Source organism: Sceloporus undulatus, chromosome 4, assembly GCF_019175285.1.
Source record: "Sceloporus undulatus isolate JIND9_A2432 ecotype Alabama chromosome 4, SceUnd_v1.1, whole genome shotgun sequence".
In the NCBI taxonomy this organism is placed as follows: domain Eukaryota; kingdom Metazoa; phylum Chordata; class Lepidosauria; order Squamata; family Phrynosomatidae; genus Sceloporus; species Sceloporus undulatus.
Window position 1 is genome coordinate 140,862,355 of NC_056525.1, and position 72,089 is coordinate 140,934,443.

Here is a 72,089-nt window from a genome sequence, read left to right on the forward strand (position 1 = left end):
TCCTAATGTTGAGGTGAAATCTCTTTTCCTGGAGCTTGCCCTTCTCCCATGAATGTTTTCTCCCCCCAGCCAACTCTGGAAGGGCTCTTAGTAGTACCACACTCCCTCACCTCCACCCCTTGGTTCTGGTTTCTCAGCAGCACCTTTTGGAGAGTAAGTACAGTCTCCATTTCACAACATTTTGCTTGTAAGAGCAGTTGTTGCCTGCAGTGAAGAGCAATTGTTGCAGTGAACCCCATTGTGGGAGAAAAGCGGGATATAAATCCTTAAATAAAAATACATTGCCCTAGTTTAGGTAGGGTAGTGTAGAAATCAAACCCTAAGCCTGGGGGAAAGATATACAACTGAATCATACAAGTCACTGTATTCCCTATCATCATGTGTGTGTGGATGTGAGAGCTGGACAGTTAAGAAACAAGATAGGAAGAAAATTAACTCATGTGAGATGTGGTGCTGGAGATGAGTACTAAGGATACCATGGACAGCCAAGAAGTCAAACAGATGGGTCCTAAAACAGATTGAACCAGAAATCTCTCTGGAAGCCAAGATGACTAGACTGAGCCTGTTGTACTTTGGCCACATCATGAGAAGGGACATTTAAAAAACCAATAATGCTAGGAAAGGTGGAGGGAAGCAGAAGGACAGGAAGGCTGCATGCTGGATGGATGGACTCTATAAGAGTGATCACGGGTATGAATTTGCAGGATCTGAGCAGAGTATAGGGAGTCTTGGAGATATCACATCTACAGGGATGCCATGAGTCAAGATTGACTTCAGGGTGGATAACAACAACAGTGAAAGTTATGGATTGAAGGCTAACTGTTCTCTACCGATTCTCCAAATCAGCGCTACTCAAAGTGATGCTCCCTGGACCGGTGCCTGTCCCCAAAACATTGGCTGCTGTTTTATAAAAGAAAGCAAGAGTTGGGGTGAAATATAGCACACTGGGGGGGAGGCCTCTGGCTCCTCGCATCAGATAAACGGAGGAATGCATCTCTAAATGGGTAGAACCAAACCTAGATGCTTAAAAATTAGTACAGGGGCCATTCTGTTGGAATTAAGACAGTAAAGAAAGGCTGTGGAAATTGTCAGCAGCCTTTCAGATTACCCAACAATTTATACACCTGTACAAATTTAATTAACTTCGAAGAAAATTAAGCAGTAACAATCTGGCATTACTGAAACCATACCACACAAGTAATATAGGGAAAACCACAATGTAAAACCAGATACAGTTTTTTGTACTGATATATAACATGTATACAACTGCCTGACTTGCTTTTCTAGAGCCAGGCAGCAGCCTTAAGTAAGGCTGCACCTGATACCATGATTCCTATCCATGCTTTCCAGTATAATTCAGGTCTAGTAATAATAAAACCCTGTTTTCATTTTACTGAGCGCTGGCTTTGGGCCACTGGCACTTGAAGGGAGGGTGGAGCTGGCAGTTTTACTCAACACCCACACAAAATATATCCCTGGTTGAGGCAAGTGTGTTTATTTCCCCCCCCCCCTATTCTTTTATAGACTATAGCAAAGCCTGTGACTGTATAAATCATGAAAGGTTATGCTACACCCTTAAAGACATGGAGTGCCAACACATCTGATAGTCCTGATGAAGAATATGTACTCAGGACAAGAGGCTACTCTCAGGGCAGAACATGGAGAAACAGAATGGTTCCCAACTGGCAAAAGGATCAGACAAGGCTGCATGTGATCAACCTACCTGTTCAACTTATATGCAGAATATGTTGTAAGAAAAGCAGGCTTGGACACAGAAGAAGGAGTGAAAACAGGAGAATGGAATATCAACAATCTTAAGATATGCAGATAACAGAAAATCACAGACCTGGAACAAATAGTAACGAAGATCAAGGAAGAAAGTGCAAAAGCAGGCTTACTGCTGAACGTAAAGAAAACAAAAATAATGACCATGGAGAACTTACACAAATTCAGACTAGACAATGAGGAAATAGAAATAGTAAAAGAGTTCTCATATCTGGGATCAAATAGGAATGGGAACCGCAGCCAGGAAATCAGAAGAAGATTAAGAATGGGGAAATACAACTGGAAAAAACAATGCTATAGGAAAAGTGGAAGGAACTAGAAAGAGAGGAAGGCCACATGCTAGATGGATGGACTCTATTAAAGAGATCACAAGTATGAGTTTGCAGGAGTTGGGCAGAGCAGAGGAGGACAGAGGGTCTTGGAGATGTCTCTTTAGCAGAGTGGCCATGGGTCAAAATTGAAGTGAAAACAGTTAATAACAGTATGAGCTGCAATACTACAGTGGAAACATGCATCTGTGAGGGGTTATTGTTTCAATGAAGATTGTATAAGTAAAAACTTTCCTAAGGATTTATTATAAAACACTATCAACTTTGGTTTCTGTCAGTTGATATCATTGTAGAGAAAATACACACACACACACAGAGTCATCCCTCTTGATTTGTGGAGGATCCGTTCCGGCCACACACACACACACCCGCGAATCAGAAAAACCACAAATATTCAAAGCCCATTGGATAAAATGGGTGTTAGCTCATTTTGTCCCTCCCTCCTTGCCATCCACGAAGGAGCAAGACAGCGGACTCTAAGTCCGCAAATGGGGAGGGACAAGTGTGTGTGTGTGTATATATGAATGAATATGTGAGGAATGAATGGGTTCCAGCTTGGACACAACCCTGAGAGCCAGAGAAAATGGTTGCCACACAAAGGACTGTTAAAGGAAGAACTTGGAAACTGAGGTGAGCAACACTAAGCGCGAATGGAATGAAGACATTGATGGAATGGCCAGGTGAAGGTCTGAAGGAAAAATAGAATGTTCCCTGAGCTGCAATGAAGAGAAACGAGATGAGAAGCTGACAGGACAATGGTCTTGAGCTGCAACGAACAGAAACGAGATGGGGAGCTGACAGGACAATGGTGTGTTTTGAAACCATGGAAATAAGAACAAAATGTTTTCCCCAAGAAGAGAGAAAAATTCAGTATAAAGAGAGGGGCTTTTTCCTATTTGCCTTTGTGACTCCTTGAACCGCGGCAATGAGGATCACGCAACCTTCGTGAAGCATCTGCTCAATGTTTTCAGCGAAGAGTAGTCTGCATGAGGAGGTGGTGTGACCGTGAGAGTGATTGAGAGCTCTTGATACTTAAGTTTATGTTATTTTTTGTCTTTTAATAAATTTTGCATGAATTGTGATTTAAAACCAAATTTGGTCTCTCTGTGCCTATTTGCTCGTCACCTGTCCTAAAGTCCTCAACACTCCCCTGATCCAAAAAGAACCTCTTGCTGGTCTTGACACCACTGGCATTGTTTCTCTGCCAGTGTCAGCCCCCTGCAACACAGATACAGTACTGCTGCCCAGTTGCTGTCTGATATGGGAGAACCTACAAGCAGCACTGCCGCCATTAGCATAGCCTCTTGCTTCATAAGAGTATGCAATCCCACTATTTATATTTTAATGCCATTGCATTTTCTGGAATACTACCCCTGCCATCCCACATAAACATATTTAGCCTAATACCAATGTGGCAAGGTTTATTAGGCTGAGAGGCCATGATTGGTTTAAGATGGCTGTGTGAGATTTAGGGGAAAACCTGGGATTTGAAACTGGTAACTATTTGGCTCAATACAGACAGGCCAAAATAAAGCTGCTTCAGGTCACTTTGGAGGTATGCTGTTTAAATGATGCATGCATCCTAAGAGTCTGGAAGCCGCACCAAAGCCAAGCTTCAGTCCTAAGGATTGGAGTGTGGCTTTGGTGCGGCTTCTGGATTCTTAGGACGCTTGCATCATTTAAACAGCATACAGTGGTACCTCGGGTTACGAAAATAATTCGTTCCGCGGCCGCTTTCGTAACCCGAAAAGCCTTCGTAAGCCGAAATGCCATAGGCGCTAATGGGGAAAAGCCGCGATTCCGTGTAAAAAGCACCAAAATTTTTTTCGTAACCTGGAACAATTATTTCCTATGGGATTTTTTCGTATCCCGAAAATTTCGTAACCTGGGTATTTCGTATCCCGAGGTACCACTGTACCTCCAAAGTGACCCGAAGCAGCTTTATTTTGGCCTGTCTGTACGGACCTTATTATCAGCAGGAGAAGCATTTTTAATTGGGACTCAAGGCAGTTTACAAATGAAAAAGATTACTGTAAAGTTTAATCATACCGAAAGTCAACATCATAATAAAAAATGTAATAATATTAAAACTATTTAAAACATCAATTTAAAAAGGATAAGAAACAGTGAAAACAGTACAATTTAAAACAACGCAGCACCTTCTTACAAGTCCTTTCAACAGCCTTCAGTTCTTGTCTGAGGTTGCATCCACACTGCAGAAATAATCCAGTAGGACACCTGTGTAGGTTTTCTCTGGTTCCTACCCTGTCTTAAATTCCCTCCCAGGGAGTAAGACAGAAGCAGAGGATGTCAACATGTGATGGTTCTCTATGGTCCCGCTCCATTCCCCTGAGCTGCATGCGACTCCTAGAGAAAACCATAATAAATTTTTAAAAAATCTTGCTGCCACCACCCAATGATTAACCTTGGCTGCATCCACACTGGAGAAATAACCCTGTTTGGTCCCGCTTTAATTGCTCTGGCTTAAGGGTATGGAATTCTGGGAATTGGAATTTGTTGTGGACCCAGAGCGGAGCAGGTAGCCAAAAGGGGCACCCTAGTGCAGGAAAACAGCCATACCATATTAGGAACGCCAGATGGCTCAGCATGAGGGAAAACCAAGGCACTTAACCATGATGTGATCACCCAAGATCAGAACCAGCAAAATCACTTCAACCAAAGAGTATGATGGTGGGTGCTGGACCTAGTGGTAGCTGAGAATGAAACTTTTTGTATGAGAACATTCACATCAATTGTCTGGTCATTCTCACCTTGTATTTTGTATTGTATTACGATTTTTACTGTACACCGCTATGATCATTGCAGAATAGCGGCCTATAAATAAAACATATTATTATTATTATTATCATCATCATCATCATCTTGTACCATTCTTCCCTACTGGGAATGTCATTGAAATCCTGGAAAAGTCATTTAACTCCTGAAATACTACCCCAGGACCCATTTCTTGCTATAAATATACATGACTAGACAATAGCTACTCAGTTTAGTTTGAAGCTGGTCAGAAACTTTGATTTCAGCTGGACACCTCAGTAGCTGGCCACCGCACATATTGAAGGCAGCTTATTAAGCCATCTTCATTCCAATAACCCCACAATTGGAAGTATGCTTCAGGATTGGTATAGCAATCCTGCAACTTACAATCTTGCAACTTGCTGTATTTTACTACCTTTGCTTTGTTAGTTCTTGTGTGTAAGATAGAGAGTGTTTAGTGTGTGTGTTGATTATAAATAAAATAATTTGGAACCTGCTTCTGGAGTTCTTTGGGATTCGGAATTGGTATACAAAGGCTTAAGATTCTCACCCATGATTACCAATTGAGCTCAATTAATTTCTCCATTGAATTCAATTTGTCTGTGCCCTCTCAGGACCCCCTGCAAATTTATGTAACACAAGGTCTGGTAAAGTATAAATTTGGATTTCAAAATTCATATTAAAAGTAGTATAATACTATTTTAAGACAGCCAAAGACACAAAATATGAGCAAGCTTTTGATAGCTCCATGTCTAATCTGCTGATTGTTAATAAATAATGACAGTGACGGCTCCCGATTGCCTAATCAGGCAAGACATCAGATTGCCTTGAGCAAGAGCACTATACAATTGCTGACAGAGTAATTGCCAGTAAAGATATATTAATTTTGGGAGGTAGCAAGATATCAAAGCATAAGATAGATTTCAGAACCAGCTGTCCTTTTGATCTTTTGATACAGTATAGACAAGCAAGTCAGTTGGATGTTTAAAATAATAGACATTTTTATTCATCTTAGAACCAGAAAGAAATGTAAAAAAACTGAATATGAAACTTTCAAAAACTGGAAAACTGAGTTGAAAAATTTGAAGTTTTCATCATTGATCAGAAGATACAGCTATATCTCAGTTAATAAAGTAGATCTGTTCTTAGGCATGATCTGTTTAACAGAAAATGTGGTACCAGTGGCAGAAAAGGAAAAAAATAGGGATAGGTTCTTATACTTCCTTTTTCTCTTTTTTGCTATTCACAGTAAGGGATTTTGAAGATAGCTCCTGTTTGCTTTGCCAATTCTGAAGATGCCAGCCACAGCTGCTGGCGAAATGTCAAGAATAAATTGTTCCAGAACACAGACTCATAGCCTCAAAAACCTACAAAAAAACTATGGATGCCAGCCATAAAAACCTTCGACTTCACATTTCTTAAAAACCTTCCAGCTAGACAAAGGATCGGAAGAAAAAAGACAGGGTTAGACAGGCATAAAAAGACTTGGTCGAAATAATCTTTGTCAGAGGTTCTGATAAGTGAGGTATGCCTGTTGTTGTTAACTGCCCTTGCAGTTTAAGCCTCTTTATGTCCCAATTTTTTTTTGGGGGGGGGGGAAGCCGGATACAAATAAAATATAATAACAATTATAATTATAACACTATAATTAGTGAAAGGACAGGCCCAACGCCATTGGGCCTGAAGAAGAAGGCCCTCCTTCCTTGCCAACTGTCATCTTCTGGCCTGGAGGGTCTGGCCTCAGTTAAGAAGCAGAGCCCTCCCTCCATGGCATCTGCCTTGGTCCAGGCCTCAGAGGGAGAGAATAACTGCTGGACCTGATCCCTTCCCAACCACCATTCCCTTCTCTTTTTGTGTCATGTCTTTTTAGATTGTAAGCCTGAGGGCAGGAAACTATCTAAATAAAAATAATAATAATTGTAAGCCACACTGAGAGCCTTTAATAATAATGATAATAGGATTTATTTATATGCCGCCCAATCACTGGCAATTTGGGCGGCTTACAAGAGAGGGGATAATAGATGGTTCCCTGCCCTCAGGCTTACAATCTAAAAAGACACGACACAAAAGGAGAAGGGAATGGTGAGGGAGGGGGTGGGGATCAGGTCCAGCATTCTTCTCTCCCTCTGAGGCCTGGACCAAGGCAGATGGACTGGAGAGAGGGCTCTTCTTCTTCAGGCTAGCCCTGGTGGAGCTTGGCCTGCCTGGTCAACTCCCTCATAGCCTGGAAGATGACAGTTATGGAGGGAGGAGATTCTTCTTCCAGGCTAGCCCTGATGGAGCTGGGCCTGCCTGGTCAACTCCCTTGCAGGTCGGAAGATGAGTTATGGAGGGAGGAGTCTCTTCTTCCAGGCTAGCCCTGATGGAGCTGGGCCTGCCTGGTCAACTCCCTCACAGGCCGGAGGATGGCAGTTATGGAGGGCTGAAGGATGGGCTATAAATACTGTAAATAAATACAGCCAGCCCTTCTTATACATTGATTTTTTATATATGGATTCAAGCACCCACAGTTTGAAAATGTTCCCAAAAAAGTATAAATTTCAAATATCAAACCTTGATTTTCCATTTTTTATAAGGGACACCATTTGGCAATGTAATTATATTTAATGGGACTTGAGCATACACGAATTTTGTTATACACGGGGGCTCTTCGAACCAAACCCCAGCGTATAACAAAGGTCCACTGTAAAATAAATAAAAATAACAACAATTTTAATAACTAATTTATTATAACTGATTTATGATGCTACCACAGTTGCAAAGGCCCAAAATACACTGCAGAAATAATCAGTCTGAGACCACTTTAACTTCCTTGGCTCAGTGCTAGGGAATCCTGGGATCTGTAGTTTGTTGTGGCATCAGAGCTCTCCGACAGAGAAGGCTGAATGTATCGCCAAACAACATTTCCCAAAATTCCCTTGCATTGAGCCAGGGCAGTTAAAGGGGTCTCAAACCAAGTTGAACATGAGTCAACAGTATGATGCGGCAGCTAAAAAGGCCAATGCAATTTTAGGCTGCATCAAGAGAAGTATAGTGTCTAGATCAAGGGAAGTAATAGTGCCACCCTATTCTGCCTTCGTCAGGCCCCACCTGGAATATTGTGTCCAGTACTGGGCACCACAATTCAAAAAGGATGTTGAGAAACCGGAGCGTGACCAAAGGAGGGTGACTAAAATGGTGAAGGGTCTTGAATTCATGCCCTATGATGAGCGGCTTAGGGACCTATGGATGTTTAGCCTGGAGAAGAGAAGCTTAAGAGGTGAATGAAAGCCCTGTTTAAATACTTGAAGGGATGTCATATTGAGGAGGGAGCAAGCTTGTTTTCTACTGCTCCAGAGACTAGAACACAGAACAAAATGGATGCAAGCTACAGGAAAAGAGATTCCTCCTCAACTTTAGGAGTAACTTCCTGACAGTAAGAGTTGTTCAACAGTGGAACACACTCCCTTGGAGTGTAGTGGAGTCTCCCTCCTTAGAGGTCTTTAAACAGAGGCTGGATGGCCATCTGTCACAGCAGGGGATGCTTTGATTGAGATTTCCTGCATGGCAGAAGGGTAGGACTGGGGTTTCTTCCAACTCTAGGATTCTATGATTCTGGTTTATTTCTGCAGTGTGTTTTGGACCGAAGTCTGTGAAAGGCTTTACCCACTAGCATAGCCATGGTCAAGGGACATTAGGAGTGTGAAGCAGTAACTTTATCATAACAGAAGTAAGCAAAATGGTTTCAGCTTACTTAGTGTACAGAAGCATATGGCTTTCAGTGAAACACTTCCTTATATGCCACTGTTCCTCTAACAACTAGCTATGTGTACCTGGTCTAAAGCCACCCTTCCTAGATAATGAGAACACCCACCACCAAAGTTGATCCTACTTGCTCTCACTTCACCTCCCACTCACCAGTTTTCAAAAGCCCTCTCTCTGCCCTGGCTCAGGGCTAGGGAATCCTGGGAACTGTAGTTTATTGTGACACCAGAGCGCTCTCTATGACAGAGAAGGCTAAATGACTCAGAAAACTACAATTCCCAGAATTCCCTAGCACTGAGCCAGGTACTACTATGGATATTTCAGCATCAAGGCGCGGCTGAAAGCAACCTGGTTTCTTGATAAACTCCATCACATCCCCCCATCGAAGTAATTAAAACTGTAAGCCGCCTCGGCTGTCTTCTACAGAGAGGCGGGGAAAAAAAAAAGCTTTTATTTATGTATTTATTTATTATTATTCAACTAATGGAGAGAGGCTTCACTGTCTTAATCTAGAAGCTCATATTTCGCTCTGTAAGTCTTCCCACACTTTGATTCTTCCAGGAGTTTTGGACTCCAACTCCCAGAAGCCCTAGACAGCTTTATTGACGGACAGGAATTCTGGGAGCTGAAGTCCTGGTCCTTTTCTAGCCAGCCTCCGCTTCCCTCCTCCCACGTGACCCCAACCACTCGCGGCGTCCATTTTGTGAGTCTCAATTCCACACCGCTCCTATGCGCATGCGCCGGTTCTATACATGCGCTTGAGTGTCTGGGCATGCGCAGTAGTGGCCGGCCTGTGTGTGTATGTGGAAAAGTGGGCTCATTGAGACCCACTTTTAGTTCGGAGCCTTGTGGCGGAGGGGCGTCGTCGGTCTGGCGGGGGCAATGGGCCAGAGGAAGGGCCGAGAAAGGGGCCCTGGGGTGAGTCCAGGGCTTCGAGGGCAGGGGCAGGGATTTTTTACTTTGGGTTGGTTCCACACTGGGGAAATAACCCGGTTTGGTACCGCTTTAACTCTGTGGCTCAAGGCTTTGGAATTCTGGGAGTTGGAGTTTGTTGTGGGGCCAGAGCGGAGCTCTAGGGCCCACAACAAACTCCAACTCCCAGAATTCCATAGCCTTGAGCCACACAAAGAGTTAAAGCGCTGCCAAACCGGGTTACAGTATTTCCCCAGTGTGGATGCAGCCTTGGATAGTGTCACCAGAAGTAACTCCCTGGAAATTGTAGTCACTTGCAGTCAACTGGTTTCTTTCTTTCTCTTTTGGTGGGTGTGGTAAGAGGATGATGTTCTTCCTGCTATCTTTACATCTCCTTCTTCTGAGTCTAAACCTGCTCTTCTTCTTATGATATATATACAGTATATATATATATATATATATATATACACACACACCCACACACACACACATATATATTGCACACAGATTGAATAAATAGAGTGATCATACACATCCTTACCCAACCCCTTTGCCATTTGGGAAGGGAGGTGAGACAAGGCCGCGTGTTATCAGTCTCCTTCTCCGATATGTACGCAGATTAGTATCGTACGAAGAGCAGGTTTCGACTCGTGAGAAGGAGATGTGAAGATAGGAATAAGGAATGTCAACAGTCTAAGGTATGCAGATGACACCATAATAGTAATGGAAAACATCATGGACTTGGAACAACTACTAAGGAAAGTTATGGAAGAAGCTGCAAAGGCAGGCTTGCACCTGGACATAAAACAACAGTAATGGACATAAATCCAATCTTGATAATGGAGAAATCAGAATACACTTGTCCCTCCATATTCGCTAGGGTTAGGGGCACAAGACCCCCGTGAATAAGGAAAAACCTTGGGTCAAACATTGATCATAACGGAGACTGTATTCAAGAAATAAGAAGAAGACTAGGAATATTAAGGATAACTATGAAAGAACAAGAGAAGATCCTAAAATGTAAAGATAGAATCATCCAAGCCATTGTGTTCCCTGTTACCATGAAGGGATGTGAGAGCTGGACAGTGAAGAAAGCAGGTAAAAAGAAAATCAACTCATTCGAGATGTAATGCTGGAGAGGAGTACTGAGAATACCATGCACAGCCAAAAAGACAAACAAATGGGTATTTAAAGAGACCGAGCCTGAACTCTCCTTGGAAGCCAAGATGACAAAACTGAGGCTGTCGTACTTTGGCCACATCATGAGATCCTAAAATGTACGAGTCAGTAGAAAATACAAGAATGCTAAGAAAGGTGGAGGGTAATAGAAAGAGACGAAGGCCACATACCAGATGGATAGACTTAATTTGGGGGCATGGGCCCAAAACTACAGGAACTAATCAGAGCAGTAGAGGACTTTGGAGGGTCTTGAAGATGTCTCATCCACAGGGTTGCCATGAGTTGGGGTCAATATAGTTTAGATAAACTATATCTAAACCCAGGTTGGAAAACTGCCTTTAAAAAGCAATGAGTTGCAGTGCCATGGTAAGTAATTATAAATATATATCTTCTCAGTAAGAGTTGGCATTGACTGATGCATTTGTCTTTTCCGTAGGGCTGGCCTGAAGGTGGCTATCCAGAAATTGTGAAGGAGAATGCATTGTTTGAGCATTACTATGGTACTCTGGGCATTGTGCCTCAGGCGGAGTGGGAGAGCTTCATGGCAGCCCTGCGAGAGCCACTTCCTGCCACCCTCCGCATAACAGGGTACAAGAGGTGAGGGCTGCTGGTGTGGTTGCTGATCTGTTATTAATTTGATATTTATTATTTTTATTGTATTTATATATATATATATATATATAAAATCATTTCCTTAGTTTGTGGCTCAAGTTAAAAATTCATAGCATATAGAAATTAAAAAGCAAGTAGGCTGTAAAAAAATAACCCTAGGAAAAACTGCTCAAAAACATGAACCATTAAATGTTAACAAGTACAAGTCTAACACATTATTTATTCCCCTAAATAAATAAATTCTCAGAGGCCGCTTGGAATAAAAAGATCTTCACTTGTCTACAGAAACATAATAAAGATGGTGCCAGTTTAGTCTCTGGAAAGAGCATTTCATAGCCTAGGAGCAGCCACCGATAAGGCCCTTTCCCTTGTACCCATCAAATGTATCTGTGAAGATGGTGGGACAGAGAGAAGAGCTTCCCCTTAAGATCTTAAAATATGAACAGGTTTGTATGGGAGAATACAGTCCTTCAAATACCCTAGACTGATCATTATAGGATTTGATAGGCCATCACCATCACTTTGAATTGTGTCTGGAAATGGAATGGCAGTCCATGAGGCTGTTGCTACAAAGGAGTTATGTCCTTCTTGTAGGCAGTCCTGGTTTATAATCTGGTTGCAGCTCTTTAGGCCATCTGAATTTTTCAAATACTCTTTAAAGCTAGCCCCATGCAGAGTGTGTTATAGTAGTCCAAACAGGATGCAATTAAAGCATGTGTTGCCATGACTATGATATCACAAAAAGTGAATGTGCTGGGGCAGAAGCCTAAACAGCTGCTGCTGAAATCTGAACTTCCAGACTCAAAGTTGAATCTAACACAGCATGTGATCAAGCATAAACAACTGAAGTATATAGTAATTATTAAGTGATTTCAAATTATAAAGTGATCGTAGCGACAGTCTTTTACACACTTTATTAGGTGGCACTGAAATCTATTGAATTCAGTGATGACTCTTCCAGATAAGGTATGTGTGGGGATTTCACTGTAAAGTGCTTTATCTGTATTATATTGTACAGGTAGTAACTTGTAACAGTCCTGACATAGGTCTGTATCATTAGCTCAGTATCTTAAATGTATGTGGGAATGTATCCAAGATAGAGAGAGTGCAGTTTAACTTAAGGCCATTTAATAAGTTCACTGTAGAGATTAGATTCAAATCAGGACCTTGCTAATTCATAGTTTAGTCAGTACTCTGTTATTTATATGTAGATGTGAAAGGCTGAGAAGAGCTCCAAATTAAAATATATACATAGTGAAGAAAATTGTACAGTACCTGAGTATTTGAAAGACTAAGAAGAAGTGTAGTCTTTGAATAAATAATTTTATGGTAGCTTGGCTGATTTCCGATAGTCTTCAGAAATCAAATTCTCTTTAAAAAATCTCTTTCAGAAATCAAATTCTGTTTCAAACACCAAGTGTTCTATACATATGCAACTTTTTCAGATCTCTGCAGACATTCATATGCCGTTGTGTGTGTGTGTATATATATACACATATACTGTACAGTGCACCCTTGCCTAACGCGGAATAGTGCATATGCTCGAGCCCCATTGAAAATAATGGGGCTCTTGCATGTCGTGCGGTGTGTGCATCGCGGGCGTCATTGTTTCTTCCATCGCATGGCTTTCAGCAAAAGCTGAAAACTGCGTAAGAAGCACCCGCATAGAGAGAGCTTCATGCTGGAAATATTAGTAAAGCTGATGCCTAGCAGTAGGATTTTTGATACTGGACAATAATCTATATTAAAAGAATAAGGCTTCTCTTTTGCACAGCCACTAACAGATTCACACATTGTTTTGTTTTGCTTTTCTCCTTTTGTAGCCATGCCAAGGAAATCCTGCACTGTCTGAAGAACAAATATTTCAAGGAATTAGAAAACAAGATGGTAGATGGTCAGAAAATTGAAATGCCACAACCATTAAATTGGTAAGAGGTTTTTCTGTTTTGACCATCAGTATTTCTCTTGATCCTGATTTTGTTGTATAATTATAACTGTTAGCAGTATAACACACTGTTTTTAAATGTGTATCTCACTTGCTATGATTTTGATAGTTTGCCTTCTATGGACTTGCAGTGGCCAAGCATAATGATAAACCAGATTTGCTGGTTTATCATTCATTTACAGCCTGCTTGTACATACAGCCTAACCACCACCACCAATGACCACTTAAATCCTTCTAGAGGTAGATGTAGCTAAATGAAAAGAACTTAATATGGAACCAATACCTTCCTGTTACATCTGAAAGTCATTCTTAGTGAAAAAACATTGTGATTTCTTTTCCTGTTTAAGTTCATTATTTACAGTTAACAGGTTCCATACACAAATTGAGTCTATGTGTCTACAATTTAAAATGTACTGTAATTGCTGAGAGGTTCGGAAAGCACCATATTCAGAGATACTATTGTCTCACTAGGTATCCAGAAGAGTTAGCATGGCAAACAAACCTGAGCAGAAAAGTCCTGCGGAAATCCCCAGAGCTAGAAAAATTTCATCATTTTCTTGTCAGTGAAACAGAATGTGTAAGTATTAATACTGATTAAAAGATAAAGGTTTCCCCTTTGACATGATTGTCTAGTTGTGTCCGACTGTAGGGGGCGGTGCTCATCTCAATTACTAAGCCAAGGGAGCCAGCATTGTCAAAGACAACTCTGTGGTTGTGTGGCCAGCATGACTGTACCGAATGCTGTTACCTTCCCACTGAAGTGGTACCTATTTATTTACTTGCACGTTTACATGCTTTTGAGCTGCTAGGTTGGCAGAAGCTGGAACTAGTGAAGGGAGCTCATTCTGTCACATGTCCCTTGGGCCTCGAACTGCTGACCTGCTGACTTTGCAATCATCAGAGTCAGTGTCTCAACTGCTGAGCCACTACATCCCTTATTAATACTGGCCTGTTACAGACAGCCAAAATAAAGCTGCTTCGAGTCACAGTGGAGGTATGGTGTTTCAGTGATGTATGCGTACTAAGGGTCCAGAAGTCATACCAAAGCCATGCTCCAGCCCTAAGAACTGGAGCGTGGCTTTGGTGTGGCTTCTGGACTCTTAGACACATGCATCATTGAAACACCATACCTCCACTGTGACTCGAAGCAGCTTTATTTTGGCTGTCTGTAACAGGCCACTGATTACTTTTTAAAATTGCATGCCTCGTTATTATCCTGTATTTAAGTAGTCTCTTCCTTCTGTCCACCTCCCCTTGGAGAATCAGAAATTGTTGCAACATAGTGAATAGTGCGTTCTCTATGAGCATGAATTATATCCATGTGACATTTCTTGTAAACAGTGTGTGAAGAGGAGCCACCTCGTGCTTCTGTTTTGGCTGACTCCAATTCCAATTATCATTGCCAATTCATCATTGCACTGGGACCAGTGAAAACATTTAGCCTTGTTCTGGTTGTTGTCCTTCTAGATTTGTTTAATCTCTTAATATTCTCATTTGTTGAATTGTATTTGTCACTGTATATGGCTTTGTGGTATATTTACATGTTATGCTCAAAAAGGCCCTCTAAACATTAATGTTTGTGCTGAATGTTAATGTCACTTTTTCCATTTTGTATATTGATCTTGAAGACCGAGCACATGACTCATGTACTTGCATATAACTGATACCCTGTTTCCCCAAAAAATGAGACATATCCATAAAATAAGCCATAGCAGGATTTCTAAGCATTTGCGCAATATAAGCCATACCCCGAAAATAAGACATAGTGATAGGCCCGGCATGGAATGGAAGGGGGCAGGAAGGGAGTGGAAAGATTGGGGCCAACGGTTCTAAAGGAAATGGAGTTTTAAGAAATTCAGGATGGAATTCTGGATTTGGAGAGTTATAACAATGTTCCAGAAGAAGATGACTTAACTATATTTGAATAATGTAGATTGTTGTACCATACATAATAAAAATAAGATATCCCCTGTAAATAAGCCATAGTGTGTCTTCTTAAGGAAAAATACTTATAAGAGAGTGTCTTATTTTTGAAGAAACACGGTAGTTCTAAATACATGTTGGAAGCACTGGAGACTTGGTGTACTTGAAAGACCATTTCTGGTTTTCAAACAACATCCTAGAGTTTACTATACAAGCAACTGTCTACGTACAGGAATAAAATGTCTGATGTTTCATGTCATGTCTTCCAGATCTGGATATGAAAATTATCGTTGCCCATAATCACAGTACAGTGTGCCCACTATTTTAACTGCGACCACTCACTGCTGTGGAATTCTGGGAATGGTAGATTGTTGTGGTACCAGAGCCATGACAATTAAAGTCTTTTCAAACTGAATTATTTCTGCAGTACAGATGCAGTGATTGAGTTACCTGGCTTTTTGCTGGCATTTTGTTGGAAGTTGTACAGTCCCTGGAGGAAAGTGGAGTATTGGTTCTGACACTAATTCTTAGCTTTATAAGCCATGGTTTATAAAGCCTGGAATGATTGCTTGAACCAAACCTTTGACTTCAGTTTTCTGTATGGCTGGTAACTGAAATTTGTAGAGAATTGGCACCATTATTATTAGAAATGTCAAACTTATCTATTTCCTTCAATGTATGTAATAAGATAGAATTGGTACATTTAACGCTATTTATTTTTATGTTGCTTCAGGGAAACATTAGCCGTCAAGAAGCTGTCAGTATGATTCCTCCCCTTCTTCTTAATGTCCAGCCTCATCATAAGGTATGCTTGCCATACAGAGAGAGATTGAAACTTTGATGGGGAAACATTAGCTCAGCACAAATAGATTTTATACTTTGTGTTACTGTCAGGTACAGCCTGTCTAAACAACATAGCAAAAAGACAGATTCTAGATTTTTTTTAGTCAAAGAATAGCTTTATTGTTAAAAAGAAGATCTTAGTAGACAAGTCCATGACTTTTTTGACAAGTTTGAAGTTGGAATGCATTGAAATACTTTTATAGAACATAGCAAAAGTCTTCTCCATTAAATTGTGTAACTCATTGATTGGCTCCCAGTTCCTGCACTTCAGACATTAATATGATGTAATGGATTACCATCCAGATAATCCAGTAACTGGCAGACTGTGTGTGAATCTTCAGTTTCTCACCAACATTAGACTAACCATCTTTGGAGTAGAATTTATCTGTACTTTGTTCATGCTGTGTATTTCTTGGGATTGGTGTCATGTATTTAACAATATCATCACACCAAATATATATCTATAGATAAACATTATAAATAACTAAAAATCTATAAAGCTAAAACCATCACTTAATAAAACTGCTCTTTAAAACTGTTCATTATCTATTCAGCCACATTGTTAAAACTCAAGCCTTTCTCCTCACACTTCCCACATGCATTCCAAAGAAGCTGTTTTTCCTACAAGCTTTTTTTCTGCTCTTTTGAGACTCTTTAACCCTTACAGCACATCCTCATAGTTTAACCCATCAGCCTCAACAATTTACTATCAATCCCATTTTCATTTAAAACAAATCAAAATGAATTATGGCAGGAAAGCATTAAACTAATGCCTTCCTGACAAGTACACTTTCTGCATTTTGCTTTAGACAGGTTATCTGTAGGCATTAAAACTTTAAATATAGGTGTGCTTCCACTTATCTAAGAGTAAGATAGTACACAGTTTATTTATTTATGTGTCGTTTTTATCCCAGGACGAGACCCAAAGTAGCTTCCAGAACTACAAATTACAAACATTTACAAAAAGGTTTTAAAACCAATTTAAAATCCCCACTTTATAACACTAAAACCATTTAAAAATCATATAAAATTAAAGAACAGATAAAACAAACATTTCCCTGCTTAACCACTAAAATCTTGCTGAAATAAAAATGTCTTTGCTTGCTGATGAAAACAAAGCAGGGAGTAGGCGAACCTAGCCTGTTGTAGAACGGTGCTCCAGAGGGTGGGAGCAGCCACTGAGAAGCCTGTGATGGTGGTGGGACTGAGAGAAAACCTTTTGCTGATCTCAAATTTCTGGCAGAGGTCTGTTACAGACTGCCAAAATAAAGCTGCTTCGGGTCTCTTTGGAGGTATGCTGTTTAAATGATGCATGCACCCTAAGAGTCCGGAGGTCGCACCAAAGCCACGCTCCATTCCTAAGCACTGGAGTGCAGCTTTGGTGCAGCTTCCGGACTCTTAGGATGCATGCATCATTTAAACAGCATACCTCCAAAGAGACCCGAAGTAGCTTTATTTTGGCAGTCTGTAACAGGCCAGAGTCTTTCAAATAGTTTGGACCTATGTAATATAGGGGTTTATAGAGGATGACCAGCACTTTGAATGGTGCCCTAAAGCAAACTGGTAGCCAATGAAATTGTTTCAACACTTGTACATTTCCTAAGTGGTGGCACGATTTGTATCTCCCTAAAATCCAAATTTATTATTGGTCTCTGTCAAAGTTAGGTCTGTGTCAAAAATTTTAAATGTTGTCTTCATAATCCAGGTTCTGTAATATCTTCCCACTGTATCCTACAAGTTTTCTCTCCCAAATATAGAGTAGGCTGCTATGCCATATTCCAATTTAAAATCTGTGATGTTTTACGTGGCTTGTCTACAACTCCTGACTCCCTTGTCAAATTCTTCTTGCATCTGCCAATTACAAAAATGAAACAAATATATCCTATCAGAATGTGTATACTTTATTTTTTCCACCTCATCCTCAGTGTTTAAGAGCTGCTGACTTTTATGCTACAGTATAGAGCAGCGGTCCCCAAACTGTACTCTTTAAGGCATTTTGGACTTCAACTCCCAGAATTCCAGACTATTGGCCAACATGGCTGATGCTTCTGGAAACTGAACTTCAAAATCTCTTAAAGGACACTGTTTGGGGACTACTTATATAAAGGAAAGAGGGACAGAGCCAGCCATTCACACACTATGGGCTTCTGACTATAGCCATGATATAGTGACCACAAATACTGTGCATTCTCTCCCACCTTCTCTGGTACTAAAAGATTTCTCTATGAACAGCAGAAATAGTACCTGAGAACATAGTACACGTTGCCAGTTGAGGGCAAATGGTTATTCATAAGATTGACTTAAAATAGTTCACCTTTCTTTCCTTAATTGTTCCTCAATTTCATGTGTTCAGAATGAACATGATTTTGATGATTTCTGCTTAAGTATTGCAGAATATATTTGAATTTTTTCATATCTCTCTCTTAAAAACAAGCTTGGTCAACTGTGTGGTCAGATCTGAATTAGCATTCAAGACTTGAATTTTTGTATATTTATATAGTCTTTAGGTAATCGTGAATAATGGACTAATACTTTGAGTTAATTCCGTAGGCATCCTTCTCACGTATTACTGAAGTAGTTGTACTTGATCGCAAATGGTATGTAATACAGTTTTAAAACTATACAGTCTTTCCTTGACTGTTCCATTATGGTTAGATTCTAGATATGTGTGCTGCACCTGGATCTAAGACTGCCCAGCTGATTGAAATGCTGCATGCAGACGTGAATGTTCCTTTTCCAGGTGAGTGTATGTGTTTAAATGGGGATTAAAGTCTTGGTTTTGTTGGAAAATAAAATAGTTTCTCATAAAATCGGTTGTTGAAAATTGACTTTTCTACAATTTTTAATCTTTCAGAAATGAGTTCAGACTATTCCTGTCTCTCTCCATTTCTAGTTGCATTCTCTGATGGTCATCAATCTGTATTCACATTCTCCTTTGCCTCTGTCATTATTGTTCCACACGACTTTCGACATTAAAATAAAACATTTCTTTTTGTACTCCTGCATCCTGCCTTGTATGTCTTGCCTTGCATCGGAGCTCCAGGCTTCTTCTTTCCATTTCAAATCTTCTCTCTTCCTCTCTCTCTCTCTCTTTTTTGTCGTGGGCATAAGGTATCTTGTGGCTTGATATGTGAGATTTTCTAGAGATTGTTCTTGTTTGTTAAATTATTTTATTTATTTATATATTTAATATGCTGCCTTTCTCCCAAATTGGCAGGACTCAAGGTGGCTCACAAAAGATGCTTTTAAAAAAATACATTTTTCTTGTAATTCTGTTTTTAAAGATCACATCAATAAAACAAGTTAAAAATACAAACTCATTAAAATCATGCTAAAAGTATAAAAACATTAAAAACATACAAGGCCAACACTCCATTAAGAAGCTTTCCTGGATACAGTAACATGTTAAAAGCTTGCCTGAAAAGAAAAGTTTGCCTGATGGTGGAAAGAAAGCAGGGAAGGGACCTGCTTAGCCTCCTGTGGAAGGGCTCCAAAGGGTGGGAGCAGCCACAGAGAAGGCTCTCTCGTGTCCTCACCAAGCGAGCCTGTGATGATAGTAGGACTGAAAAAAAGACTGCCTGAAGATCTTATTCTGTTCATATGGGGACATGCGGTCTTTTTATTTATTTAGAAGCTCGATTAAAATGTGCGGGAGTGGGGGAACGTGGCTTAAAATTGTTTCAATGTACTTTATTTTTATATTACTTCTTTTTAGTATTAGAATTCATATTGCAAAATGGTAAAGGTAGTTGACACATCCTGTATTACATGTGTTCTATGTTAATATTTGTGAAGATTCTGTTTTTAAAAAGATCTGATTATGCTTCATCAAATTTTTTATTACTCTGATGACCCTATCCGGGGTAATAACTATTGACCAATTTCTTTTGCCTCTACAGTGATTCTTCCATTAATGTGAAGTGTTGGTTTTTTTTTCCCTAGAGGGATTTGTAATTGCAAATGATGTTGACAACAAGCGCTGCTATTTGCTAGTCCATCAGGCAAAGAGGTTAAACAGCCCATCTATCTTAGTTGTAAATCATGATGCCTCCAGCATCCCTAATTTACAAATAACCACAAATGGAAAAAGGGAAATCCTCTTCTATGATAGAATATTATGTGATGTCCCTTGCAGGTATGTTACCTTTAACTTTAATATTATAAGCATTGTGGTATTTTTAGTGTATATGTGCATGCATCATCAAGTCACCTGCTGATTAATGCTAATAATCCATTTGTATCACATCAAGAGGATTTAAGATGGTGTTTAAAAATGTGTGGCCACTTAGTTCTAAAAAAGGGGTACAGTACAAATATAATTGAAACAAAGTACACACATTGCTAAAATAAACTTGAAAAATTATTTTTTCAACCATAACTGTCTGTTGTTCACAACAGCTGTTCATTTACCTATATCTATTTCATGTTTTGCCTTTTGAATCCTTATAAATATGGCTTTATGTGCTATTCACACATGAAACGTTGCCTCACTGTATACCTTACTAAGTAGATTTGAAAAACTGAGCTATTGTTTTATTAGTAGCAAGACTTTGATTATTCTGAAAAGAATAAAAAAAGATTATCTTCCAGTTCTTATTTGATTATAGAAAAATGTTTGTAAATCCTTATTCTGAATTTTTATCCCCTATTCGTTTTCATTTATGCTTTTTATACTCAAAAAGTGATTCCAAAAAATGTTTGAGTGATGTTTCCCCAAAACTAGAGATACGTATACGTATATGCTGATGGAGCCCAGTTCTTAACTGGTCAGGTTTGAAGCTTTTATGTCAAGAGGCTCATGTTTTCAGTTTTCTGTTCCAAAACACATGAAGTTTGGTAATGTTTTTAAGAAAATGTTGTGGTTATTGACTTGAAATATAGCTTGAGATTTAATTGGAAATAAAGTGCAAATGTGTTTTACAGTGGAGATGGGACCATGAGAAAAAACATTGATGTATGGAAAAAATGGACCACTCAAAACAGCTTACAATTACATGGGTAAGAAAACTTTGTATTAATAATTTCACATTCTTTTTGAAACTTGACAGTGGGATAAAACTAAATTAATATTTTAAAAAATCTTACACCCCAGAGAAATCTTAGCGGTACCAGCTTAGAACACTTAGAAAAACTGTTTTCAACTAGCAATAAACTGTTGTCTGCAGGTACACACAAAAACCACACATCTTTCCTGTGAATTATTCTGTAATTTACACAGCTGTGCATTCAGTAATGCAAGCATGCACAGTATTCATCCATCACACAAGCGCACAGACATCCCTTCTTCTCTACACGGGCCACTTCTGTGTCCTTTTCATCCCTGGTTGCTCTTCATCCTTTCTTGGCAACCCACAGATTCCCTCAAAACTTACTTGAATTCTTCTTTCCTCACACACAACTTTTCTGCAAGTTTACCAGATGTCAGCAAGTGCCCCTTTCTTCCTTTTTCTTTTCTTTCATTCTTTTCTTTTTTAAAAAAGCAATGTTTGAACTACCCTATGAACAAAGGTAAGTGGAGACTAAGTGGAGAAAGTTTTTCAAAAGCTGGCAGAAGTAGTGTTATGGCAGACACTAAGGAGTGCCTGCAGATACAGTGGCAGCAGTACCATTGTTAATGAATTTGGAAGTTGATACAACATACAGCGGGCATATAGAATGGGTAAAAAAACTTACTTTACTTGATCTACAGAATGAGGAAAGAAATGGGGGAGCTGATATTGCCAAGCTAGGAACTTGCAAGACCATAGGAATCTGGCAGAAACTATGGGAGTAAGCTTGAGGTACTGTAAATGATAAATTGTTTGTATTGCATGACAGTTGGAATAGAAATAATAGAAGGAATCTTGGAGAGTTATAAAGATAGGAATACAGATATATATTCTAGAGGTTCATTCTTGGAGGTTTACAGTGATCCAGGAGTAAATTTAATATATCAGATTGCAGAGCTACACGGCTCCTTCTTCAAATGATTTGGTTGGATATTTACCTTGCCTCTACAAAAGCAAGCTGTGGGGTGTTTTTGTTGCCTTGCAGACAAGGACAGTGAAGTGAAAATGAAGATAGTCTTAGCATACCCAGGATGTTTTAGCTTTCCAGAATTTTTGACTACCCATTTAAAATGGATACACCCCAGATGCTCTAGAAGGAGCTAGGGTTAAGATCAAGTGGCATTATTGCATCACTTTAACAATCAATTATCTGTAATGAACACTATAAAATGAAAGGGATCAAGTACATGTTGAGTCTTCAGGTCCGATTTGTAGAACACCAGGAAGGATTGTTTTGTTGCATTTCCTGAACAAAATGGAGCTAGCTCTCTCCTAGCCTTTAGTTTATTTTTAAATTACTTTCTATTCTGCCTTTCTCAAAAACATGTAAAGCCTAAAACAAAGGCACAATGGAGCCCATTAAGAGACCATTCCAGTTACTTCAAGTGGTAACGTGGCTAAGCTCCTGAGTAGCCATACATCTGTTAAGATGCTTACGCTTGCTCACCTAACAAAGTTCTGAACTTGAGCCAAACATTCCTGTTTTTCAGGGGAGACCACATATTTATGTGACCCTTTATCTTTCTGTTGTTTATGCACTGTTGTGGACAGCTGATGATTAATGCCAATCTTAAAATGCCATAAAATACAGAACATATTAGAATATAGTCCTATATAGGTATTTGGTAATTGTATGTGTGGAGGAAAATGGGGATTGCCTCCTCCTCCCCCCCATTAGTGTTTACTGGTTAGATCTAAAAGGAAGATCTGATTTTACCCAAACATGGTTGCTCCATGTTGTCAAGAACCCTACCTTTTCTGTTCCTAATCACATAGTCCTCTTGAATTGTTTTTACCTGAATGTTGTTTACTTTTACTTTTCAATCTTCCCAGTAAACACAGGAAGGTAAGTGGGTGGAGTAGGGTGGGTCATGCTTGCATAGATAGAACTACTGAACACCTGCCAAGAGTTATCGACTCCCACAGGTTCATTAATGATGGTTATAAAAGAGAAATATCGCTGAGTGGCAGCATTGTAGTTAGTTATGTCACTATTTATTTAGGTCACCTGGAGTGATCTTTAGATGCCAGATTTCAGATCAAAAAATATTTCATATGTTTGCTTTCACAGATTTTCAAAGAAAATTTAGACTAAGGCTGGCACACCAGTCAGCTGACCAGTCAGATATTCCAAGAATGCTATGATGTAGATTATCCTTTTTATTTCATCATGGTACCTTTCCCCAACATAGAGCTCTCCTGATGTGGAGAGCCTACATTAACTGTTTAGACAATAACAGTAGGAGTAGCGATGGTAGTAGCGGTTTGTGTTGTCTGGTTAGGAACAGTATCAAATTTCTATTCACCTATGAAGATCACTAGACCATGGGCCAGCCACACAATCACTGTGTAATCTACTTTAGAGGATTCTTGTGAGGATAAAATGGGCAGATGGGTAGGAGAAAGGATGCTCCCTTGGGTGCTTTGAGGGAAGGGTGGATAAAAATGTTTTGAAAAAATCATTGTTTTTGAAGTGGAAGTCATTGTTTCACAGTAACAGCTATGCAATTTGTGTTTTATAATTAGCTTAAACATCAGCCCTGTAGATGATAATCTTTGTTTCCTAACTGTAATGCTTTAAAATACCTCTCTATGGCAGGGTACAGACCGCCAGAAAGAGGCGCCAGGGAGGCGCCTCTCTTTGCTCCCCAGCAGTGCTGCAGCAACCAAACTGTGTGATGCTGCTGTGCAGCAACAAATGAGCATTAAAAAGCTGCTCCTTTTTTGCGGCACAGCGCAAAGACCTCCCAGTGGTCTCGCAGCTGCGCAGCGCTGTTTGAACGCTGCACAGCTGCGATTCCCTCATCACATGCTAGGGTTGCAGGGTGTGTGCACACGCTGCCCCGAGGCAACCCTAGCATATCGTGGGCATGCTGCAAAGGGTCCGTCTGTACAGGGCCCATTTGGCACTAGTTATCAGGACATTTGAACAAATCTTTTTTTCCTGTTCCATCGGTTCCACAGATTTTATTTTAACTGGAACAATTCACATTTCCTCTATCATTTCTTCTACATATGCTGTAGTTATATCTTTCTTTCCCCTATTCTGTGAAACTTTATCCCATAAATTGTCCACTTAGAAGACTGTGAGTGGTGCAAAACTACTTTGTACTGGAAACATTGTCTAAAATAATGAACCTGAAAATATTGCTCTCAGGGCTGCAGAATTGGCTGTCAAAATTGATCTGAAGTCCAAAATTTATTTGCACAATGAATGAATTGTCAGTTTATGAATAATACTGTTTGTGCAGGTTGCAGTTAAGGATTGCAACACGTGGAGTTGAGCAGCTGGCAGAAGGAGGCAGGATGGTGTACTCTACCTGTTCATTGAATCCTATTGAAAATGAAGCTGTCATTGCCTCTCTGCTGGAGAAGAGTGAAGGTTTGTAAAATTGCTCCTGTTTGTGTAGTGAAAAAAGCAAATAACACTCAAATTGTATTCAGATTAATGCAGGAGTGAAGAACTTTTGACTAAGGGTGCAAACACGTGAGCAGGATATCATGAGCCAACGCTGTTTTACTCTGCCCATGGATCCAGCCTGTTCCAGCCCCTGACATTTACCGGGTCCACATGCCCACCCATTGTCACACTATTCTCTGTGCAAGCCCCAGTCATGACCCATAAGAATGAAAATGGGATGCCTGGCTTCACTCACGTGGCCAAGCACCCCCTTCTGACATAACAGATTGTGACTGGGGCAGAGGAGGGCAGCATCAGTAAGGAGCTGGGTGGCCATCTGAACTACAGCTTTCATGGCATGGTTTCTGAGAAATTGCCACAAGTAGTCAATTTTTAAAAACCAGGTTAAGGTTTGGGCCAGCTGCACCAAAATGGCATCTGGTTCTCAGTCCAGGGCTGTTGGCCGGCATTGTCTTAATAGGATGACTCCAGGTTGGAGGGGTGGGGGGAACAGTCCTTTTGGCTTGTGCATATAGTCCCTAAGTCTATATCCTGGTAACATTTTAGTCAGAATTCAAGTTTCAATTTGGTGCTGCTATTGCATTTTGTATTGTAAAAATTTCTCCTTATAAACACAGGCTATGCTGTTATTTTTAATGCAGTGTTCATTAATCTATAAAAAGAGATCACATGCAAAGAACATAAAAGCCAAAAATAGCAGTGTCATGTATAAGCCCATTTATTTTTTCCCTCCCCTCAAAATTCATGTCAAACATACTGAATATAATTGCCTACTTCAGTATTCAGTAAACTAGACTCCATAGCTTCTGCCTCATTTCATTTGAATATGCAGTGCCACCATGGTATAGTGGATTACTACTTGGGAGATCAGAATTCGATTCCCCACTTGGCCATGGATGCCCACTGGGTAACCTTGGGCGAGTAATTAGTAAAGGATTAGTAATGCCCCTAGGATCACCATAAGTCAGAAATCACTTGAAGGCACACAACAACAGCAAATGACTTCTTGTGATATTCCTATTTTTAATTTGTTTGTAGCAGATCTTTTTATCTTCTAACTATTCTAACTAACGGATTTTGTTAACTAAATGTCTGTGTTCAAACTGAACAAAGTAAGTTTTTTAATTTTTAAAAAATGAAGTTGTTTATTTACTTAGAATGCTTTTCTGTTTACTTAGAATGCTGTTTATTTAATTACAATGCTTTTCAAGAACCAGTGTTCTTTGATTGGATAGTACTTTTCTTACTGTTATTATTACTAATTAATTATTATTTCTGGAGTGTTGTGGGGATAGAGAAGTGGCCCTACAAGGTCTCCTGGGAGGCCAGCATGGCCCCTAGCCTCTGATAGTTGATCTACCCTGGTCTAGCCCTTTTCTGCTAAACTCTCATCTGTTCATATTTCTCTTCTCTCATGTTATGCCTTGTGTTGATTACTCTAATCTGGATTTTAAAGCTTGCTGTTTCAGTACAGTTTTAAAGAGGCATGCCAGTGCATTTCTCTCTATATTTCATGTTTCTGGAGCCACTTGTTCATTATAAGATAAATTATGCTTTGATGTTGTTTTCCATGTCAGTGTAGATAATGACATTTCAATGACGAATTAAATTAAATTGGAGTGTGATTTTTCTATGTGAAGATGCTTTAGGTGACATGCCTGGGGCAGGGGGCCCTGTATTTTAAATAAGTAACAGATGCAGTTGGGAAGTAGTTCAGTTTTTTAAAAACAAAACACAACTTCTGTTTTCCTGATTGGAATGTGTACTTGAATACCATATCTCACAAAACTATAAATCCTAGAATTCCATAACATTGAAACCATGGCAGTTAAAGTTATGTCAAAGTGCATTAATTCTGCATGTAGATGCAGCCTGAAAGAATTGCTACTCCTGTATTCTATAAACACTTCAACTTATTGTCCTTCCTTAATGTTCTAACTTTCTTGTGTACATGCTTAAATAAATATTTTGTAATGTTGTGTTCCTTGTCAATTTAGCTATTTCTCACTGTTTTAAAGTTATTATTTTCCAGGTATCTCAGAACAATATAACTTCTGCAGACTTTTGTACTTTACTGTAGTCTTTTCCCCCCTCAAGGTGCTTTAGAACTTGCTGATGTCTCTGCTGAGCTGCCAGATCTAAAGAGAATGCCTGGGATTACAAAGTGGAAGGTAATTTTATAGAAAAACATGTAGTAGAATCATAGAATCATAGAGCTGAAAGAGACCACAAGGCCCATCTAGTCCATCCACCTGCCATGCAGGAACACACAATCAAAGCATCCCCATCCAGTCTCTGTTTAAAAAACCTCCAAAGAAGGAGACTCCACCACACTCAGAGGGAGTGTGTTCCATTGTTGAACAGCTCTTACTGTCAGGAAATTCCTCATAATGTGTAGGTGGAATCTCTTTTCCTGTAACTTGCATCCATTGTTCCAGGTCCTATTCTCTAGAGCAGCAGAAAACATCAAATACTTAAACAGGGCTATCATATCACCTCTTAACTTTCTCTTCTCCAGGCTAAACAAACTCAGCTCCCTAAAGTCTCTCCTAATAAGGGATGTTTCCAAACCCATCACCATTTTGGTGGTCCTCCTCTGGACACGCTCCAGCTTGTCAACATCCTTTTTTAATTGTGGTGTCCAGAACTGGACACAGTTATTCCAGATGAAGCCTGACCAAAGCTGAATAGAGTGGCACTGTTAATCCCCTTGATCTAGACACTATGTGTCTATTGATGCAGCCTAGAATTACATTGGCCTTTTTAGCTGCTGCATCACACTGTTGACTCATATTCAACTTGTGGTCTACTAGGACTCCTTGGCGTGGGACAGACCGTCCAAAAAGGAAGGTCTCCCGGTGCCCAGCTTTGGTCCGCCGGGAGGCCGCAGCCTCCAGACCATGAGACTTCCCCGGGGACCAAAAAGAACCCGCAAAAAGAGGGTTCTTCTTGCAGTACCATTATGCCAATGATGCATTCGCAACGTCATAATGGTACCGCAATGTGTGCATGCTAGGCCTCGGTCACGTAATGATGGCAGTGCCTATTTTGACGCCCTCATCATGTGCGAGGAGGGGCGAGGCATTGAGAAGCGCTCCTCTCTCCATAGCAGCAGCACATTTCTAGCATCACTCATATTCAGAGTGTTGCAAAATCATAAGGGAAGAATGAACTGCTTTATTACATGAATCAGCAATTTCAGTTCATGATGTATCTACGTTTTTCTTCCTAGGTAATGGCAAAAGATGGTCAGTGGTTTGAAGACTGGAAAGAAGTCCCTTCAAACAGGCAAACCCAGATCAGGCCCACTATGTTTCCCTTAAAAGATACAGAAAAACTTAAAGCATTAAATTTGGAGCGCTGGTATGTATTCTTGCTATGATTTGAAAGTTACATCACTCTGCATAATTTTGTCTTGTACACTTAGTGGAATTAGGGCTTTTCCTCTTCCATGGTCATTTGTTTTTCATCTTTAACCAGGGTGGACAGCTTCCATTTTCTAGCGGGGTACATTGCACCCCCTTGGAACCCTGGAAAACTACATCTCTTATTGTCACCCCCTATCTCTCGACTCCACAAAAATGGGGAGTTTGAAAAAACAGTCCACTTTTCTATGCTTTCTGGTTGTTTGCCATAAAGCTATGTTTTGGGATATTTTTGTCCCATCACTTTCATCTAGGTCTGAATTCCTTTTTCTAAATTTGGGGGTGATTAGACCTCCTGCTCTGGTCCTTTCCTGTTCTGAAGGACAGGCGAGAAAAAGGCTGTAAATATGATAAAGTTGCCAATAACATATACCCACACAGGCATACACACACAACCCAGTTTGAGAGAATGTTGTTTGCCATTTGAGAGGCATACAGACTCTTGCAGTTTTTGTGAACTGTAGGGTGCTCTTGAGTTCAGGTTATCTCATAGTCAAAATATGTCTCTGAACAGCAAGGTGGGGGTGGGAAAGAATCAATCATGAAGAAGAACCAGGTAGAATGAAGAAGTAATTGAAAACTTTTAAAGTACAAATTATACAAAAATGAAGTGATGCAGTCATTGTTAGTTTGGTTCTAAAGCCACACACTTTAAACAGTTCGTATACAAAGTAATAATCTGAATTTATAGGCAGGCAAATCTTATTGTTGATTGATCTGGGTCTCGTGTAACAGGAACAAGCCCAAAAGTCTTGTGTTTATGTAGGCTTGCTTTCCCTCCTCTACCACAGTCATGAAGGTAAATTTGGAAGTTGGCACTTTCAGTTTTGTTAACTAAAGGTTGTAATTCACTAAACCTAACAAACTATTTTATTATCACTTATATTTTTGATAGAAGTTAGTATCAGCCCTTGATTTTTGAAACTCCTTGTTGAAACAAACTGTAATTATATAAACATCAGTTTTCAAGGTGACTGATACTCTTAAACTATAGGTAATCTAAAGTGGTAGCTTCCAGTCTTTTTACAGCTGTTTTATACTACATGCAGGGAAACACACCAATATCATGCTTGCTGAACCTCATTTTCTTAACCAATGTTTATCTTGACGTGATCTCCCCTAGTTTGGTACAACTTTTTGTTGTTGTTATAAATCTTAGGTGCATATAAATTGAATTTTTGTATCTACATGCTATATAATATTCCTTGATGTAAAACATCCATCGGAAGAGAAAATTTTGAGAACTTGTCATTGTTGTGAATTATTACATTCTGCATTTGATAGTTCAAATAAATTTGCAGAAGAGAACCAGATCATTCAAAGTCTTCTTTTCAAAAACTGAAACTCAGCTTAGATACTGCCAGAAATGTGCATACTGATATAATTTGTGTGTTTTATCAAGCCTTAGAATTTTACCCCATCATCAGAATACTGGAGGCTTCTTTGTAGCTGTACTAATTAAGAAATCTCATATGCCATGGAATAAACGCCAACCAAAGGTAACATTTGATTTGTGCAAATGCATTCTTGATAACATTTGTTTCCTGGTTGCATTGTGACTGTAGGGACATTTGTGTGATGCTCCCTCATGTTGAGATCCAGTATCATTGTCTCCATTCTCCATAATTAAATTAACTAAAGAATAAGCACTTCCAGAGAAAAAAGCTAACAGCAAAGTAATAATATATGAGCCAGTCAGGTTCTGTGAAGTGCCATGTTTTTCTGATGTTCTGAAAAAAGAAAGAAAAGCCAGGGGTAAAAAGCCCTGTTAATTTAGCACTTCCTGAATACTGGTCTCACTATCACAGGGGGGGGGGGGGGGACCTGTATTTTTCAAGGTTCCATTTCAGACTTTGGCTTCTAACATTTGTGGGCTCTTAGTGGTCATTCTCATAATATAAACTCATTCCGGCAGACTCTATAAAGTGACTAACATTTCTATTAAATAATTATGTGAGAAAATAAAAAAGGGAAATGTAGTTCAGGATTTGAATAAGAGAATTTTGGATGAGCTTTTTTACTATTGGGTCAAAATTGAGAACTTGTAGTGGTTTAAGCACTGGCCTACCACTCTGGACTCACGGGTTTGAATCTCTGCTCAGCCATGGAAACTCAATGGGTGGCTTTGAGGAAGTCACAGCCTCAGAACTTGCTAAGAAAACCCCTTGATGGATTTGCATTGATGTTGCCATAATTGGGAAATACAGTTGGCCCTTCTTATACACTGATTTTTATACACGGATTTAAGCATAGACGGTTTGAAAATGTTCCCAAAAAGTATAAATTTACCTTGATTTTCCATTTTTTTATAAGGGACACCATTTTGCTATGTAATTATATTTAATGGGACTTGAGCATACACGGATTTTGTTATACACGGGGGATCTTGGAACCAAACCCCAGTGTATAACAAGGGTCCACTGTAACTTGAAGGCACACAACAGCAAAATCCCCATTTGTCTTAAATGAGGAAGTGAGATACCATGCCATTGATGTTTCCATGTTGAAAGTCGAAAAAATATGTTCATATGTTGAAAATAGGTTGGTTTAACTTATCTTCTGTATTAAAAAAAGATTTAACATTTTAGAATATTAATTTATATACATTTTAGGGGCATTGAAATGGATAGAAATCCATTGCTAGGGTCACATTGAGCCTCCCTTATCCAAAATGCTTGGGACCTGTAGTGTTTTGTTTTTTGGCATATTTTGGATTTTGGAATACTTGTTTTTGCATATACAGTACATATACATATATATAGTGAATGAGGGATGGGGGGAAGGGGGTTAGTCACATGTCCAGCAGCCGCTAAGTTTTTCCTCAAGCGCTTGAGGGTTCTGACAGTGTTGCATCACCCTCAAAAATTTGATGAGGGAAAGGATGCTGGTTCTTTCATTTCTACTCATGCAAGGCCCCTGTAAAAAGCAGACATCCCTGCTGCTTCCTTGCTTGTCACCACACTTTCAGTTGGTGGAGATAGTTAAATCTGCTTGGACTTTTTCCTCCGCATCTGTGAGGACTACAGCAGCTGAGTAAGGCACCAGTTGGCATCAGAGGCCAAATCTGCTTGGACATTTCCCTCCCTTCCCATCTATGAGGGCTATTTTCCAAGAGGGTAGAAAGTATACAGCCAGGGAAATGTCTGGGATGTCTTCTTTGAACATGGATCTTTTGTGAGCAGAGCTGTAGGAACTGGAGTCTTCCTCCCCTTCCCCTCCCCTCCCATCAAATTTCTGACAGTGGTGAGCTAGGGCTCCTTGAGGAAGCTGAAAGTGTGACTAACCCCCTTTCCTGGAAGGCGGAAGCAGGCAGGTGGCACAAAGCGTTGCAAATTTTTTATATTTTCAGATTTCTGAATAAGGAGGTTCAACCTCTAATAGCATTTTGTTAAATTTCCTGGATGTTTCCATGTGACAGTTAGGTCATGGCAATTTTTATAAAGTTATGCAGTATACAAAAAAAGAGCCCTTTCTCTAAACATTTTTCTTTATGGTAGATGGCTGTACTTAAGCTGCTTTCCCTTTTTAATTTACAGTTTAAGAGAAGACAATGAATATGTTTAAATTACTTTCCCCCCTAATTTTCCTAATAAGAAAACCATAGTTTTATCATGGGCCAATTAATTTAGGTCTTTGGTATCTTAGTATCCCAAACCTCAGTATGACAAATACTTGTTTAAAAGTCTCAAACTCATAGTGATAATAGTGTGTGATGCAAACATTGTATATGAAAATATGATTTAACTGCTTAGCATTTTTATGCCAATTTTTAAAAGCCATTTTAAAAAAACAGTTATGTATGTATTTTGAGCTGTAAAACAAACAAAAAAATTAAATTATTTATTTGTTTGTTTAAGGGATTTCTATCCCACCTTTCTCCCTAAATGGGACCCATTCATTCATTCATTCATTCATGATTCCTCAAAGTTGCTAGCAGTTTTCGACAAGAATAAACTTGACAACTATCATGACAATTAAGCATTTTTAATGCATTGCAACTTGATCTTTTTCTTTGGAATAGTTCCAGCATAAGCAGCCACAGAAGACAGGAGATGTAGTCCCCGTGGCTACAGAACAGGGATCTTCAGAAACTGTTGAAGTAACTGTGACAGCAAAAGGAAAAGATGGAGACTCCTTGGTAAATGAGAGTACTGAAGTGAAGAAGGATGGAGTTTGTGGGTAAGAAGCTGATTATTTAAGGCTAGTGCTTTTAGAAACAGTAAAGTTATGCCACTGATCTGAATTAGTGTTTGTTCTGATTCTTCCAGTGGAAAACCTCATGCTTTCTACTTATTGCTCAAACTTTAAGTTGGTCTTTTTAAAAAACCATCAGTTTTAAAGAAATTCTCAGTTAGACGCTTTTTGGAAATGTGTTATGCTTTCTGATGAAAGATAATATAAGCTTCAGCAGACTTGAGGTTTTACACTGAAAATACATAGATAAGAGGACACAATTTCTGCAACTGGTATTTATGCAAAGTGCACAATTATGTTGCATGCTTTCTTTTTGCTAGCAATTACCACACAGATTTTTCAAAGTACTAGGACTAGAAAGATCCCCAAAATATCCATAATAGCCTCCTAACAATATGCAGTTCTTTCAAAACAATTGTGTATTGTCTCTTCTATCTATCCTCAGAGTCACTCACGTCCTTTTTATGTTCTGCCCAGTTCATGCATGTAGGCGCAATTTCCTAATTTTATAGAAATCATATTTTTTTTTAAAAAACCAAGACTATATAAATTAAATTAAAAAATAAAGCAGCAGATAATAAACTGAAGATACACAAATGAGAAACCATTTATGCATACATGGCTAGAAAAAAGTATCCAGATACCAGGTATATGTCTGCGTGAAGCTGACATTAATATGCTGTGCATTCAAATGTAGAAAGACAAAAGAGGTTTTGTACCCATTGAGTAAAAGGGTAGGGATAGTCTTTACAATGTGATGCTATACTTTCATTGAGACCATGTAACTGAAATGGCAGAGGGGACCAATTTACACTGATCAAAGGTTAATTTCCAGTATCTGGACATACAGTTGAATAAGTCTGTAGAATTCAAAGATTGCTATAAAATCAATTCCATTTTGCTGAGTTATTTGTTGGTTGATTTCTCTATCTAATTTGTCATTCTATTTGCTCCTGAAATTTGAAATATTTTATTTATTGACCAACAAGTATTGATAAATTGAAAGTTGTAGAGTTCTTTTTTAAAGCATATTTTCCTTTTAATTTGCATCAATTTGATGAGTATTTCCATAAGTAGAAGAAACTTTTAGGCACTTGATACTGCAGTGCCATACTTGCATGCCAACATATATTTGTAATTGGATAAACTAAAATTCTGCAGATGCTAACACATACTTCACCATTAATCCAGCTAATGGTTAAAATTCATCAGAACAAATCGGTTGATTGAGACTAAGAATTGTTCTGATAGCCTGAATCTTAGTCATAAAATCTTAATTACCCTATGAAGCATGAGAAAATATATCAGAATACTTGCACATGAAAATGTAACTGCTAAAACTGGGGGAAGTAAAGCCTTTTCTGAAATACTCACCTAAAAAGATACATTGGACAGATGTATACACCATTGATGGAAGATTTACTGTGAAGGAAAAATTGTAACTGTTGGTAGACATCAATATTTGATCTGATAGTCATCAATAATGTCTGATGATGCAGATTAAGATCTGGAAAGCCAAATTTGTATTTCTTAAATGGAAACTGCATCTTCCTTGGGGAAATCCATGATTATCAGGAATCCCAGATATGCCTTCTCTCTCCATTGGCAGGTGAAGACATTCTTATTTAGGCAGGCCTTTTGAATTTTAATTATGGAATTGTTGATGTGCTGTATTTTTAAAATCTTTAAATGAAAGTATATTGTAAATATGTTTTTAATGTATTGAATGGTTTTTAACTGTGTTTTTAATAATACTGTTGTATAATTCTCTTTTAACTTTTGTAATCAATGTTTTAGTTGTAATTTTTTAAGCCATTGGAAGCTGCCTTGGATCCCATAATAATAAACGTTGATGCTGGATCAAGAAGCCTTCCTCCACTACCATTCCCTTCTTCTTTTGTGTCGTGTCTTTTTAGATTGTAAGCCTGAGGGCAGGGAACTGTCTAATTAACCTTTTTGTAAGTTGTTCGGATACCCTTTGTGGCTGAAGAGGGGGTATAAATACTCCAAATAAAAATAAAATAAGAGCTTTTTTTTTCCAGGCCTCCACCTTCTAAAAAAATGAAACTTTTTGGATTTAAAGAAGATCCATTTGTATTTATTTCAGAAGAAGAACCACTATTTCCAGCTATTCAGTAAGATAAGATCTTTTTGACTTCTTTTTGTGTTTGTGTGTGTGTGTGGGGGAAAGACATGCTAAATTTTGATACCCCATTTTTTAGTTTAGATTAATGCTTTACAGAAAATTTGGATCATCTAACTCTTAGATGTCAGATATCATCTATCTCTTAGATGTGAGGTAGTTCAACCCAGCTGAGTCAGACTATGAAGTGGAGGATGAAACTTCAGTATCCTTGACAGATGGCTATCTAACTTCTGTTTTAAATGTCTCCAGTGAAAGATAATCCACCACTTCCTGAGTCTGTCTATTGCACTGCCAGGCAGCTGTCCCTGGTATGATGTTTCTCTTAAGTGGAACAGAAGTCTGCTTCCCTGCAACTTGGAACCCATTGGTTCTGCTTTTAACTTTTGGAGCAACAGATAACAAGTTATCCTTGCTCCATGTTCTCTGTCACATCCTTTTAGAAATTGAATCAGTCACTTCATATCTTTGTTTTTATTTTTTTGAGTTGGACTCAAGGTGGCTTACAGAATAAAAAGAAATATAACATGGAATGATTTAAGATTAAAATACAGTGGGCCCTTGTTATCTGCTGGGATTTGGTTCCAGGACACCCCCCCCCCACACACACACACATAGATACCAAAATCTGTGGAAGCTCAAGCCCCATTAAATACAAAGGCACTGTAAAATGTCCATTATATGAAATGGTAAAATCAAGGTTTGCTATTTGAAATGTATATGTTTTTGGAATATTTTCAAACCATGGATGCCTGAATCTGTGCATGAATAGATACAGAGGACTGACAGTATTATTAAACTATGTACTTTAAATATCTAAATATGCTAATATACCCAGTTCATTCCACTATTACATAGGATGTATTTTCCAGAACAATTCCTCATTCTGGACACTCTTCTTGAAATGCACACTAAATTGTCAATCGCCTACTTAAAGTGCACATTATCAAAATAACTTTGAGACCAGCATGCAGTGCACAGGCGAAACTTTTCACACTCTTGGCATAAGTCAAATCCCTATAACACTCCACTCAAGATCTCCTTCTAAAAAGATTCTAGGCTGGTAATTTGCATTGAATGGTTTAACTAACTGTGCATCCACTTAAGTGCAGTGCCATATAGTCCATATTTTGCCACCTTGTCAACAAAGATATCATGGGATACCTCAAAACTGAGTAATATGTTTCTTGGACTAAGGTCATACCATAAAAGGGAGAGCTGTTGTGTCTTTACAACCCTTCACAAGGGTGGACATGAGGGAACAAACTAAAGAAGTCCAAGAATCTTCTCAGCTAGATGATGATGGCTGCCTCCAACTCTCTAGATAAAAGGCTGGTAGTCTTTGAGAGCTTTTTTAAGCCAATGGAAACAATATTAAACGCTTTACTGAATTCAAGATATGCTATATCCACAGCGTTCCCATGGCCAACCTGCAAGTAATACTGTCAAAAAAAGGGAGAAGGTTCATAGAATCATAGAATCGTAGAGTTGGAAGAGACCACTAGGGCCATCCAGTCCAACCCCCTGCCATGCAGGAAATCCAAATCAAAGCATCCCTGACAGATGGCCATCCAGCCTCTGTTTAAAGACCTCCAAGGAAGGAGACTCTATCACCCTCCGAGGGAGTGCATTCCATTGTCGAACAGCCCTAACTGTCAGGAAGTTCCTCCTAATGTTCAGGTGGAATCTCTTTTCCTGTAGCTTGCATCCATTGTTCCGGGTCCTGTTCTCTGGAGCAGCAGAAAGGAAGCTTGCTCCCTCTTCAATATGACATCCTTTCAAATATTTAAACAGGGCTATCATATCACCTCTTAACCTTCTTTTCTCCAGGCTAAACATCCCCAGCTCCCTGAGTCGTTCCTCATAGGGCATGGTTTCCAGACCCTTCACCATTTTTGTTGCCCTCCTTTGGACACGCTCCAGTTTCTCAATGTCCTTTCTGAATTGTGGCGCCCAGAACTGGACACAATATTCTAGGTGGGGCCTGACCAAAGCAGAATACAGTGGCACTATTACTTCTCATAACTGACAAACCCAAGTTTTTTCTGCATCTGGGGATATAATCCACCTGGAACTACATACATACTTATTTTATATCTTACCTTTTACCCAATATGGGACCCAAGCTGACACACTATAAAGTTAGCTTCGTACTTTCTAACATTTGCATTATCACTTTTCTGTTTTTCCCTCCTGCTTTATTCAAGTCTGTCAACAAGACATCCATTTTCAGAACATGGATTCCCATATAGCTGTATACAGTTTTGTTTTGTTTTTACATATTATGCCCCTCTCCTTTCCTTTTGAACAAGGTATACTTTTCAATTGTTATGTATCATTCATGGGTTTCATTCCTTCATGTCTCAGCAGTACCTATCAGATTTTACTTAACATCCTGTATATGATTTTCAAGTTGAACCTGTTTGTTTCTCATGCTCCGTGTGTTTTAGACAGTTGAGGGTGAAGATACTACACCTTAGTTTTCCTGCTGCATTTACCTGTAAATTACTGAACTGTTTCACAGTTTTGTGGATATTCCCCTTTGATTTCATGTGTTCTTGTCTCTGCCCACCCCACCCCTATTAATATTTGATTCAGTAGTTAATTCTGGGATTTTTTCCCCCATGCACACCCTAGTTTAAAGAGCCAGGTTTGTAATGCTTGTGTAAAAAACATTTTCATAGTTCCCATGAAGTACACCACATTATCTACAAATTGATCTTATAGACCATTATCTCTGACACCAAACCATTCCTGAAGATACTTTCTGCAGAACTATGAATTTACTTTCGGTTTTCTTTCTAATCCCATGGACTGAATCCAAAGAGAAAAGGGAATTTGCATGACTCCTAAATCCCTACGCTCCTGGATCAGCCAGAAGCCTCTCTGAGGCCACCAGCAGAAAGAGCATGGTCAATCCGCTATTTGTTGCTGGTCCATTTGGGACTGCGGCAGCAACCTGCTTTCAGAGCAGGCTGTCCAGTCACTATGGTCCCATGTCACTCAGGGGCCAACTTGAGCTGTCCACTCTACTTTGCTTCACCCCATGGTCTATCAGGTGTTAGATATCATCTATACTGAATCTTTTTTAAAAATTATCTTTATACAAAGTGTACATTTTAATCTTTTCTGCCAAGTTTTTTCCCATTCTTCTAACTGAATAGTCTCATCAATTTCCTGGGCTCATCTTATCATGCATTCTTTTATATATTCATTTTCCATCTCAAGTTTTAGAAGCAATTTGTATAACTTAGATAATAGTTTGTTGTTTGTTGTTGAAAGACGAAGTCCTGGTAGTGCAATGGTTATATGCCGGTACTGCAGCCACAATGTTGTAATTCAATCCTAGAGGTGGGCTCCAAGGTCTGCTCAGCTTTCCATCCTTTCGTAGGTCAGTAAAATGAATACCCAGCTTTTTGGGGGCAGTTGGCTTACACATTGTAAACTGCTTAGGGAGTACTAGTTCACTGATAAGTGGTATAGAAATATACTTGCCATTATTATTGCTATTGCTATTACCTTCCAACATATCTTCTGTAAAATATGTTTTTAAACTAACAATGTAATATAATCAAATCTATTTTCAGAACTTTTTATGCATTGGATCCTTTGTTCCCCAAAATGAATTTGTTAACTCGTACTCAAGAAGGAAAGAAGAGGCAGCTATACATGGTTTCCAAGGAAATAAGGAATGTACTGCTGAATAACAGTGAAAAGCTTAAGGTTAGACTTGCATTTCAGTTTTGAGCAGCAGAGCCCAAAATAATACTGGGGTGTTTGTGCACGGGGTGTATATGTTCTGTTCTTTTGTCCATAGAAGGTATTTCCTGCTCTGATGTTTCATTTGATCCTCATAGAACACAGTAACTGATAGACATAGCTTCTTGCAAACCTAGGCACACCACATTGATATAAAAATACTTATGGATGGTCGCTGGTAAAGAAAATGGAAGAGAGCAGTGGAGTCTCTCAGCAGTAGGAAGGGCTCAATTCCTCTTGTACTGTATCTTCTTTCTGATGACCTTTTTCTATCTCAGAAATTCCTTTTCCCTCTCAGAACTTCATGGTCACTTTTGGAGAAGGCTGTCCCTAGTGTCCTGTTTAATTGTTTCCTGTAATCTTATCTATTTATTTATTCCAGTTAGATCTTTAAACTCTGTCTGTATATGTATATGTGACCAGTCCCCTCGTGTGAATGAGGTATGCTCTACCTAAGATCCCTTATGACACACCTCTGTCTCCTTGGCTTTGTTTCACAATACATGTGAAGAGCAATATCCAGAGTAGGATGTATGGCTTCCTGCAATATTTTTAAAATGTGTGAGGATACCCAGGCACTGTTCTAGTAAAGCTACTGCTTACTAAGCATGCCCCCAAAATTTTCAGTATTGGAAAGTTTAAGTATGTTTAAAATTCTGTTCTTTTTAAAACCATTTTTAGGTTATTAACACAGGAATAAGAGTGTGGTCCCGGAATAGTGATGGAGAACAGTTTGGCTGTGCCTTCAGATTAGCACAAGAGGTATCAGTAAAGCTACTATATTATGTTTCTGCAGTGTTGGTTATGCGTTGGAAAAAGAATGTTATTTATATTAAGAATATTTATGTGTGTGTAAAGGCTGTCAGAGTTTTAGCATGCACTCATTGGTCAGACAAAAATATGAATAGGGAGCCAATGTGGCCATAAAATGTAAGAGAGATCTGTGAGAGGTCAAAATAAAGCTTAAAGGTATGCAAGGTAAGGATAGTAGCCATTCGCAAAAGTAAAAGTAGATGATAACTAGTTTGGCTTTACTAGTTAAAAACCTGTAAGGGGAGAAAATCATTCTTTGATTTCAAGGCTAAGTGAAGAAATATGCTGACTTTCAAGGAAAGCAAATATTTTGTAAGCAAAATCAAAAAGGACACAACTGTTTTTAAAATCAACATTTAGAAACCAGCAGGGGGACATTTCAGTCTGTTGGGGGCACAGCTGCAAACTTGAAATACATCATTCTTCAACAAATGAACATCCAACACTAGAATGTTACCTGATTGGATATGGAGCTAGGCTTTTCTTACAGTTGTCACAAAATGTACCTTTTGCATTTCATAGCAGTTGTCACTACTATTAACAGTCATCTGTATGCCAGTTCGGGATAGTTATCTTTTTTTAGTTATTTTTATTGATTTTCAAATCTTTATATAAAAGTCAAATATTACAGTGCAATTAACAGAATTGTTACTGTATATCTGAAACCCCCCAAAATCTCTGCCATAATATCTCTGTCTTTATGATGCTACATCTTACTGGTGTATGGTTGGAATGCTGATCACGTCAGATACAGTATAATTATTTTATTGATTCGGAATTGGAGCAACTGCAATTGACAATCTTATTCATAGCTATAATGATTGAATATTAAAATATTAATTTAAAAATACACATTTTATTTATTTATTTATTGTTTTTGGACCAATCCATTGGCCAGATCTCTTCTGATAAGAAAACAATTTAAAAATGGTTTTATGTTTCATCTCCAGGGAATATATACACTTTATCCCTTCATTAATGCAAGGATTGTAAATGCCAATATAGAGGATGTTAAAGTGCTGCTGACAGAAGAGAACCCATTCTTAAGTAAATTCAGTAATGAGGCATGCAGCCAATTAAAAGGGATGGGTAAGTGTTCCCTTCTTATTTCTAATATACCACTATTGTGTAGCATTTTCAACTTGGTGTTAAGAACCACGCTGCTACTAATTTGGGAGAATTAAACAAAATATTAAGAACAAATTTTAAAGGGTGGCATGACCATTACATTTTTCAGTACAGTGGTACCCCGGGATACGAATGCGCCGCCTTACGAAATTTCCGGGTTACGAAAAAAATCCATTAAAAAAAACTGTTCTGGGTTACGAAAAAAATTTTGGTGCTTTTCGGCGCTTTTTCGCACGAAATCGCGGCTTTTCCCCATTAGCGCCTATGGCATTTCGGCTTGCGAATGCTTTTCGGGTTACGAAAGCGGCGGCGGAACGAATTAATTTCGTAACCCGAGGCACCACTGTAGTTGTATATTCCAAGAGAGGCTGGAAGGTCATTGTGCTAAATCTATCTACCAAATAAGTTTTTTTTAGAGGTAAGGACAAATTTTACAATGGTGTAGTAAATTTTCTTGTAAGTGATTGCAGCAGTCTTTTGCCCACAGCACTCTCATCTGGCTGCACTCTCTGTGAATGAGTCACCATATGCCCACACAAAATCATAAATATACTGATGTATTTACTCTTACAGAGAAATGACCTCTGATTCTGCTTTTGCAAAAGCGGGAAAGACCCAAGCTGCAGTTCAAAGGTGGTGGTTCTTACATGTATAATGAAAACTAGTAATCTAAGCTAAAATTTTATCTGTAGTTTTCAGTGTTGTACTACCTATCTCCCACAGGGCAAGTCACTTTGGAAAATGGGAAATTGGGTTGCCTCATCTGAGGAGGCCCCAGTGAATGGCAGAGTTAAACCATCCTCTTTCGAGCAACCCAAATGAATATCATTATTTCCCTGCTGCTAAAAGCAGTTACAAGAACAGTGATACTGCCTTGCTAGCTATTTAATCAGCTAGGGAAATGAGTGGGGTTATGCAGGGCTCTGGGAGCTGTATGGTGCATGGCCAAGGGCAACATAGCAGGCTTGAAGCTGCAGGTTGTCCATCTGTGGATTAGAATAATATATGTGTAATAAAAATTACTATTTTGCAGATCTGCTGTTATAATTTATAATATGTCCCCCCTTTTTTGCAGCTATAGGGAGCGTAGTCTTGAAGTATGAACCAGATTCAAAGTAAGTGACCATACTGTTAATTGTCCATGTGGGCGCATGAGCTTGAACTGGTGTATGTGTAGAGGCAAATACAAGTCAATGTCTATGAACAATTTGGCTTAGAGAAACTGAAGGGGATTCGTTTTTGATAAAATTATCAGCTTGATAGATGAAGGGAATACCATAGATATTCTGGAGAGAGAATTAAATATATTTAAATGAAAGCTTTGGAGGCTTGATTTCAGTAACTTTGACAAGGTTCCCCATGACATCCTTGCAAACAAGCTTGTAAAATGTGGGCTAAACAAGGTAACTGTTGCATGAATTTGGAATTGGTTGATCGGCCAAACCCAAAGGGTACTCAGCAGTGGTTCCTTTTCATCCTGGAGAGAAGTGACCAATGGGGTCCTGCAGGGCTCTGTCCTGGGCCCAGTGCTAGTCAACATCTTTATCAATGACTTGAACAACAGAATTGGGGGCATAGTTATCGAATTTGCAGATGACACCAAATTAGGAGGAGTAGCTAACACCCCAGAGAACAAGAACAACATTCAAAATCATATGAATAAACTGGAAAGCTGGGCCAAAGCTAACAAAATGTAAGGTATTGCACTTAGGATGGAAAAACATGAGTCAACAGTACGATGTGGCAGCTAAAAAGGCCAATGCAATTTTAGGCTGCATCAATAGAAGTATAGTGTCTAGATCAAGGGAAGTAATAGTGCCCCTCTATTCTGCTTTGGTCAGGCCCCACTTGGAATCCTCTGTCCAGTTCTGGGCACCACAGTTCAAAAAGGATGTTGAGAAACTGGAGCGTGTTCAAAAGAGAGTGACTAAACTGGAAACCATGCCCTATGAGGAACGACCTAGGGAGCTGAGGATGTTTAGCCTGGAAAACAGAAGGTTAAGAGGTGATATGATAGCCCTGTTTAAATATTTGAAGGGATGTCATATTGAGGAGGGAACAAGCTTGTTTTCTGCTGCTCCAGAGAACAGGAGCTGGAGCAATGGATGCAAGCTATAGGAAAAGAGATTCCACCTCAACATTAGGAGGAACTTCCTGACAGTAAGGGCTGTTCGACAGTGGAACAAACTCCCCTGGAGTGTGGTGGAGTCTCCCTCCTTGAAAGTCTTTTAAACAGAGGCTGAATGGCCATCGGTCAGTAATGCTTTGAGAATTCCTGCATGGCAGTGGGTTGGACTGGATGGCCCTTGTGGTCTTTTCCAACTCTATGATTCTAATAGCTTTCAGTGGAATAACATTTCTGAATTATAAATATTTTTGGGCAGGACTTGCCTTCTTAAATGTTATGTGCATAGAGACTAGGGTACATTATAATCAAAACAAAACCTTTTAAAGTTTTATGGATTTCAGTGAGAAAATTAAACATGGGCATAAATAGTCTCCTATTGAAATAATTGGACATAAAGTGCTTATTTTTGGCTGACTGTGAGACCCTACATTTTATTACTGTCATCTAAGGAAATGAGGAATTATAATCCCCAAGAAACATGTTTTGTTGTAGAATTCACATAAAACTAAAGTTCTAAACTAAATTGTGGGCATTTTCCAACATTGTCTACAGTTCTTCATATGACAGTGTCTCTTGATTTCAGCCAGTTGATATGTTTTTAAAAGACAAAACATATTCTTTCTGGCACAGAACTTTCTTTCTTTTTTCTTTTCTTTTGCAAAACAAGGGCTGACAACTACATGAAACATTTATTCTCCCTCATGTGAATAAATGTTTTCTGGCATTTGGTTGTGGTGGAATGGGCTTAGACTGCACCTGCAGAGTGTATCATTTGGAACCTTCTAGAAAGTTACAGAAACGTTTTGGTGGTAGCCCCATCCATTTCCAGAAGCCCTACATGAGGGGCTTCCTGCCAAATCTGCCAGTCTTTTCATCTGCTGCTGCATTATCATCAAAGGAACTATGTTTATCAGTCTTATTTCGGTTTTTGATCATGGCCTCTGGCCCCTTCAATCCTGGTATTAGCCAGGCTCTTTGGGTCATCTAGCATTTGGTGGTTGTTGTCATGCTTGCCCTCACTTCATTCCTTGCTGGCTTCATTCAAAAAGTGTGTCCCTTGTAGTGCCAAAATCCCAGGATGGGATAAACATCTGAAGAATGGATAGGGCTGCTGGGGTGGGCAGAGCTACTGCCAAAATGCTTTTACATCATTCTAGAAGGTTCTGAACAATGCAGTGTGCAGGCACAGAATAACTCTATTTTTAACAGGTATGCAACCTGTCCTTTCTGTTTTGTTAAACAATAGCTGCAACAAGAATATCAGCCATTGCTGCAGTCATCATTTCCACAAAATGGGCTTTGGAGAAAAAGGAGGACACTTAAGTGATGTGCTTTTTCTCATATCTCTCTTATAAAAAATTGTAAAGATTAGATCTTAATTACTTGTAGCAGTAGATGTTGTGCACCTCTGTTCTAGATACCCAAGAGTATGTTTTTTATCCTCATGCTGTGGTGTGTGATTCACTTCTCACAGTTGCATCCTTATGGAAATTCAGGTCGAAAAGAATATGGACTGACCACATACCACCTACTAAAGCGCTTAGTATGTGAATGTGCTTTGATTTAGTGAGACAGTGCAAAAGGAAAGTAGCTGTTAAACCTGAAATACCAATTTGTAGGCAAACTGGAACTTTGGGTTCCCCAACAGACACTTCCATTACTTGTATTCTGTCCCTTGTATTTACGATAGTTGTATTGTTCATTAACATATTTTTTGCAAAAGGTGTCAGATTACTTACATTGTAGCAAGTATGTGGCTGCCAATCTTTTTCACTGCGGAAACCCAATAAATAAATGTAAGACAAGGCTTACATTTGTTTGTTATTGCTGCAACTGTCCCAGAAATCATTCTGAATTAGCATTTGTTGGAAAATTACTTGTAGCATGGTCAGCTTGACATTACAAATGTCATGATTAGTTTCTTCTCAAATGGGGGAAGACAAGTTTTATATTTATGGATTTTAATTCCTTTTAGATTAAACTATTAAAAAACACACACACAAAACTCAAACTGAGTCAGACTCATGGAACATCTGACTCTGTATTATCTGTTCTTAACTGGCAGTAACTTTCCAGTATGCCAGATGGAGAGCAGCTCAGTTAGCTGGGATTCGTTTTCAGTTTTGGGCACTGAGATTTGACCTGGAGCCTTCTGTATAGTAAAATATATATTCTCTTACTGAGCTGTGGCAGTGCCTTAGTTGCAACACATTTAAAACCAGTAGCAGTGTTGTTGAAAACTATTAATAAAGCATGGCAACAGAATTTTATACACAAAACAATAGCATACAAAAATCTATGTGTCTCTTAAAATAGATTTTCAATTGTTTCTATGTTTGTAGCAAACCAGATACCCTTCAGTGTCCTATAGTGCTATGTGGCTGGCTTGGCAAGACTTCCCTCCGTGCCTTTGTCCCCAAGAATGAGAAATTGCATTACCTGAGAATGATGGGGGTGGAGGTATTCAAAGCAAAGAGGAAAGAAGAAAATACAGAAGGCAAAACAGAAACAGGATCCATAGACACTGCAGAGCAAATACCAGAAGAAATGAACTTGGAATGTGAAGCCAAGTTACCCGTACAGGCAGAAGATGAATTGAATGCTCAACCTGTGAAGGAACTCATGGAATCGAGTATAGCACAAAATCTTTCTTCCAGTAACAAAAATGAGAGTACCAAAAATACAGATGTCAAAGATAAAGGAGATATTGGTGATAAAGAAGACTAAAACGTTAATTCTTACTGACTATATTATTTTATAGTAATGCAACTAAGCATTGAAAGCAAGTTTTAATAAAAAAAAATCTATAACAATTTATTGAGAAAATGTGTGGGGATGGTTTAAAAGAGCTTCTTCCTCTTTAAATAATTTATATATATATATTGTTTTTTTCTTCCTTTTTTAAAAAAACATGTAAACTCTGTGATGCTTATAACTTCAGTGGGTCTTTTGCCAGAAATAGATTACACACCACAAAAATGACACTTGACAGTGTCCATGTTGATTAAATCATTGCTTTGTGCGTCTAATTTATAAAATTGAGCTAATATACTTTGTCAGTTGAAATAATATTGATGACAGGGAATCTGTCATCAACTTTTATATACATGTAAAGATAGGTTTCCTGTGTTTATTTAAAATGGGTCCATGGTTTGAAAGTGAAATGAAAGTCTGGATGTTAACTGTATATTTGACCTTAGCTTTGTGATGGTATCGGCTTACAGTAGGCAGCATTTCATGGTTCAGTATTTTAATACGGACCTGGGCAGTCTCCCCTCTTCTTCCAATACTGACATTTCCCCTTTTGAAATGGAAAATTTCACTTCCAAAAGCCTCCTGGAAGTGCATGTCATTTCTCAAAATGAGAAATTTTAAATCCAACAGGTAATAGGATGTACAAGAGAACAAAATAACCACCATGTATTGAGTGAAAATGTAAGGTATTTTCTAATCTCAGTGAGGATTCTTGTTAATTGAGAGTTAGGGTCAGTGTTATGTCCATCTCTTCTATTTGATGGCCCCAGTGAAAATGCCAATACCTTCCCACAATGGAGGAAACATCCAAGACCCCTCAATGGGACCTTCACTGCATCTGAAAAATATTTGGATCCCTAAACATTACCCTTGGATGAAACAAAAAGCAATAGACATATTGTGCTACTTCTTTGGGGGAGGGGGGGAACAGACCCTGGCCGGTTTTTGTTCATAGCAAGTGGGTGAAATTTAGAGGATGTTTTTACAGCTGTCCAGGCAACTGCCACAAAAGTGACCTCACATTTAGGTCTAGTTCTTCGATCCCCAAGGTATGTGTGCCCCACACATATGTTGTGGAGACCTACAAGGCTTGTTACAGGCTACCAGAAAAGGAAACTTCATTCCTGGTCATCCTGCCTCGAGCAATAAGCAAGGAGGTCTTTGCATCGCTTCCAGTTCCTCCACATCCCCACTGGATGTCTTACACAGGGCTACCAAGAGCAAGAATAGCTGGCATGCTCTCCTAGCTGTGTTTACCCTGTGTGTTCAGAGAATGCCTGAGTGGAACTTACATTGATGGGTTTTATATTTCTGTTTCAAATATTGGGCTCTGTCTGCTATGTAGGCAACTTTCCATAGAAAGGGACTTCAGGAACTCTTGAAACTAAGTATAGGCACTGCTTCTGTGCTCTGGCAAATGTGACCCTGTCCTTGTTTGCCCCAGGTTCTGAAGCATACATAGGGAGAATGCTTATGAGTAGGGCCTCCTTCTATGTCAGATGATGGCTCGGGGGCCAACCTTGAAGCTTTTGTTAAGGTTTTGCTTTTTTTACTTTTACGTCAGCAATAGTTCAATTCATTAAACTTCAGTTTCTTTGGAGGGTTAAAGCTATCTTAGTAAGTAGTTCTACAGTGATGGGTGCTTCCTAGTTAAACCTCTGTAATGGCATTCTTCCTTGTGAATGTAATGGGGACTACCACACCACTATTTGACAGGGAAGTAAAAGGAATTTACAGGTAAGTAGATACTATGCTGCTGGGGGAAAATGGAAGTATTATTGTGTCCATTGTTTAAATATTTTGTGCCGCAGCAGTGGCAGGAACACTTTAACCTATGCATGTTTGGATCTCACTCTTATGTTCCAGCTTTAGGGAAAATTCTGACGCACATTAAGTTACAGATTTACTGAACTGACATTCTGTTCAAGTGTAGAACTTTGCTATCTGCGGCATAGTAAATAAAACAACTTTGTTTACTGTTCTGTTGGCCCCTTTCTGAGATTTCTTTTCACTGCTCACATTCTATTCAGATTTATCTTGTGAGACAATAAACCCCATGAGCGACATTATTTGATTGCTTGTTCAGAAACTGGCAAAGAAGTTCAACATTACTGCGCAAGCAAAAATTGTATAGATTTTTCTAGAATAGGGTTTTTGAAGTGTGTTCTAGGAAATTGATTTCCAGATGAGTGGTTATATTAGGCTGCCACAGCAAGAAACAAGAGACTACTGGCACCAGACATTCCCCTGTCTGGAATGCAAGGTAGTTTACAGTTTCTTGCAGGAGTATTCATATACAGTGTTTTTCCACATTTTGTTGTGTACAACTTTATACTGAAATGGATTGAATTGACAATGCTGCCACTTAAGTATACTATACTCAGTATGTTAAGAGGCTCTGTATTCTGGAACACCTGTTGCAGACCAGAGCCTCCATTATATGAGTTGAGTGTTAGTGATAGGGTTGCCTTTGTGTTGCCATAAGTAGACTTGAAGGCATGCAACTAAAAGTGTAAGCCTCAGTGGTTGACTGTATTATGTATTTGCATGAGTGTAATAGGAGAAAAGATGGAAAGTTGTAAGAAACATCATACAACACTTGCAGCTGCAGTGGAGCCTTGTGTATTCCCCCTTCTCCCCAATCTTATTTTCCTTGTTTTATAATTGGCAACTTAGGCCCAGTACATATGGGCAGGAGCGGCATGCAGGTGCTGATTCTAGGGTTCAGGAGCGCACAGTAATTGCATGCTCCCAAGCCCTAGTCTGTATGGATGCTGCCATCATGACAGGAGGTGGCATCATGGTGGTACCCAATCCTGTTTGCGGTGCCCCCAAAAAGCTGCTCTAGGCAGCTTCATTTTGGCGACGTGTTGGTGCTGTAACGTGCGGCCGCTGCAGCACCAACTCGGGGCAAAGACGGGTGGCATGGAGCTGTCCTGTCGAGCCCCTTAGTTCATCTTCCTTTTCCCCTGTCTGGAATGCAAGGTAGTTTACAAAAATTAAATCAGATATGTTATTCAAATTACTGTTGTCTCCCAAGACCTAGCAATAGGATTCTTGCCCAGGACTGATTTCTAGATGGCTATTCTGTAGAAAAATCATATGTAAAAGTTACTTTAGAGCTCAAAGCCCTACTGATACTTATTGAGGAATGCAAATATGGGATTTAAAAAAAAATCTTGCACATAAACTAGGTAAATGAGGAAGGGAGCTGTAGCTAGCCTTATTTCTGGCACATAACTGACATGTGAAGTTTTAAGAACCTTTAATTTATACAAGGACAAAGATACAGTAGCTTGAATGTACTATTGTTTTGTTCTAAAGAAATCAAGTGGAGCAGCAGAGGGCAGCAAAGGGTAAGGTATAAATGTATTTTGAAATGTTTTCTGGGTAATATACATAGCTGGTTTATCTAACAACACCAGATTGGAAGTAGCAATTCATAACATCAAGGTTGGGACCCAAATGATATGGCAATTTGGTCTGTGTTAGGGCCCACAGAACAGTTTGCTTTGCATTTGTACAGTTCTGTCAATGTAATATGATTTTCAATATGAAAGACAGCAACAGCAATGTTTTGGTCAAAAATCCAATACACTACAGAAATAATCCAGTTTTAACTGTGCTGGCTCAGTACTAGGGAATCCTGGGAACTGTAGTTTATTGTGGCACCACCAGAGCTCTCTGACAGAAGGCTAAATGTCTCACAAAACTACAGTTGCCAGAATTCCCTAGCATTGAGCCAGGGCAGTTAAAGTCTCAAATTGGGTTATTTCTGCAGTGTGTTTTGGACCAGTGAGCAGGTGCTGTTTTATGTAAAATTTCCAGAAATTTGGAAACCATGGGGGAAATGTAGAAAGCCAGAAAATTTGGGAACCATGGAAAATGTGATATTTGAAATCCTTTATAAACTGAAAAACACTTTGTTACTTCTTTCAAGTAATTTCCAATTTGTAGTGACCTTAAGACAAAGTTATTACAGGATTTTCATGGCAAGATTTGTTCAAAGGGAGATTGCCACTGCCTTCCTCTTAGGCTGAAAGAGTATAACTAACCCAGTGGGTTTCCATGGCCAAGCAGGGATTGAAACCCTGGTTTCTCAGAGTCCTAGTTCTAGAGCCTAAATACTATGAAGGTACCAAATCTCATCTGATCTTGGAAGCTAACCAGGGTCAAGTTTAATTATTCCTTGAATGGGGGGCTGCCAAGGAATAGCAAGTTTGTTGTTAACTACCTCAAGTCAACCCCGACTCATGGCAACCCTGCGGATGAGACATATCCAAGCCCTCCTATGGTATCCTCAGCACTCTTGTCCAGCACTACATCTCAAGTGAATTGACTTTCTTCTTATCTGCTTTTTTCACTATCCAGCTGATGATGAGGAATACAATGGCTTGGATGATTCTCATTTTAGTGCTCAAGTGTATATCTTTGCTTTCTAGGATCTTGTCTAGTTCTTTCATAACTGCCCTTCTCATTCCTAGTTTTCTGAATTATTGACCCCGCCTCCATTGTGATCATTGATTGATCCTAAGTACAGAAACTCTGCAACTACATTGTTTTGATTTCCTCATTGTTTAGGTAGAATTTATTGTTTTCTTTATGCTCAACATTATGCTTCCCTTTGCAATTTTATGTTCGACTTTCCTTAGTAATTGTTATAAGTTTGTGATGTTTTCTGCTAGTAATACAACGTCACCCACACATCTTATATTGTTGATATTCCTTCCTCCTATCTTCACTCATCCTCCTCCTTCTGAGTCTAATCTTGCTTTTCTCAAGGTGGGACAGCATGGGAGCATAGGAGGTTGTGCGATGGGGCATGGGAACAGTCAGGGTGGTGGTAGTGGATGCGGGGATGGTGGGAGCTGGAGCATGCACAGGGGAGTGCAGAGACAGCGCAGGGGAGTGGAAGCGCATAGGGAATAGTGTGTGTGGGGGGGTTAAGAGAGCTCAGGGGGAATGCAGAGGGAAGGCCCAACCCGGTGTGACCCACCTTCTAGGATTTTACCCCATATGGGTCACACCACCACAACCCCTAGTGACCCATTGGATCTTTTTATGATGTTTTCTGCATACAAGTTGAACAAAGAGGGTGATAGAATACTGCAGCATAATATTTCAGAGGAAGGCACTGGCAAACCACTTCAGAGTACTGTATTCCTTCTCTTTAAAAATCCTGTGAAATTCATGGATCCACTATAAGTTGACAGGGAAATAGAAAGTGTGTTCATGGATGTGTGCAGGCATACACACACACACACACATACGCAAATGAAGACAGACTGAGAAGGAGAGGGCAGGATCATAGTGTGGCAGGAAGAAATTCTAGGTGTAAGGATGGGTAAGGGCCTGGATTCATTTGGTAGTGCAGGAGAACTTTAGAAGGCTTGTATAGAAGGCTTAAAGAGTGAGGAGGGATACAGGCATGTGTTGGATCTAAATGCTAAAACTGGATGTCACAAGAGAATTGAATGCTAGACTTAAGTATAATGATTCACCAACATTTTACCTCAAGGCCAGTTCCTTCTTACACTATCAGACTGACGGGCTTTAAAAAAAGGACATTGAGAAACTGGAGCGTGTCCAAAGGAGGGTGACAAAAATGGTGAAAGGTCTGGAAACCATGCCCTATGAGGAACGACTTAGGGAGCTGGGGATGTTTAGCCTGGAGAAAAGAAGGTTAAGAGGTGATATGATCGCCCTGTTTAAATATTTGAAGGGATGTCATATTGAAGAGGGAGCAAGCTTGTTTTCTGCTGCTCCAGAGAACAGGACCCGGAACAATGGATGCAAGCTACAGGAAAAGAGATTCCACCTGAACATTAGGAGGAACTTCCTGACAGTTAGGGCTGTTGGACAATGGAATGCACTCCCTCGGAGGGTCATAGAGTCTCCTTCCTTGGAGGTCTTTAAACAGAGGCTGGATGGCCATCTGTCAGGGATGCTTTGATTTGGATTTCCTGCATGGCAGGGGGTTGGACTGGATGGCCCTAGTGGTCTCTTCCAACTCTATGATTCTATGATTCTAAAGCATGAAAATAGGAGCTGCCTCAGAGTGATCAAACTTTCTTGACACTTGGATAACCTTTTGGAAGAATTTAGAAGACTTTATGTGGGTTGGCACTTTGGCAGCTCTCAAAGTACAGGAGATAGGCCTGTCATATCTGCTGCTCCTTCAAGCTCACTTTTCATAGCTCAGATCCTATGTGGCCTGTCACAGTAAATTCAAAAGTTAGTTAACGGTTCCTTGAGAAGATTGTTAATAGCAGATACACTTCTGTCTAATAATGACCTTCTCTGACAACATGCAGTCAAAAGAACACACTAAATTCACATGGAACATCAGAGCACTGTCCCTTATGAACTGTTTGCACACACTATACTGCTGCTGTTATTATATTCACTATTGTTATAATTATTCAATCACACATCTAACCCACCAGTACTCCAACATGATGTATAACAACAAAACAGTTTAAACTTCTCAGAAAACCATGAAGTGCAAGGAGCACATTAAAGGTTGAGAATGGCATTACAATGAAAGAGCAATATGACTATCTAATATCCTCCTTTTCCTCAGAGGAAAATGGAGGAGATTTTGCCTCTTCCTTGACCAAAAGGGCTTGTCTCCTGCTCAAGTTTCCACTCCAGTGGTGCTGGAGTTTTTGATGGCACTTTTGGATGAGGGGCTGTCCCTCACATCCATCAAGTGCTATTTGTCTGCCATTTGTTCCAAATACCAGTTCGGGGGGGAGGGTTTCTTTCTTCAAGGATCCCTTGGTGAAGGGGTTCCTGAAGGGTTGTGCCAACCTGTATCCTCCTGTGTCGGGACCAACGCCGGCTTGGAACTTGGAGACGGTACTGTCAGCTCTCCAATCCAAGCCCTTTGAACCGATGGCCACAGCGGACTTGAGACTACTGACTTTGAAAACCGCCTTTCTTGTGGCCATCACCTCTGCCCGCCGTGCGGGCGAACTCTGTGCCTTGCGGAGGGACCAGCCCTTCCTGAGGTTCCACAAGGACAAAGTGGTCCTCCAGACAGACATTACTTTCTTGCCGAAGGTTGTGTCTGCTTTCCACATGTGCCAAGACATTGTGCTGCCCACTCTCGCATCCAACCCGACTTTGGATGCGGAGCGACGCCTCCACTCTCTTGATGTCAGGAGAGCACTGGCGTTTTATTTGGACAGAACTGCTGCCTCCAGTCGGTCCGAGAGACTTTTTCAATGCTACTCGGAACCGAAGAAGGGGTTGCCCGTGTCTGCGCAGAGGTTTTCCAAATGGGTGGCTGGTACCATCCACCTCTGCTATGAACTGTTGGGCAAACCTCGCCCTGGCAGGGTTCGGTCTCATTCCACAAGGTCAATGGCAGCATCCTCTGCATTCCTGTCGGGGATTCCCTTGGAGGATGTCTGCAAGGCCGCGGTCTGGTCCCAACCTCTGACTTTCATCAAGCATTATAGGTTGGACACCAGGGCCATCCGAGACGCAGCTTTCGGGAGGGCTGTGTTACTTTCAGGGTAGCATTGACTGCACTACTGATGGTTGTGTGTTGATTTATGTACAGTTGACACTGTTTACATTCTGTTCTATGTCGGTTGGTTATGGGACCGGTCTTGCATGACCTCTTGTTCCCTACTCAGGTCTAGCAATGTTATTGCTATGTTTACCTTCCATGAACAAAAAAGACTGACTCTTTTTATGGTTCAAGGTGTTTATTGTATAATAAATATACCTTTGGTTCACCATAGCTTTGGTTTCAGGACACTCCCTCCGCCGCATACCTTAGCTTGTCAGTCTAAACCCATTTGTATGATTCGCAGAGACCACGAAGAAGAAGGACAGGTTGCTTACCTGTAACAGTATTTCTTCGAGTGGTCATCTGCGAATACATACAAATCCCACCCGTCTGTCCCCTCAGTGTCCTGCTCACATTGGCTCTTTCCATCGCCTGCTTGGCGGAAAAATTGCGGAACTGGGGAAAAGAGCGGGAAGGCAGGGGCCTTATAACGGGTGGGCGGAGTTACCGCCAAAAAGTTTCAATATGTTGCAGAGTTAACTCTGCCCAGTGATTCCAGTAGGTTCCGAGCAGCACTGCGCAGGCGCAGTGAAACCCATTTGTATGTATTCGCAGATGACCACTCGAAGAAATACTGTTACAGGTAAGCAACCTGTCCTTCTCCAGCACAACATCTCAGACGAATTGATTTTCTTCCTATCTTGTTTCTTAATGTCCAGCTTTCACATCCATACATAGTAATAGGGAATGCAGTGGCTTTATGATTCTAACATTTGTGCTCAGTTGTATATCTTTGCATTTTAGGAACTTTTCTAGTTCTTTCATAGCCACCATCCCCATTCTTAGGCGCGTTACAGATGGGCCTAAGAGGCGCCGTCCTTGCGCCGCGATTACGCGCGAGGGTCGGTGCTTCCGGACGTGCCTTGCCCCTTGCGCGTAACCGATACGTCAAGATAGCGGTGCCCTATATAGAAGGGCGCTGCCATCTTGACGTAGCGGACACTCTGCGTCCGCACGTCCCAACCTGGAAGAGACGTCGCGAGTGCGCGCTTTGGCACTTGCGACGTCTCTTCCGGGGTGCCGGAAGGAGCATGATTTTCGCACTCCTTTTTTGCAGCGCGGAAGAGTCGCGTGGTTTGGCTGCTGCAGCTCCTCCATGCTGCAACCGGCAGTGGCCTGAGACCGCCCCTTTTGGGCGGTCTGTAACGGGCCTGAATCATCTTCTGATTTCCTAGCTGCAGTCCCCATTCCCATCAATGTTTGATCCCAGGTATGAGAACTTTTACTATTTCTATTTCTTCATTGTCTGGATCAAATTATATAGCTACAAATATAACCAGCAGTGGACAATTTAAACAGTGAAAGGCCTATTAATGTCACAAGTCTTGCTAAACATATGCACATGATAGTTGACCTGCCGAATCAGACCAACAGTCTGAGAGCCAAGTATTTCTATTCACAACAATAGCTAGACAAACAAATCTCTCTGTAGTAGTGTGCACAAGCGGGGCAAAAAGACAGCTGTGCCCTATTGTCCTTCCCTAGCATCTGATGCTTGGTGGCAGCATTTAGCTCTCCTGGCCAATAGTTGTCAATCAATAGGCTGTTGAAGGCAACTGCTAATGCACAGCTTGCAGCTGTTCTGCCAGACTGGTTTTCCTGTCTCCTCCTCTCATCATCTCCAGCACCAAGAAAAGTTTGCTCCTCCTGCCTTGCCATTTCTTGCCACAAAGCCAGCTGCTCCTCTCCTAAGAGTGGCTACTGTGATTCTGTCTTATCTCCAAACCCCATCCCATCCTATGAACAAAAAGAGGCAGATGGATAAGAAGTCGTGAAGACAAGAATATTCAGGTTCTAGATTAGTGCTTCTCAGGCTGTCTGATGTAAGGGACTGGCAATTGTTTTTCCCCCTGTGTTTTCCCACTGGCTGCAACAGTTTCTTTCTTTTCTGGAAATTCACCAGGGCCCTTCACATTTCCAGGGACCACCACTTTGAATAGCACAGGCCTTGAGCAGTATATGAAGCCATCCCAAATCAGAATACCAGTCTATCTTGTCCAGTGACTTCATGAGATCTCTGGCTGACATCTGTCCTCTCTTTTGCCAGTTACAAAACAAATTCCAAGATCAAATTGGGAGCTTTTTGCAAGCAGACCATGAATTCTGCCTTTGACATGACCCTTACGCCACCCGCATATTCAACAGAGCTGGATATCAGTATATGGAATGTACCACATATAAGCCATACCTGCTGTATGTATAGAAATAAAATTTATCTTGGCTTGGGAGCTAACAAACCAAGGATTCTCCTTGCCTCTCTCATGCTCATTTTGTATGACTGAGTTCATTTTTTAAAAATCTGTCATTAATACAGCACAGCGTGCTAGTGTGCCATTGCATTCCTTGCCAAGGAAAAAAGCAATGCTGCACCACCACCCTCCCCAGCTTTATTTAGCACAGCAGTTTCTGTGTGACAAAAGGTCACAATGCAGCCTTTCATTTTCTCCTCATAGTAACTGAACATCTATTTATAAATGACGATTAAATGAAAGCATTTGTGGAGCAACAGCAGGGAAAACAGTGCCTTGAGGCTTTAACTGTATTATAGTGGGCTAGCCGTTTCGGATAAAAAAGGGGGCTTCTAGGGTTACTGGTCAGTTACTGGTCCAAGCTAATCACCAATGAGGGGTGAAAAACACAAAAAGAAGAAACAGATTAATGAAATTTAGTGGGCAAAAAAGGCTGTACCAAATGATAGGATAGGCTGAAAAATAAAGGATAATCCAGACCAGGAATTTAAATTGAGTCTATCCATTGTTCTGTCCAGCTCAGTCTTGTCAACTCCCCTATGGGTCATTCAGACTTTTTTTTTAACATGACAATGTCAATCATCTCACTCATTCATTCCAGGTTTGTTATTCATACTATGGAACCACATCGATGCACATCTCTGCAAGTTCAGTTGCTCACATATAATGCAAGCATTCAAATAAAGATGGAGTTGATGATACAGATACATTCAGAACATATTCAAGGCATGCAGAGTTTTATCCTGGGTCTATTCAGGACTATTTGCATTGGTTATTTGTAGATCTTTTTTAAAAACCTGGGGGAAAACCCCTATATTGATTATCCTGGATTATGTGGGATTTTTGGCACCCCGCAAACAATTGGGTGCATTCAGAACCAACCTGGGGCTCTTCCACACTGCATGAATTATAATGTTATATTCCACTTTAATTGCCATAGGAACATCTTGGGATTTGCTGATTAGCAAAAGGCATTTAGAAGTCTCAGCCAGAGAGCTCTAGTGCCTCAACAAACTACAAAACCCAGGATTCCATGGGATGTAGCCATGGCAGTTATAAGTGGAATCATAGTGCTATAACTGTATAAAGTGAATAGGCCCTTGGAGTTTCCTGGTGTTGAGAAGTGATTTCCCATCCAAGTAAACAGATCCAATCCTGTTTAGCTTCCAAAATCAGATGAGATCTGGTGTATCCAGGGTAGAATTGTGGTTGCAGGGTTGTGTAGATAAGAAAGCTCTGGGAAACTGTTTTCCTGATACAAAAAGTATCAGAGCATCCTCAAAAGTACCATAGAAATAAGGGGACAACTCCAATGCAGAGGAACTGATGGTGCATCTACACCATAGACATAATCCCCTTTGACATTATTTTAACTTCCATTATACAGAATCCTGGAACTTGTAGCTTTGTGAGGCACCAGCACTCTTTGACAGAGAAGGCTAACGACCTTGCAAAACTACAAGTCCCAGTATTCCACAGGATGGAGCTATAGCACTTAAAGAGGTGTCAAACTGTATTATTTCTACAATGTAGTTGCACACTGAGTGTGCAGAGAGATGGGGAAGGAAATAGGCATTTCAGAGTAGCCATATATTTTGAAAGCAGGGTTTTCTTAACCAACAGGCATCTCTGAGGTAAAAAGCTGGGCAAGTCTATCTGTGTGTATAAAATGTCTAATATAATTTAGGCCCAAGTGCTGCATGATGGGGTGAGCTCCTATCACTAGTCCCAGCTTCTGCCAACCTAGCAGTTCGAAAGCATGCAAATGCAAGTAGATAGATAGGTACCACTTAAGTGGGAAGGTAACAGCATTCAGTGCAGTCATTCTGGCCACATGACCACTAGAGCAGTCCTTGGACAACGCTGGCTCTTCGGCTTGGAAACGGACATGAGCACCGCCACCAACAGTCAGTTACAACTAGACATTCATGTCAAGGGATTACCATTACCTTTTAGTATACTTCTGCTTCATCTTTGAGCCAAATTAAACATGATGGAGGCCGTTTTGTGTGTTTGAAATTGCTCATCATGAATTAAAACAGATGGAGAGGCATCCAGTTTGAAAAGCAGACAATAAGTTCCTGATGATCTGTCTCTGCAGCCTCTCCCTTGATCACATTTTACAAGGCTGAGATCGAGCATCACAGCTCTGCTCAGGAGAAAAGCCATGCTTGGGTAGGTCTGTGCTCCTCATCAGTAGCAAGCACACAGCTGGGAAAATGCTCTGCCTTTTTCTTTTATTCATGTCTTCTGTTTCAGCAGTGTTTGTACAGCAGAAAAGGATCCAGGAAGGAAATATTGATATTCTAATCTAGATCTGATCTATGACCATATCGCCTCATATTACCCTGCTATTGATCTAAGACGTTTGGGAGAAATACTTCTCTCTGCCCCACCACCTTCCCAGACTGATTTGGTGGGAATAAAGGAGAGGGACTTCTTGATGGCTGCTCCTAGACTTTGGAACTCTTTTTCTAGGGAGGCTGCCATGGATCCTTCCTTGCTCTTACTTCTTCTGACAAGTAAAAGTATTTCTATTCCAGCACACTTTCAGAAATTGGTTGTGACAGGCTTTTAACGGTACAGTGTTGTGATTTTTTAAAATGAATTTTAAATATGTTAATTCGACTGATTGTTTTTAAAATGATTTCTATATTTATATATATTTAATAGATGTTTATATAGATTTTAATCTGTATTGTTTGTAGTACAGTCAGCCCTTCTTATACACTGATTTTTTATACACGGATTCAAGCATCCATGGTTTGAAAATGCAAACAAAAAAGGATAAATTTCAAATATCAAACCTTGATTTTCCATTTTTTTTATAAGGGACACCATTTTGCTATGTCATGATATTTAATGGGACTTGAGCATCCACAGATTTTGTTATCCACGGGGGATCTTGGAACCAAACCCCAGCGTATAACAAGGGTCCACTGTAGTTTGCAAACTGCCATGGGTCTCATCATTGGGGAAACAGCAGGGTATAAATAGAGGAGGAAGAGGAAGTGTTACAAGTTATTGGGGATAGAAGAGAGAGAGAATAGAATTCCAAATGCCTATGCTGGGTTCTTGGGAATTGTAATACAAGAAGTAACTTCTCTGTGTTCTGCATATGAATGGAGGAGAAAGGAAAAGGAAAGACCATGTTATGGAAGTCACCACCAAGAGTTCTCAGGGCCAAATACTTCTCATTGAAGAGCCTAGGCTGCCATTCCTGTGAAGTGGAAGAAATCCCTTCATATGATAGTTATAACTTTATCACACAAGCCCCCCTCTTCCTGCAGTCGTGCAAATCAATGAAAACAACAAACATCCTGGTTTCATGAGCAGCCATCACTGCACCTCTTTGCAATCACACAGTTGTGGCTGCTACTGCCATTGTGATCTCTCCCACAATCCCCCTAACCCTTCCCAGGGTGACCAGATGTCCTAACCACCAAGGAAGACAAGGTGCCATAAAATGTAGGATACTCAATAAAATGTAAGGGCATTATAAAATAAAAGCTAAAAGCATTAATATAAGTATAAATTCATGCTTCTTAGTCATGCTCAAAATAACATTTGGAAATTCCTCCTGGACAGAAGGTTGAAATGTAGGACATGTCCTGGAAAAGAAGGACATCTGATCACCTTGACCCTGTCTCCTGTCCTTATGTCCTACTCAGCATGCCTTTTGTTGGGTTTTATTTTGTTTTTAATGCAGTTGTGGTAATGCAATTTTAAGTTTTTAAAAAAGAAGAAAAGAAATACAAAAAATAAGTGGATCAGGCTGCTTTGGAATAGGGAGCAGGAATGGGGGCAGGAGAGGAGGACACAGTGACATAATGTAACTTGCAATCTTGCAGCTGCTGAAGCAGTGATGTCCTCAAAATTGCCAAGCAATTGACAGCTATTGTCAGGTTTCCCCATCAATGAAAAAGGATGCCCCAACCATACAGCAGCAACGGGTCAAAGGCATTGCCATGTGATAAGTATCACCAAAAGTGCAAGTTGATGGCTATGGTAGCAGTTTAAAAGCCAGGTTGTGAGAGTTGCTAAAGGAATCTCTCTCCTAACTTCTGCTTCTTGCCTAGCGTTTATAACAGTAGACAGTAATAAATTGTTCTCCTTTAACCTTGGGAGAAGAAATGCATTGAGTCTCTAGAAATGCGGTGCTTAATTAGGCTGCCTCTGCCCTTCCAGGGAAGCAGTGGAGCTTAGCGGAAAAAGCCCTGTGATGTCAAACTAGCTGACCAAACTTTGCAGAAGGGATGAAAGCAGCTTCCAGAGAGTTGCAAATGTACCTTAAAATCCCTACACCTAAAGGAAGATGGGGGGAGCGAAAGCTGTTCTTAAGCCCACTCGTGTGACAGACAGATCCCCAAATCTTCCCTCTCTGTGTAGCCTGAAGGCAAAGGAGAGAAAACAGAAAGGACTTTCTAACAGGTGTGAGAAGCTGATCTTTGCAGATAGGAAACATCAAACACCACTGGGAGGGAGACAGGAGACATCTGTTCTGCTCTTGGATGTCCTTGCAGATTTCTTGTATCACCTTAGGCTGATATCTGGGGGCTGTGCTGCAGCTTGTTTAACATGCTGCTGATAGGGGAACCGATTGGGTTATATATGCGCTAAAAGAAGGAAACTCAAAATTCTGAACAAATAGACTGTAACCCATAGCCTGCATTAGGAAACAGTGAATTCCATTATTTGCACCCCCTCTCTCTTTTATACTGCTTCTGCTAAGTCAATGGGGAGAAATGAAAAGTTTTAAAGGACAATGGTGTCCTATTTTTTGGTCACTGGAAGTTTTATTTAGCCGCTTGAATTTCTCAGATTTGCCAGGCATTGTCCTTCTAAAGGAACTGGCAAACACCTTTCTCTCATTTTTTAAAGTAAAACAATAGGTTATAAAGATGACCTCTACTCTAATATTGTATAGAACAGAGAATCTCTTTGTTTTCTTTATACCTTTCTCTTTCTCCTTTCTCTCAGTATCTTTCTCTCACAATCACCTTTCTCTCAATAAGGGACCCAAAGCACATTACAATGTAAGTTAAAACAAAAGGTCGCTAAATCATGAACAATCAATCCCGTTAAAACATTAATTTAAATGCAATTAAAAACACATTAAATATACATTACATATTTTGACATAATACCCACTGCACATCCTCCTGGTGAAAAGAGAGACTCAAGGTCTGTTTGAATAAGGAGGACTCTGCTTCCTGGTGAAAAGAGAGCAGAGAGGGGACCGACTGAGCCTTCCTTGGCAAGGGAGTTTCATAGCCTAGGATCAGCTACAGAGAAAGCCTTCCTTCTGTGTCCCTACCAGGTGGGCCTATGAGTGTGGTGGGATGGAGAAAACCTTCCCTAGAGATTGCAAGATTTTGGCAGTCATATAGGTTTACTTGTAGGAGTTGGCAATCTTTGCATGCCTATACCCACTAACTGTTAGATTGCATGCCACTCTCTAGGAGTTTAGCCACAGTGTGTTTATGGTAAGTTCCTGTTTGTTTGTTTGTTTGTTCACACTCACTGTTTTCATACATCATCTAACCTTTCTTTGTTCTCTCATCTGCTTTCACTTCTCTCTCTCCTTGCCTAACCTCCATGAAGCATGTGTGATAACAGCTTCTCTAGAAGAGATGCTCCAAGCAGTACTCTTTCTTTTCTGACATTGCTTCAAGAAGACAAACCTGTGCCAGGGGCATCATTGGGAGACACAGTGAGTGTGGACTGCACTGGATAACACACTAAAGGCAGACCTGCACAACTTGGCAGTAGAAAGGGGTCAAAATTAAAATAGGTTAACTTCTTCGGGTCGCAGATAGGTTTTAAGTAATTCCATCCTCTGCCTGGCCCTTTCCTCAAGAGAAGGCAGAGCAGCGAAGGAGCATTGTGATTGTTCACCCATCCTCATCCTCCGCCCTGCCTTCTCCTCAGGGGAAAGCCAAGCAACAGAGGAACCTTGTAGGGCAAGTATTTGCCCATCCTCCTCCGCCACCGTCTGGCCTCCTCAGGAGAAAGCTGGATGGTGCAGGATCCTTGGCAAGCATTTGCTCATCTTCCTCCTCTGCTGACAGAAGGCCTAGTAGCAGAGGAGCCTTGAAATTGTTGCACATCCATGGGGGCCACCCAAAATCCTTTGGTGGGTCGCACGTGTCCCCTGGGCCTTTGGGCAGAAATGGGCTATGGCTTTTGCCTGTGTCCTTTTAAAAAGCTGGGGTTCAGTGGAAGAGACAGGGCAAGCAGGAGAAGGCTGAGTGGGAACAGAAGCTTCAGGATTTTAATTTTTAAAATTTAAAAATTTAAAATATAATTTTTAATTTGTGTTTATTCTTTTAAATTTTTCTTTAAAAACATCACATCTAACCAAATGTTCACTTTAATCACATGAAACTATGCACATGTAAATATATTTAGGCTGTGCCTATAATAGTGTATTTAAAGGTATAATTTTAATTTTACTAGTTGTTTATATCACAACTATTACCATCATATTCATTGATCTATGAGATTTACGATTTATGACTAACATTAGTATAAAAACCATTACTAAGGATTCTGTCTGGTGTGCTATGGGAGGAGGTCAGTAGGAGGGGTGATACTATGGTGTTACTAGTGTAACACCAACCTTAGCAATGCCACTAACTGTGTTGATTTTACTCAAGTATTAATTGGTATAACTACTTTTATATATTTTACAAAGATGATTAAATTTGATTTCTTTCTCTGCTAGACTTTTGTGTGTGGGGTGGAGTGGGCTTGTGAACGGTAACTTCAGCCTAGTGCATTTGTTCGAGAGATCTGCTACTATCTCTTACTTCCCAATATTACTGCCCCTGTATGGTAGTGTCCAAGGCTTGCTGATCATTTGTACTCACCCTGGAAGAGACTGATTCTCCTCTGTGCTTCAGTTAGCCTGAACGCATCCCATACCCTCTACTGGTCCCAGTTTGGCAGGACAGTCCCGATTAATCCTCTGTCATCCCATTGTTTCAGCTAGTTTTTAAATGTCCCATTTTTTCTTCTCCTCCTCTCACTTCCCCCTTTATCCTCATCTTACTTAAATTGCTGCAAACTGAATCCAAAATGCAAAGATAGTTTGTGCTCAACTAACTCCACAGGGGGGAGAAAGAGGAGTCTTGCCCTTTTCAATAGGCTGAGACAATAGCAAACTGCTGCAGTCTATCTTCAGTTGAGTGTTCACTTTTATTCATAGCTTTTGTGGTTGTAACCTCGCCACACATGTCCCTGTTTTTACCTGTGAAATGTTGGAGGATGTCATACCAAGTGGCATAACTGAATGCACAAAGGGGGCTAGAAGCTTCCCATGTGTCCTTCTCTATGTGGGTTGCTGGCCCGTCAGATATTTCCATTGGGGCAGCAAAGTGGGAAAGAGGGGAAGGAGTGTTTGTCTGCTAAGGAAGCTCAGTACACCTCCTCGTGTCTGACCTCAGTGTGAATGCTAAGGCAGTGGTTCTCAAACTTTTTACCCTTGTGATCATCTTTACATCGACTTGTGGATGTCATGCGCCCTTGCCCACTTGATATGAATAAAAATATTTTGTTTGCTTAGTGTGTGTATCTTTGTTCAGACATTCATGTATATTCATAATTTAACATTTTATAAAGAAATAGCTCTCTTCCTCCTTCATACAGAGGTTTCAAGTGCCCTCCTTGTCTTTCTCTTTCCCTCCAGGATAGTTTTGGACAAGGAAGGTCAGGACGAATCAGGGTCTCCAAGTCTCACAACCCCCTTGAGCACTGATGACCCCTCTGGGGTTCCTTCCCGACCCTCCATTTGAGAATCACTGCCCTAAGCAGTTTTGAGGCCTCCAGAAGGCCTGAGTCATTTGGGTTTTTCTGTGGCTTCTTTAGTGTTCAGTCATTTAACCGCAAACCCAGCAGCCAGACTTTGCATTTGTGGAATTTGGTTTTGAGTCTACATGTTTTTGGAATGTCTTTGCAAGCTGAACCAAAATGCATTACAATATTTCTCTCTGATTCTTTCTCATTGTCCAGAATCCTGCAAAGGAATTACCTTGGGCATCATGAGCAGCTCCAGGCAAAACAGCCAAAGATATTATGCTTGAAGTCATTTGCAAGAAAAATCTTCAGGAAGAATTCACTTATGAGCCTATTTGAGTCCCTCAACTAATAATCAGCTCATTTAAACTTTTCTTGTGGGACTCCAGCAGTCTTTGTGAGTGACATGTTTTATTGCAAAGTGGGATTGCATAAATGCTCCACAAATGGTTGGCTGAAATTAAACTTCGAAACATGCTAATAGAGAGAAAGTACCAGGCATCCTAGGGAGAAGTAAAGAAAATGCATATTAATGGGTAAATCATGGCTTGTCCCTCTTGAAGCACCTTCTGGAATCCATTCTTTTGGCAGAGCAATTACACTTAGCTATCATAATAAAGTGCTCTCTCTCTCTATCTCTCTATCTCTCTCTCTGTGTGTGTGTGTGTGTGTGTGTGTGTGAGAGAGAGAGAGAGAGAGAGAGAGATAGATGCTATAGTGTAGAAGAGCACAGGCAAAGACAATTCTACTATTTAAAATCAAACACATATCAGAGATAAGATTTCCAGATCTCAGGACCTGACTCTTTTCCCTTGGGCTTCAGGGCACAGGAAGGAATTTCAGTGAAAGCCTTGTTTTGAATATATATATATATATATATATATATATATATATATATATGAGCAGGTTCTGTAGACTACTACACAATGTTTGGTGTATACTCTCCAGAGGGTCCACATGGTCTCCTCTTCCTCTCCTTCCTCCATCTCTCAATGTTTTCTCAACTTTAGCACCAGGACTCAGTGGAAAGAAGCAGTCAATAAGGAGAAAAGATTTTTTAGAAATAGAATAAAAATTAATCAAGTGCCTAAACAGAATTGAAGAAGAAAAACATTCATAGTAGGCTTAATAATGGTGCAATCCATGAGTACCTCAGGGCCAAGAAGGAAAATTGTACCGTGGTTTCAAACATTTAGGGGAGTTTGAGGAAAGCAGGAATAGAACTGGGGAAGGCAACCATACGGTGGGAAAAACCTTAAAAGAAGCAATCCTGCAATACTATATTAAATGATTCTTGAGGCAGTGAATACTGGGGTAGCTCAACTTTTCTCCCTGTTGACTGCTTCATTCCACTGAATCCTGGTGCTGAGGTTGAGGAAACATTGAGAGATGGAGGAAGGAGAGGAAGAGATGACCATGTGGACTCTCTGAGGAGTATACACCAAACAGAACGGAGACTGCAGTAAATTTAAACAAACAAACAAACAAACACAGACCACAACTGGTAAGGGCAGCTACGAAAGAACTGGAAAGGATTCTAAAATGCAAAGATATACAACTGAACACTAAAGTTAGAATTGTCCAAGATTTTGTATGTATGTAAAAGTTGGACAGTGAAGAAAGTGGACAGATGGAAAATCAACTTATTTAAGATGTGTTGCTGGAGAAAGGTAGTAAGGATACTGTGGATCAGATCTAAGATCTCCTTGGAAGTCAAAATGACCAAACTGAGGCTGTCATACTTCTCTACATAATGAGATGATATGACTCACTGGAAAACACAATAATGCTAGGAAAGATAGGAGCGAGCAGAAAGAGAAGAATGCCACATACTAGATGGACAGATAATCAGGAAAGCCACAGCCCTGAGACTACATGTCCTGAGCAGAGCAGTTGAAAATGCTGGGCTTGGAGGTGTCTTACTCATAGGGTTGCCATAACTTGAACGCAGTTAACAACAACTATCTTTAATTTTTTTAGAATCCAAGGTACCTTTAATTCCAATATGAAACATATGTGACAAATACTTAAACATGTCTATATGTCGTATCATCTTTCTCTGTTTTTCTCTTATTCCTTCTCTTCTCTATAATAGCTACCATTTAGAGAGACAGCTTACCTATGAAACTGCCTATATTTCAGTCAATGTGAGTCTTTCTCCACAAATAAAAAAATATCTGTACAGGCGGCCCTTCTTAGACATGGATTTTTGATACACGGATTCAAGCATCCGCGGTTTGAAAATGTTAAAAAAAGTATAAATTTCAAATATCAAACCTTGATTTTCCATTTTTTTTAAATAAGGGACACCATTTTGATCTGTCATTATATTTAATGGGACTTGATCATCACTGATTTTGTTATCCACGGGGGATCTTGGAACCAGACCCCAGCATATAACAAGGGTCCACTGTATTTTCAACTAAGGTGTGCTTTAACACTAAAGTTTAATGTGGAATTGTTGTCATCATCCCTTAAGATTCTTCTTGTCTTTTGTCTTTTCTTGTACTTCAAGAATCTTTTTAGGGGAATAGAGCAATAGCACAATCTTTGAAACTGCATCATTCATACTCTCAGTCTGGCATTCTCCTTCTCAGTCTTCCCCTTGTAACTATTTTTGTAGCTTCCAGTTTTTAGTTATCTATCTTTATTTAGAATATAATGATTTCCATGAGGTAGGGCTTTTAAAACTGAAGCTATCCTTGGAGAATGCTGACTCTGAAAGGTGTTTGAATTCTGTCACACAAAACGCCTCGCTGTATGGTAAGTTTGGCCCTGGCCAAAATGTAAATGTTGATGCAAATCAAAATACACCCCAGTATGCATACTTGTCAGCTGTATAATGTCTAATATATATCTTGGGGAGGCATAAACCAAGAAATAAAAACCTAGGAAAAATAGATAATGTTCCTAAAGTCATGGCTCCAAGTCATTCCCTTCTTGATCAGGCTGAGAACTTTTCAGCACCTCCTCATAGCAACAGCATAGTAGCGTGCACACCTATACACACAGAAGAAAAAATGTAGTAGTATCTCTGGTGTAATCCACCTTAGCTCACAATGCCACAGAAGCACCAGTTAAAGACAAGGCATGAGACATTCATTAACTTTAATTCACACCCGGTCCTTTGGGAGCAACAACTTCTGGCTTGCTGTTTTCTTATGACAGCAGCTTCAGCAATAATATAGTGCAGTGGCATATAGCAGTTGACCTTGTAACAAGTGGCTAGAGGCAAAGGTTACTCTGTGGTAATAATATGAATTATTATGCAATTCACAGTGCTGGAAACTCTATGCCCGGGGCTAGACGTAACCAGATGTCTCTTCTTATCCTTATATGACCTAAAAAGCTAAATATGACTCTTAGTTCAATTTACAATGCAGATTCTTTCAAGCATCTCCTTGTTGCACTTTAAAAAACAAACCCGCTTCCTTCTTTATAAAGGAGTAGAGAACTCACTGTGTGTGTGTACTCTTATTTGCTGTTCATGCTGGCATGGCAGTGTTCAGAAATGTCAACTTTTCTGGGAACCTTGTTCTGTTACATGTTTTAATGCCATTATCTTTCTTTATCAAGTGAGATGTGTGTAAGAAGACTAGTAACTGAAAAATAGTAGGTGGTGATTTAAGGACCCTCCTCAATGCACAAGGCATGTGTTCTATCACTGAGATTTAACCCTCTTCCAAGTTTAGGTACATCTTAGTTATGTTCTATGATTATGCATATTTAGATATGTTATGATATTAAGCACCATGCAGTATATCCAGCATCTTTCTTCACAGTCTGCAAAATATGAAGTTGATAGTGTAATGAGATCTATAGTTGGTCTAAACCAGTGGTTCCCAACCTTCCTAAAGTCGCGACCCTTTAATACAGTTCCTCATGTTGTGGTGACCCAAACCCATGAAATTATTTTCATTGCTACTTCATAACTGTAATTAAATAGGTGTTTTCCAATGGTCTTAGGCAACCCCTATGAAAGGGTCATTCGATCCCCAAAGAGGTCCCGATTCAGAGGTTGGGAACCACTGGTCTAAACTATGGTGGAAGGATGCCACAGAACAGGCATTGAGAATGTGTGATTGTCACAAGGGGCTTCTTGTCTATGCTTTGAGGTTACCTTTTTTACTTCAGAGACTTTTGAAGACCCCTCATCAATGACCCTTGCCCAGCATCCACCCTTTATACACTTTCCCTAAATGTATAAAGGCTAGGGTCCGCAGTGTCTTCCTCTTGTAAGTTTTATGTTTTTGGCAGCAAGTTTTGTGTGCCTCTATGATTGTGAATTAACTGGGTCACAGGCTTCTTTTGTAACAAACAAAACTCAAATAAAATAAAAATAAATAAGCTTTATTTAATAACATGTATCAAGAATGTAGCTTATGGAGAAGAATTTCAAAGGTGGTATGGTTAGAATAATTCAATAGTTGCAGGCAATTGTCCACTCAACGTCTCCTCCCTGAACTTCCCTGATCTTCCCTGAACAGAACTCTGACTTAACTCATCTGCATGACTCTCTACTCCAGTGGTCCCCAAACTGTGCTCTTTTAAGGGATTTTGGACTTCAGCTCCCAGAATCCCAGACTATTGGCCAACATGGCTGAGGCTTCTGGGAGCTGAAGTCCAAAATCTCTTAAAGGGCACAGTTTGGGTACCACTGTTCTACTTCCTCAATGGAACTCTGAACTGAACCACCTGAACACTTTACTGAATTAACTGAACTGAACCATTAACCATCACTCACACCTCCCTTGTAATGTATATCTACTCTTCCCATGGCAGCCTCTCCCCCAAACCCAGCCTAAACCAGGATTGGCTGTCGGGAAATCCATTCGACCTAGTGACTCCGTCACAGTGGCCTTCCAAATATTGCTGGTCTATAACTTCTATTTTGTAGTTAACTGCCATCAAGTTGACTTCTACTTATGGCAACCCTATGAACGAGAGACCTCCCAAGTCACCCTATCATCAACTTAGGTCCTGCAGATTTAGGGCCATTGCTTTCTTGAGTCTATCCATCTGGAATGTGATCTCCCTCTTTTCCTGCTGCCTTCTATCTTACCAAGCATTATTGTCTTTTCTAATGAGTTATGCCTTCTCATGATATGTCCAAAGTATGACAGCCTCAATTTATTCATATTGGCTTCTAGGGAATGTTCAGGCTTGATTTGCTCTAATATTCATTTATTTGTGTTTTAGCAATCCACATTATCCATAGAATTCTCTTCCAGCATCACATTTTAAATTAGTTGATTCTCTTCCTATTAGGTTTCTTCATGGTCCAGTTTTCACAACCATACATAGAAATGGGAAATATGTTGGCATGGAGAATCCTGACTTTAGTATTCTATTATATATTTTTACACTTCAGGATCTTGTCTAATTCCTTCCCTTAGCATACCTGGCATACACCACATGATATCTGGGGGTCCCCATGTTTTCATATTTTCATATTTGGGACCAGACATGTTCTTAAGAGGTCATGACGACCTTTGGAATATCAAATGAATTTTCCATAGGAAGGACATGGAGACCCAAAGACATGTAAAGGACCCAGATAATACCAAGAGGAAAGACTGATTGCTCTGTCCTCACTCTCTCCCCAGGCTCTCCGCATATTATCTTGCACCAGAAACAAAAAGCAAAGGCAATAAGCTAATACTTCCTACACCTGACATGTTCCCAGCCAACTTCTCTATCTGTTTACCTTGGGGTTGTCTTAAATCCAATTGCTGTTTTTGATACTCTGAAGTTAAAACCGTTAGCCATTCTGGAATCCTATTGTTGATTCTTGGAAAGACCATCAGGAGGGCCACACATTACTCATACCTGCCTTACAGTTTAGTGACTCTCATGATAAAAGATACAGGGAAGCAGATAAACAGTGTTCCCTGAAGTACTGTAGTTATTTCCAGCTTGTGGGTTGATAGATGTTGTTGGACTACAATTCCCAACATCTATCACTATTGCCTAGGCTGCCTGAGACATCTGGGAATTAAAATCCAGCATTGATCTGGCAAAACAAAACTGGGAGCCACTGCCAGCAGTCAGCCCATTCCCACCACAGACGAGTATCTTGGGCTTTGTTATCAGTAGACATTTCGAAGTCAACCCCTTCCCTTTGCCTATCCTCTCCGCCATTATCTAACTAGTCAGAACTGAAATGTAAATCAGTAATGAGGTCAAAACAACTTCTAAACCAGGGGTAGGCAGCTGTTGAGTTGGAGTGCCCCATGGACTTTGGCCTTTGAGGGCTATGCTCCCAGCCACCCTCTGAAAAGCAGCAGTTTTTGCTCAATGTTTTGTGAGGCTCTATTGCCAAAGGTATCTCAGCTCAAGTGGGAAAAAAGCAGCTTAACATGGGAAGGATGTCTGTTACAGACGTTCTGAATAAACCAGTGTACCTGCCTTGTTTACTCCATCCTACCAAGGTCTAGTTTATGTCAGGCTGCTTTTGAATTAAGTCAATATTACATTACGTTTGAAATGATATTTCTATTATGGTCACCTGTACTGATTTTTATACGTGTATGAAATTGCCTTTCTTTTCAGTAGCTTTTATTGGCTTTAAGAATAATGACCTCATGTATATGCCAAGCTGATAAATAGTTTACTACTTGGTTAAAAACAGTCATTATACAGAGCAAAGGGAAGGAGCGTGTTTCAGATTGTCGGTCACAAAGGATTGCTCATGTTACCTCTAGTGGTGTTTTGTTTCACCATTCCAGCCAACGTCAGACAGTGTTTCAGTACAACAAACTCTGATGATGCTACTGCTTAGATCGGGAGTGGGCAACTTTTTCCTATCAAGGGACGATTCCCTTGAAGTAATCTATTGGGGAATGTGTGTGGAGGATGTGTGGGGGCAGATCCTCCTCCCTCTCTCTATCATCCCCTCTCCTTTTCCAGCACCTGCTTCTCACTCTTTCTTTCCCTCTCTCCTTTTCCTTGATCAGCAGGCTGCTGAGGGAAGGACAAGTTTCTCTTCTCAGTGGTGCAAACTCACATCTTGTAGAAAGAATTTGATATTAGGCCAAGGGCAGAATAAAATTAGCCTCAGGGCCCATGTGTCCTGTGGCTTGGGCTAACTAATGGCCTCCCCATGCCAGATATGGTGCAGCATCTGTGTGTGAAGGGGTTATGATGATGAAGTGGTACTCATGGCATCACAGAAGCACATCAATAAGCTATTCAAATAGCCTTGACCTCAGTATTGTAAAAAAAAATTCCCATGAGCTCAAGAATGCCTTCAGAGGGTGGCTGGGAGTCTATGCCCTATTGGTAACTTATAGTCCACTTATATAAAATCTGCATCCCATCAATCATTTGTGAATATATTGCTGCCCCAACAGAACTGTGGTACTGAACTCAATGGTGGTGCTGCCATCACAAACCATGATGTTGAAAATCAGCATCCTTTATGAATGGGGAGGTGACAATTTGGTCTGCACTCTGGCAGGTCTTTATGGTTCACTGAGGTGGAGAAGGAGGAAGCATAAGAAGATTTTAGATCTGGGAAATAGTTGTAGATCAAGTGTCTCATGCTTCTCTGTATCATTCCTGGTGGTGAGAATCTGCGCTACAGATTTTGTATTGTGAGTTGCCAATCTTTCCACACATAAGTATGTTTCCATAATGTTAAATTTGCTAGGTCTTCTGGTGATCAGACCCTAAGAATCAGGAGGCAGGGCCTCAGACAGAATATGTTGGGCTTGGTGTGGACAGATGGATACAATTGGGAGGCCAGGCAAAGAGGCTGATTATGTCTGGTGTTGGAGGAATGGAATATGAGGAACAGAGTGGGCAGGGAGTGGAGCTTTTAACTTCTGGAAACCCACAGTAAGTATGGCCACTAGCTATGCTTGCTAGTGGGTGTGAGAAATGTAGTCCCAATCCCCCCAACCTTTTTCTAAGCTCTGGCAGATAGAATAAAACTCTCTCGAACCAGCATCCAACCTGCTCATTAACTCTGGGTCTCACATCAATATTGTATATTTTCCCCCTGCTGAACCCAAGAATATAGAATGCAAGAACGCAGGTCAAACTCCGGTCATGGCAACATGACACTGATTTCTTCTGTTACTGTATGCTGTGACAGAGGTTTTTGGTATTCCTCACTTCTGTTTCTAGAGTTATGTATTTAATCCTCCTTTTGTTAACTGTGATCAACTAGGTTTTTATTGTATTCCAGAATGTGGGAGAGAAGGGATTCATTACTGAACGACTCTACAAATCTTTTTTAATGCAGTCATAATCTGAAGGGGAAAGGGCTTCTAAATCATGGAGACACTTAATTAGAATTGGAACCGTTACATTTCAGTGATTTAAAAACAGCAACATCCACCACAACCACAGCCTGAGAACACTTATGTTTCAAAAGCCATTTCAAAAGCTTCATTCATCAAAAGCTTCATGGACAATGCTAAGACACGATAATAGTAAAGTTCTTAATTTAGTTATTGCTATTTTAAAATTAAGACTTTGCAGGAACTGTCAAAAATGCTAAAAAGGACTAGCAAATTCATTAGGCAGCTCTGTTGTCTCAAGGATGACACTTTTTATTACTTGCTGGCACAATTTCGAACATTCATGCTGTGCAGTTCACCTTTTTTGTTTGTAGTAGTAGAATTACAATTTACCACCATGTGACATTCCCTTAGGGAAGTCACTGTAGGATCCCTTGGATAGTATTATTGTAACACCATTAACCTGAGCTATTAGTATAAATAAGTGAGAAGACAGATGGAAGTGAGAACAAAACAATTTGGAACAAAGCTTTTTGCTTCTGCTCCTACTCTCCTTTATACACTAAACAATGCCATGTGTTGCTTTGGCTCAGTGGTATGAAGAAATGCTTAGCCTAAGCTTCCCTGTGTCATAGGCAAAGTGGATGGTAACAAGGTGAAAATAAAGCTGGTGATCCCATAAGGTAAGGGCATTTACAGAAAGGGGTGGGGGGCACTTTGGAAGAATTGGGTTTCCATTTTTTTTTAGTGTACCTACTTATTCATGAGATGCCTGAAATCTTTCTTGCAATATGCCAGGTTCCTCTCCCTCCTTGCTGCCTTGTGTCTTGTGCCTCCCCCCTTCCACTGAGCACATCACATCCAGTCTCAATGCAACATTTCAGAAGGCGTTTCACCAATTTCCACTGAGCCTTTTGAATTATTCAGTAGTTATAGTGCTGAAGTGCTGTAGCCAAGATTACAGTAGTTAAGCATCAAGATCACTTTTAGTGCTAGCATTCCTCTTGCCCCTTTTTAAATTTTCCTTGAATCTGTCTCCTAGAAACAAGAGCTGTGTGCTGGTGATGGCCGTCTTAGTTAGTTCTACAAATTTAGGACAACGCAAGTAAAGTTGTTTTTGTATGTTTCCATGTCAATTTTTATCTATGGCGACCCTAGGGTTTTCTTGGCATGTTTCTTGCCAGCTTCTGAGGCTGAGTGTGTGTCACCCGATGGAAAAGTACAAATACATTTTATTTCAGAAAATCTGGGTTTTCTGGAGTGGGAAGGAAAGGTCTTGGTAATGCTAGGAGCCCCCAGGAAATACTTTGGGATGAAGTAAACATCATGCGGCTCTCCACATAAAATTAGAAAGC

The 72,089-nt window shown here is 40.1% G+C and overlaps 1 protein-coding gene across 2 annotated transcripts; it reads left to right on the plus strand.

The window, feature by feature from the left end:
• The first annotated feature begins 9,382 nt into the window (after positions 1–9,382).
• NSUN2 (NOP2/Sun RNA methyltransferase 2) lies at positions 9,383–46,842 on the plus strand. 2 transcript variants are annotated; one of them, XM_042463925.1, is made up of 19 exons: positions 9,386–9,551; positions 11,161–11,321; positions 13,160–13,264; positions 13,753–13,858; positions 15,938–16,009; positions 18,703–18,787; positions 19,990–20,182; positions 20,971–21,045; positions 24,347–24,477; positions 26,614–26,687; positions 27,749–27,879; positions 29,344–29,440; positions 31,963–32,120; positions 34,178–34,270; positions 37,866–38,001; positions 38,719–38,799; positions 39,801–39,939; positions 41,054–41,093; positions 44,449–46,842. In XM_042463925.1, the coding sequence occupies exons 1-19, from the start codon at positions 9,516–9,518 to the stop codon at positions 44,831–44,833; spliced, it is 2,298 nt and encodes a 765-aa protein (XP_042319859.1). In that variant the 5' UTR covers positions 9,386–9,515; the 3' UTR covers positions 44,834–46,842. The 2 variants fall into 2 exon arrangements, with proteins under 2 accessions (XP_042319860.1, XP_042319859.1); XM_042463926.1 differs by lacking the exon at positions 41,054–41,093 and having other exon boundaries at positions 9,383–9,551; positions 44,449–44,589.
• The last annotated feature ends 25,247 nt before the right edge of the window (positions 46,843–72,089 follow it).

Excerpts from the sequence above, each read along its gene's own strand:
- NSUN2 (XM_042463925.1), top strand. The coding sequence starts at position 9,516 with ATGGGCCAGAGGAAGGGCCGAGAAAGGGGCCCTGGG. Across the intron at positions 24,478-26,613 it reads TCTGCTGGAGAAGAGTGAAG|GTGCTTTAGAACTTGCTGAT; the intron begins GTTTGTAAAATT and ends TCCCCCCTCAAG. Across the intron at positions 41,094-44,448 it reads AAGTATGAACCAGATTCAAA|CAAACCAGATACCCTTCAGT; the intron begins GTAAGTGACCAT and ends CTATGTTTGTAG.